This window comes from Erinaceus europaeus, chromosome 1 (genome assembly GCF_950295315.1).
Source record: "Erinaceus europaeus chromosome 1, mEriEur2.1, whole genome shotgun sequence".
Lineage (NCBI taxonomy): Eukaryota > Metazoa > Chordata > Mammalia > Eulipotyphla > Erinaceidae > Erinaceus > Erinaceus europaeus.
Window position 1 is genome coordinate 179,540,650 of NC_080162.1, and position 72,089 is coordinate 179,612,738.

Below are 72,089 nucleotides of genomic sequence, written 5' to 3' on the forward strand. Positions count from 1 at the left end.
TGCCCCACCTTCTCCTTTTTCTTTTTCATCTTTTTTTATTTAAGAAAGAAGACATGAACAAAACCATAGGATAAGAGGGGTACAGTTCCACACAATTCCCACCACCCAATCTCCATATCCCATCCCCTCCCCTGATAGCTTTCCCATTCTCTATCCCTCTGCGAGTATGGACCCAGGGTCATTGTAGAAGGTGGAAGGTCTGGCTTCTGTAATTGCTTCCCCGCTGAACATGGGCATTGACTGGTCGATCCATACTCCCAATCTGCCTCTCTCTTTCCCTAGTAGTGTGGGTCTCTGGGGAAGCAGAGCTCCAAGACATATTGGTGGTATCGTCTGTCAAAGGGAAGTCTGGTTGGCATCATGCTGATATCCGGAACCTGGTGGCTGAAAAGAGAGTTAACATACAAAGTCAAACAAATTGTTGAACAACCATGGACCTAAAGACTGGAATGGTGCAGATGAAGTGTTGGGGGTATTCCCTGCAGGCTCTTGTGTACTTCTGCTTTCAGGTATATATTTTTCCCTAGTTTATGGACACATGTGAACATATGCTCTATCTCAGGGGACCTGGACTATGTCTTGGTTTGGGGACTTTATTGGGGAGTGGAACACCTGGAATGGAATTAGAGACAGTATGAAAGGAAAGGTCTCACCCAAGTAATGAAGCTGAAGGCTTGTCATTCCACACCTGAAGTCTCTGGTCACAGTCTGAAGTGAAGCATGCTGGGGGGGCACTCATTGCGTTAATTAGGTTGCAATTCACAGATGCAATATTATTTGGTATGAATTGAGAGAAGCATGCAGGGAAGTGGGCCCCACCCTAAGGTTCCAGGACTGGGGGAAATATAGGCTCTATTATGGATATGTGAGGTTCCTGCTGTCTTAGGATTCAAGAAGACAATGGATAGTTATTGTTATCATCACATTATTTGGTGATTGGGTTAACTTTGAAAAGTCCTTTTGTTAAGGTTTGGGGTATAATACCCAGCATCTTGTATATAGCTGTGCTACCGGTTGCTTCTGTTCTGGTCTAGGCTTTTGAGAGAGTCAACATATCAAAGACAGCCTATGTATTAAAAAGACTCAGTCTGTGTTTTAAGAAGTTCTAGACATATGATCAATTTTTCCCCTCTCATATTAATTAAATAGTGGTTTATATGTCTACACTTTAATAGGAGTGTACATAAACACCATTTCCACCACCAAAAGACTGTCCCATTCCAACCACCCACCCCCTACCCCCGCCACCCCCACCCCCGCCGCTCCAGGAAGCCCAATGGCCACCCTCCCCTTCACCATAGGGTTTTTACTTTGGTGCCCTGCTCTCGATTTAATCAGATCCTTTTAGTTTCCCTTTCTGTTCTTCTTTCTTAACTTCTGTTGATGAGTGGGGACATCCCATACTCATCTTTATCTTTCTGGCTTAGCTGACTTAACATAATTCCTTCTAGCTCTGTCCAAGATGGATCAGATAAGGTGGGTTCATTGTTCTTAATAGCTGCATAGTATTCCATTGTATACCACAGCTTTCTCAGCCACTCATCTGCTGTTGGGCACCTGGGTTCCTTCCAGGTTTTAGCTATTATGAATTGTACTGCTATGAACATAGATATACACATATCTTTTTGGTTGGGCATTATGGAATCCTTGAGTATATACCCAGGAGAGGAATTACTGGGTCATATGGAAGGTCTATGTTTTTTTTTAAAGAGGCCAGAGCACTTCTCAGCTCTTGCTTATGGTGGTGCTGGGGACTGAACACAGGACCTCTGGTGCTTTAAACATGAGCCTCTGGTGTGCTACTGCTCGTTATCTCCCTAACACTAAATAAATCTTTAAAAGTAAAACATGCCATGGGGTGTTTAAAAATGCAAACGGTGCATAGTCAGAATTCAGAGAATTGCGTTTCAAAATAGTAAACTCCTGAAAGGTAAATGGATAAAAGTATTATTCTCATAGTTTCAAGAAATCTGCAACTTGGTTTGAAAAGTTGAATTCCTCTGTACCACACGATAGCGCCAGTCTCACAACCTTACTACTCAAATACACACTGCAACCAAGACCTGGGCTGATTCACAAGGCTGAAAAAACTCTTGACTGTTTTATTTGTGAGCACATGCTTTTCCTTTTTGGCACTTTATAGATTTTGATTGGAAGGCCTCATGGAAGAAGTGAATCTGCAAAAGAAACAGCTAAAAAAAAAAATCTGGTACACTGGCATAGTAAGAGAAAAAAAACAACTTTTTCAGTTATGTGGAAGAGCATGAAAAAGAAGTGCGGATCGTGAATGTCAGAGGATGTAGTTAAAGGGATGATTAAGCCCCAAATCCAGGAAAGAAGAGAAAGATTTTGGAAATGAGATTTCTGTCATGGCTTACATACAGCACTGAATTCTCTTCTGCTAGGAAAACACATTTTTAAATTAAGGATGGAAATATTTGTAGAAATGCAAAAACAGACTATTCAACTTAAAACTTGAAATTGGTACTAATCTGAGTCTAAATAGAGTCAGATTCTTCTTTCTGCCAAGATAGGAAATCAGACAGATTTCTAGAGATGAATTTTGGGCTGATTTAAGCTGCCATTTCAGTAAGATAAATTTGGAACAAGTCCAAGGTAATTCTAAAGTTAAGGCAGTCTGGTTTTCAAATAAATCTGGGTTAAAGGTTGGGATGAAAGCCATCAGAAACTTGCAAATAGGACAGGTGAAACAAAGCAAGATAATTCGAGTTGATATTTAAGAATTCTGACCCTAGGGGGCAGGTGGTGGTGCCCCAAGTTAAGAGCACATAGTGTGAAACGCAGGGACTGGTGCAAGGATCCCTGTTTGAGCCTCTGACTCCCCACCTGCAGGAGGGTCGCTTTACAAGTGGTAGAGCAGGTTTGCAGGTGTCTATCATTCTCTCTCCCTTTCTGTCTTCCCCTCCTTTCTCAGGTTCTCTCTGATCTATCCAACAACAACAAAAACAAACAAACAAAAAAAAATAAAAAGAATTCTGACCCAGTTTTGGAAGGACCAACTAAGGTACTGAATGGTGGTTTCAGATTTGAATCCATCTAAAGTGTGTATGCAAACAACTTGGGAAACAAAACATTACATTTTGTGGAACTTGGCTTAATGAAAAAAACTACATCCTAATGAAGATACAAATTTAAGATGGGTCTATAAAAAGATTGGAAACTTTCACATTTTTTAGTCAACTGATATATAAGCAAAGTGCAAACGTTTGGTGTTGGGGTGTGTGTGTGTGTGTGTGTGTGTGTGTGTGTGTGTGTGTGTGTTAAATGCTATTTAGGTTCCATGAATTCGAATTCTAATCTTCTGTTGAGCAAGCTTCATAAATGGTGAAGCAGTATTGCATGTGTCTCTCTCTCTCCAGCTCTCTCTACTCCATTCAATTTCTTTTTTGTTTTGGTTTGGTTTTTTAAATTTTTTTATTTATTTTTATATTACAGAAATACATGTCGACACTATTCCTACCACCAGAGTTCTGAATTGTCAGTCTCCCCACTGCAGTCCACCACAGTTCCCCTAAGGTTGTAGACATGGGCCAACCATCATCTCTACATCTATCTGTCTACATTTATATATAACGGCCCCTTATTTTCCCCAGATCCAACCCTCTCTTTCCCTCCAAGCCACTCATGACATTACTACCTCCATATGGCCCTCTCCTTTTCCTTCTCTCTCTCTGGGCGCTGATGGAGCTAGAGTGGAGAGTCCTCTTATTGTCATTCTATCACTTTTCCCCTGCTGGGAGTATGCATCAAGGTTCAATTTCTGTCTGTTTCTACCCAATAAATAAATACAATATTTAAAAAATAAAGAAAGAAAAAAATGTCACTGGAATCTTGATAGGTATTGCATTAAAACTGTGGATTTCTTTTGACAGGATGGCCATATTAATAATGTTAATTCTTCGAATCCATGAACAAGGAGTATTCTTTCTTTTCTTTGTATCATTTCCTATTTCTTTTAAGAGTGTTCTATAGTTTTCAGTGTAGAGATCTTTCATCTCCTTTGTGAGGTTCGTTCCAAGATATTTTATTTTTGGGTGGTTCAATTGTAAGCGGAATTATGTTCTGCAATTCCCTTTCCTCTAATTCATCATTTGTATATAGAAATGCCACAGATTTATTAGTATTAATTTTGTATCCTGCTACTTTACTGAATTGACTAATTGTTTCCAGTTGTTTTTACTTAATTCTTTGGGGTTCTCTAGGTAAGCTATCATGTTGTCAGTCCATATTAATAGCTTGATTTGTCTTTTTTGATTACATTTCAGTGAAATGGTGCCCGTGTTTGACATCACTAAAAAAGAATGTTCATTAAAAAGAAAGAATTTGTGGTTTTCTAAAGTAAATGTTGCAAAAAAAAAAAATGGAGGTCTGAGGCCTGTAGGAAGAAACCTGTCTCAGGCTTAGTTGAGCTGAGGGGAGGGAGCATTAAAGTCATTTTGATCATATTGTACATTCATTTCAAATTTCTAGAGTTTTGGATAGATGGAATTATAAAAGAAATAAACTTTTCATATGCTTTTTTCCACTCATTATAAGTATGTTTATATCTATCCATATGGCTACATGTATCTATATGTACCGCTTGATGGCTGAGTAGGATCATACTGTATTATAGTCACACATGCCCATGTGTGGATTCATGTAGTTACTAGTGACTATATGGGTCATTTCCAGTTCGGGTTATCAAATATATAGCTGAGACCAGAGGACCAGCTCACTGGGATGGAGGCTTGCAGTGATAGCCCAGGTTCAGGCACTGGTGATGCATGAAAGATTCTCTCTCTCTCAATGAAAAAGAGGTTCAGAATGGTAAAATAGGATATGCACAAGACCCCTGCTCAACAGAAAAAAAAATTAAATAATAAACTGCTGCTAAAATTCACATACAGATAGGTCATCTCATAAAATATACTTTCTTTTCTCCCAGTTAAATACCTACGAATTCAATGACTGGGTCATGTGGTTATAGGTGTACACCAACCATATGTCTTGTGAAACTGCCACACTGTTGTCACTCTCCCTACCTACCCACAGGCAGTATGAGACTTTCAGGTACTCAACCACCTCACCAACATTTGGTATAATCAGTTTTTTTTAATGATTTTAAATATTTCAATAGGTGTGTGGTAGTATATCCCCATTGTTTTAATTTGAATTTTCCTGAAGAGAAATAATAAACATCTGACTTCTGGGCTTGTGGCCAAAGAGCAACAATGAAAGCAAACTCACACCTGAAAGTAAAACAAAGCAAAACAAAAAAGCATTTAAAAAAAAAAAAAAGAAAACCCAGAATCTTATAGCACAACCTACGTAAAAAAGTGGCAGGAGAGACTATCCTTAGGATTAAAAGTTGTTAGAAATATGAGTGAAAAAGATCATGCAGAAAGAGGTTGACACTCAGCCTGTGACAAGAGAGAGTCGTGACAGGAGCTGGAAACAATACAGGTATATACAGGGTGGCAAGTTCCAGGCACTCGGAGGAGAAAGGATTCTTTAGTCATAGGTTGGGGAAATCTACCCAGGTTGGGCCAGTCATGGGTTGCAGAAGTGAGGTGGTGTCTTTCCCATTATCCCTTGACCTTCTGGCACCTGGAGATGGTGATCTCAGGTTAAGGAATGTCTCCTTTACTTAGGGTAGTTCAAAGTGGAAATGGTGGACATCCCAGGGTTGTCCAAGGAGAAAAGTGCTTCAAGACAAAGGCGTGAGAGTTGGAGTGTCAGAATTCTTGGCATGTTTTGCCATGTCTCCTTCAAAACTGACTTGAATCCTGAGGGATAACAACCAGGGAATAAAAACAGCTGAAGCCCCCGCACACACTGGGGCAGGCAAGCAATACCATGGGATAAAACCAAGACTGATGAACGAAGTGGACAGAGACCAGAATAGTCTGAAAAAGTCAGACACAACTTGGTCCCAAACCATTAGCAGAAATACCCATGCCAAACATCTGGGGTAGGTAGTTGGGAAAATAGTGTGAAACAGATGGCCCCCTTTTGAAATACCCACTGTCTATTGTGGACTCACCCTAACTGGAAGTGAATAATAGGAAAAACCCCGCAAACCCCCCCACCCCCCCACACACACACACACCCACAACATCCATAAATACTACAACCATAGCGCCACCTTCTGGTTAAACAGAAATACACACCCGAACCATGGAAAATACATCACAATTTGAGCTACTCTCTTCCTGATCAGTTTCTGGTCCTTTTTCCAGCCGTGATATCATCTCCCCAGACAATAACTTGGATCCACCTGAATATCAGATTTCAGACTCAGGAAAAAAAAAACCTAGTATAGCCACAGGCCCTTTGGAATATAACTAAAATATGCCTACTAGTTATCTACAAAACAGAGACACCACCCCCCAAATCTTCATCTGCACTACTCCAGCCTTCAGGTTCATGATTAGTCAACAATTTGTTTGGCTTTATATGTTAACTCTCTTTTCAGCCACCAGGTTCCAGATGCTAGCATGATGCCAACCAGATATCCCTGGACAGACAGCCCCACCAATGTGTCCTGGAGTTCCGATTCCCTAGAACTCCGCCCCACTAGGGAAAGAGAGAGGTAGGCTGGGAGTATGGATCAACCTACCAACGCCCATGTTCAGCGGAGAAGCAATTTCAGAAGCCAGACCTTCTACCTTCTGCATCCCACAATGACCTTGGGTTCATACTCCCAGAGGGTTCAAGAATAGGAAAGCTATCAGGGGAGGGGATGGGATATGGAGTTCTGGTAATGGGAATTGTGTGGAGCTGTATCCCTCTTATCCTATGGTTTTTGTCAGTGTTTCCATTTTATAAATAAATTAAAATAAAATAAAATAAGAAAAATATATCTGAGATTGAATTCAGGAAGTGCATAATTAAAACAATGCAAGACACCAACAATAACATACAAATGCAAATTAAAGAAACCAGAGAGCTCTTCACAAAGAGAACTCCAGAAGGAAATATTGTAAATAAAGGAAAGCCTCAGTAGCAGAAAGGCCTGTTGTATTCCTTGTATCCAGAATAAACCAGCTTGAGGACAGAATAACAGGGCTGGAGAACAAAACCATCACAGTCTCAGAGTATAAGCAGTGGAAGAAGAAAAATTCATGAAAAAGTAAGCTCCTCTTTGTGAAATAACAGGCTTCATCATAAGAAAACTATTTAAAGTCTTTGGATAACTGAGAAGGAAGAGAGAGAGGAGCAGAGAACGTATTCCAAGACATTATTGCAGAAAACGTTCTTCACCATTGCAATGGTCAAAATATAGGAATAGAGAGAGCCATATGGAAGCCAAAACTCCTCAACCCCAAACAGGCAACACCAAGAAATTTAATAGTAACACTGTCCAAAAGCAAAGGCAATGAAAAAATATTACAGCTTTCAAGGGAAAGGCAGAAGCTGATATACAGAGGCAGAATCAACAGACTCTCACTACATCTCTGAATGCAAACTCAAAAAGCAAGGAGGGAATGGAATGGTTATTTTTACACTATTCCAAGACAAGAACTACCAGCCACATGTAAAATACCCTGTCAAACTATCCTTTAAGTATGAAGGAGAAACCAAAGCTTCCCAGATTGAAAAAAAAGTGAAGGAATTCACCACAACCAACCCTACCTTGCAAGAACTACTGAAAGGAACCCTACAGGAAAAGAAGTAAAGGAACTCTAACTCCAAAGGAGGCAATCTAAGGTAAAATATAAATGAGAACTCAAACAACAGCAACAAAAGGAATAAACATATAGGAAAAGAGAAAGTAGAAAGGACAGAGTGATAGGACCAACGTTGGCAAACCGAGGCCTACTATCAAAGACCTAGACATCAGAACAGAAACTCAATCTTTGTCTCACCTTCACTGGAAGCAGAAGGAAAAGTGTTAGTGAGATGAGTCAGGAAGAGAGGGATAAATACAGAGTAACTCCACATGTAGGTTTAATTCAGGAGGCAGAATTAGAAAGGGAGAATACAGGACAGACCTTCGACTGGGTAGTGGGGTAACGGGGAATTGCACCAAAACAAGGGGCTCTGAGGGAGGTAAAGGTGTACAGGTTCTGGGGTCTGCGAGGAGAGGGGGTGTGGAGTCCTTGATGGGGGCAGGCGGGTAAGAGGATGCAGCAGATATCTGATACACAGAACTGCGAAGCCATACACACATGTAAACAAAGGTGCTATACCTCACCATTCCCCTAATAAAAATTTAAAAACTACTAATAAACATCTTTTTGTGTGTTTATTTATCATCTATATATTATATCTGATAAAATAACAGTTTAAATCTTTTTCTTCCTTTTGTTGTGGTATTTGTTTTCTTATTCAAAATATTCATATATTTAGAATAGAAATATTTTGTTGTTGTTCAGGGGCTCCACCCTTTTTTTTTTCTTTTTTATTTAAGAAAGGATTAATTAACAAAACCATAGGGTAGGAGGGGTACAACTCCACACAATTCCCACCACCCAATCTCCATAACCCACCCCCTCCCCTGATAGCTTTCCCATTCTCTAGCCCTCTGGGAGCATGGACCCAGGGTCATTGAGGGTTGCAGAAGGTGGAAGGTCTGGCTTCTGTAATTGCTTCCCCACTGAACATGGGCGTTGACTGGTCGGTCCATACTCCCAGTCTGCCTCTCTCTTTCCCTAGTAGGGAGGGTCTCTGGGGAAGCAGAGCTCCAGGACACATTGGTGGGGTCTTCAGTCTAGGGAAGCTTGGCCAGCATCCTGATGGCATCTGGAACCTGGTGATTGAAAAGAGAGTTAACATACAAAGCCAAACAAATTGTTGAGCAATCATGGACCCAAAGCTTGGAATAGTGGAGAGGAAGTGTTAGGGAGGTACTCACTGCAAACTCTAGTGTACTTCTGCTTTCAGGTATATATTATGGATACGTGTGAACATAAGCTCTCTCTCACAGAAACTGGTGTATATCTAGGTTATGGGACTTTGTTAGAAAGTGAACTACCTGAGATGAAATTAGAGTGTACTATGAAAGGAAAGGTCTCACCCGAGTAATGAAGCTGAAGGGTTGTCATTCCACACGTGAAGTCTCTGGACACAGTCTGAAGTGAAGCATGTTGAGGTGGCCATCGTTGCGTTGGTTAGGTTGTGATCGGCGGATGCAATATTATTTGATATGGATTGGGAGAGGCATACGGGAAAGTGGGCCCTATCCAAGGGTTCCAGGACTGGGGGAAGTAGGGGCTCTATAGTGGAGATGTGAGGTTCCTGTTGTCTTAGGGTTCAAAAAGACAATCGATAGTTAATGTTATCATCACCTTATTTGGTAATTGGGTTAACTTTTGTTATGGTTTGCTGTACAGTGGGCTCCACCCTTCTAAGGCCTCTTTTTGTCATAGATGGTAACAAAGACAGAGAGATAGAGGAAGAAAGGAAAAAAAAAAAAGCTAGAAGGAATTATGTTAAGTGAACTAAGTCAGAAAGATAAAGATGAGTATGGGATGATCCCACTCATCAACAGAAGCTGACTAAGAAGATCTGAAAGGGAAACTAAAAGCAGGACCTGATCAAATTGTAAGTAGGGCACCAAAGTAAAAGCCCTGTGGTGAGGGGTAGACATGCAGCTTCCTGGGCCAGTGGGGGGTGGGAGTGGGTGGGAGGGATGGGTCACAGTCCCTTGGTGGTGGGAATGGTGTTTATGTACACTGCTAGCAAAATGTAGACATATAAATCAGTAGTTAATTAATATGAGAGGGGGAAAATCAATTGTATGTCTCAAAGTTTCTCAAAACACAAACTGAATCTTTTTAATATATAGGCTGTGTATTTGATATGCGGACTCTCAAAAGCCTAGACCAAGTAGATTAGAAGCATCCAATAGCACAGCTATATACAAGATACTGGGTACTGTACAGCAAACCATAACAAAGGGACTTTTCAAAGTTAACCCAATTACCAAATAATGTGATGATAATATTAACTATCGATTGTCTTTTTGAACCCTAAGACAGCAGGAACCTCACATCTCCACTATAGAGCCCCTACTTCCCCCAGTCCTGGAACCCTTGGATAGGGCCCACTTTCCCGTATGCATTTCCCAATCCAAACCAAATAATATTGCATCCGCCGATCACAACCTAACCAACACAACGATTGCCACCTCAACATGCTTCACCTCAGACTGTGTCCAGAGACTTCACGTGTGGAATGACAACCCTTCAGCTTCATTACTCGGGTGAGACCTTTCCTTTTATAGTACACTCTAATTTCATCTCAGGTAGTTCACTTTCTAACAAAGTCCCATAACCTAAATATACACCAGTTTCTGTGAGAGAGAGCTTATGTTCACACGTATCCATAAACTACTGCAAAATATATACCTGAAAGCAGAAGTACACTAGAGTTCACAGTTCCAGATGCCACCAGGATGCTGGCCAGGCTTCCCTGGATTGAAGACCCCACCAATGTGTCCTGGAGCTCAGCTTCCCCAGAGACACACCTTACTAGGGAAAGAGAGAGGCAGACTGGGAATATGGACCGACCAGTCAACGCCCATGTTCAGCGGGGAAGCAATTACAGAAGCCAGACCTTCTACCTTCTACAACCCACAATGACCCTGGGTCTATGCTCCCAGAGGGCTAGAGAATGGGAAAGCTATCATGGGAGGGGGTGGGTTATGGGGATTGGGTGGTGGGAATTGTGTGGAGTTGTACCCCTCCTACCTTATGTTTTTGTTCATTAATCCTTTCTTAATAAAAAAATTTTTTTAAAAAAAGAAATCTTTTACCAAATATAAAAATCTGAAATACTTTTCTCAAATGTGTGGCTTGCCTTTTTTTTTTTTTTTTACCTGAACACTATTCAACTCTGGTTTATGGTGATGTGGGGGATTGAACCTGGATCTTGGAGCCTCAGGCATGAGAGTCTCTTTGCCTAACCATTATGCTATCTACCCCCACCCCTCTTTTCTTTCTCTTAAGTGTCTAGTGTCTTTTACAAAACAGAATTTTTTATTTTGGATGAAATCCTGTTTGTTCTTTTTCTTTTTTGAATTATGCTTTCAGTGTCATTACTAAGAAACCTTTGCCAAGTAAAATGTCACAATGATTTTTCTCCATGTTTTCTTCTAGAATTTTTACAGTTTCAGGTCTGTCATCTACTTAAGTTGCTTTTAATATTTGTGACAGTTTGGGATCACAGTTCCTTTTTGCATATAGAATATCCAATTGTTTTGGCTCACTTATCGAAACACTACATTTTGCCACTGAATTACTTTGGCACTTGTGTCAACAGTTAGTTGCTCCTAGAGGTCCGGTGGTGAGGAAATGTGATACTTCACTCTTAAAGTCTGTGATGCATTTGCTAACGACAACAAAGGGAAATAAGGAACTGCTGATTGGCATTTATTTAAAGTAACTACAGCAAATGTATCTGGCATAAACCCCCTGTCTTAGTAAAGGGAGTCTGTATGTTCTCCTAAACAGAATTTCTCATTTGTTTCAATGTGGTTAGGTTCAGAATTTTCATGAATTTCCGGTCTGGTGAGCTTTCATCATAATTAACCATCCACTTATGGAAACACAGTCTTTGTCTAGTATGCCCTGCAAAACTTTTCTAGTTTTTTTTTTTTTTTATAAAATGGAAATATTGGCAAGACTGTAGAATAAGAGGGGTACACTTCCACAAAACACCCACCCCGAGAGCTCCATATCCCATCCCCTCCCTTGATAGTTTCCTTTTTCCTTATCCCTCTGGGAACATGGACCCAGGATCAGTATGGGGTATAGAAAGTGGAAGGTCTGGCCTCTATAACTGCTTCTCCACTGAACATGGGCATTGGCAGAATCAACTTTTCCAGTTTTTAACCCAGTAGACAGATGTGTTTGCTTATTTATTTATTTATTATGAGATGGAGAGAGAAAGGAGTGAACCCGATCACTGCTCAGGCATAATGTGATACCAGGAATTCAACTGAGACCTCTGGAGCCTAAGGCATGCAAGTTGCTGCTCTACCAGGCTGAGCTGTCTCCCTGACCATTTAGGTAATTATTACCTAATTTGTTAGGTATTTGGCTTCTTAGAACCAGTTTTCTTCTTAATCAGTTTGGGCTGCTATAACAAATTAACATTTATAAACAGCAAACAAAAAATATTTCTTGCAGTTTAGAGGACTAGAAAGTCTAGAATCAGGTACCAGTAATTCAGTATCTGTGTGCACTCAGTGATCACTGTCTTCTCACATGGCAGAAGGGACGAGGTTGCTCTCTTGGGCTTTGTCTGTTATGCAACACCAGATCCTGAAACCAGGGTCTCGTACATTCACAGTGTCAGCATGGAGTAGCCTCCTATCATCAGTTAGTCCGTTCTTTTTATTTAGGACCACCATCATGGTCTCAGAGGTGAGTGGTTACTTCTGGGTTTTTTGTTGTTGTTGTTGGGTTTTTTGTTTGTTTATTTTTTGAAATTTCATGTGTTCCAGATCTGAGTGAAACAATCTGGTAGTTGTCTTTCACTTCCTTAGTTACTTCACTAAGCATACACATCTCCAGTTTCATCCATTCTGTCCTGAAGAGTGCAATTTCTTTTTTCAATTACTGAGTAATATGTCATGGAGTATATGTCCTGTAACCTATTTATCTAGCCATTTGCCGATAGGCATTCAGGTTGATTTCAAATTTTGATTATTGTGAATAATGCAACTATGAACATGAGATACATATGACCCTTCAAATGTGTGTTTTCCTATCTTCTGGACAAATGGCCAAGAATAACATTGCTGGATCGTCAGATATTTCTATTTTTATGTGTTTAAGGATTCTCCATACTGTTTTCCATAATGACCCCACCAGCCGTGTAACAGACTTCCTCTTCCTCCAAGTCCTCACCAACACTCATCGTTTCCCGTCTTGTTGATGTAGGCCATTCTCACAGGTGTAACATGGAACTTAAGTGGTTTTAATTTTCGTTTCTCTAATGATGAGTGAAGTGGAGCATTTCCTCATCTGTCTGTGGGACATGTACATCTCTTGCTTAGAAAACTATGACTGATGGCTATATTTAGTTGCAATTAAATCCCGTTGTCCCATACTTACTAATGATCTTGAGCATCATTTCATGTGCTTACTACCATTCATACGCTTCTTTTCTGAAGTATCCAGATTTCTTGCCCACCTTTTATGGAGCAGTTTGCTATATTACATTGTAAGGAACCATATATATGTATGGCTATAACTTGAGAGACACATATGATATTTTTCTTCCACATTGTGGAGTGTCTTTTCATTTTCTTATTAGTGTCTTTTGGAAAATAAGCAATTATAACTTTGTTAACTCTAACTGATCATTTGTATGGTGAGAACTTTTCTACTTAATTATTTATTGTCACAAACCAAATATTTATTTCAGGTCATTTTCTTCTTATGGCATGCATTTTTTTTTGTATTGTTAGTGGGACTAATGGTCTGCAGTAAATGCAGTTGTTGATACATGTGTAAAATTTCTCAGTTTTCTACAAAACACTCTCAGCCCCAGCCTAGGACCTCCTCCACCATCATGCACCAAAACCTGACACCCCCCCACCCTGACACACACACAGGGAGAGAGGGGGGAGAGAGAAGGAGAGATACCTACAACACTGCTTCACCACTTACAAAGCTTTCCCCCTGCCGATAGAGACCAGGGGCTTGAACCTGGGTCCCTGCACATTGTAATATGTATGCTCAACCAGGTGCACCACCACCCAGCCCCAAAATGATGAAAACTTTTCTATGTCCTCTCTTGCTTAAAAAAAAAAAAAATCTTTGCTTACCTTGAAATCACAAATATGTTCTCTTGTACTTTCTTCTAGAAGTTGTATAGTGTTAAACTTGTATGTTTAAGTTATGGTGTGTGTCATATTCATTTCTGTGTGCCATTTGAGATTAGAGTTTCTATGCATACATTTTTTTACATGGATATATGGTTGCACCAGCATCAACATTTGAAAAGATTATCTTTCCTCCATTCAAAAAAAAAAAAAAAAAAAGCTGGCAGTTGGGGAAAATAGCTCAACTGGTAGAGCATCAGAATTGAATGACTGAGCTTTCTGGTTCCATCCCAGTACTGCACAGAACTGGAGTAGCTCTAGCTTCGATCTCTCCCTCTCTGAGTCTCGTGTGAAATATTCTCTTCCACACACATTTAATAAGTAAAATGTACCTTGTTTTAAAGATTTTTCTCATTGTTCTTTTATTTATTAAGGAAATGTTGGTTTACAGGATTTTTGTTGTCACAAGGGCACATTTTCACATTTTTCCATGGTAGTCATTAGCACCTTTCATTTCCAGGCACATCTTCATGTTGTTCTACCATGGGAACTTAGGTCCCCAGCCTTCTCTGAGTCCCTGCTGCTGCCCCCTCCAGTACATTGAGGAGTCACACTTCGTTTTGTGTCTTACGTCCCATCTGTGAGATTCATCCTTTGCCTGGCGTATTTCACTCAACATGATTCCCTCTAGTTCCTATCATGTTATAGTAAAGGAAAACATGTCATTATTTCTTCCAGCTGTGTAGTATTGTTGTGTGTGTAAGCCACAACTCTTTAAGCACAAATCTGTTGTTGGACACTGGTTATTTCGAAATGTTGATCACTACAAATAGCATCTGCACAAACATGTACTGACGTGGTGCTCTGGCTTCCCTTTAGCCCTCTGTCTTCCTCATATGAGATTCTCAGCTACACACATGTAATCAATAAAACAAATCTTTTTTTAAATAAGATTTAAAAGAAAAAAAACTAATTCCAAAAAAAGTTTTAACTATACATGGAAGGTCAGATATGGATACTTCTAAGCAGCTCAGTTTTGTGTTTACCTTTATGTCAAGATCATACTAAGTTAAGGTTCTAGCTTGCTCTCTCTCTCTCTCTAAAGTTTTGGGAATAAGATATCCAAGTTTTCCAGATCTGTGCTGCTGGGAGCTGGGCAGTGGCCCAGCCGGTTAAGGGCACATGGCAGGCAGGCAAATCTGTTCTGTCCCAAAATTGTTTTAGCTATACTAGGTCTTTCTTTTGCAAGTGCATGTACACACACACACACACACACACACACATATATATATTAGAAAAAGATTCTGAATTCATTTTTAAAGGAATGTTAGTTCTAGAATATTAATATGTACTTCATTGAATTTACAGGTGGGGGAGAGGATTTTATTACTGCGTCATCTAAGCCATAAACATGATAATAACTATTTATTTGGGTTTTGTGTCTCTCATCAAAAGTTTACAGTGAGGAGGCCAGGTGGTGGTGCACCTGGTTGAGCACATATGCTACAGTACACAAGGACCCAGGTTTGAGCCCCCAGTCCCCACATGCAGGGGGAAAGCTTTACAAGTAGTAAAGCAGGGCTGCAGGTCTCTCTCTCTCCCCCTCTGTCACCCCCTGGCCTCTCCATTTCTGGCTGTCTCTATCTAATAAGTAAATATTTTTTAAATTTTTTTTAAAGTTTACAGTGGGGTTATCTTGTACTTCTTGCTGAGTATTTGTTATCTTTGTAGTAAAATGTAAATTGTTAATACATGTATATATAGCCTAGTTTTGGATATAAGTTTTATATTTGCATATTGACCATGCGAATTTCACTTAATATTTCTAAATATTTAAATGACTAAACTAAAAACTTTGTTTTTAATTTAATAATAGACAACAAGTCCATTGGATAAAAAGAGTATACAATTCCACACAATTCCCACCACCAGAGTTCTGTATCCCATCCCCTCCTACCCTCCACTGGAAACTTTCCTAGTCTTTCTTTTTTTTTTTTTTAGATACAGAAATTGAGCGGGAAAGGTGAAGTAGAGACACCTGCAGCCTTATGTCACCACTCATGAAGCTTTCCCCCTGCAGGTGGGGACCAAGGGCTTGAACCTGGAAGCTTTCCTATTCTTTATCCCTCTGGGAGTATGGACCCAGGATCATTATGGGGTGCAGAACTGGCTTCTCTGCTGGACATGAGCATTGGCAGGTCGATCCATACTCCCAGCCTATTTCTGCCTTTACCTAGTGGAGTAGGGCTCTGAAAAGGTGGGGTTCCGGGACTCTTTGGTGAGGTCATCTGCCCAGGGAAGTCAGCTTGGCATCATGGTAGCATCTGCAGCTCGTGAACTGAAAAGCACTAAGATATAAAGCAGAAAGACTGCTTGATAGTCAGGATAAAAGGTAAGAATAGAGCAGATGATATTTAGGTTCTCCTTTCTGGGAAAAGCTAGGGATTCTGTTTTAGGTATAATCCACGAGATCCATGTCTTTATTAATTCTTGCTTGAGCCCAACAGCTAATATGCAGCTAACATCTCCCCATGGGGATATGGTTTCAGAGTTGGGAATGAGATTAGAAAGCTGGATCAGGGAAGAGAGTAGCTCTCAAAGATGGGAAACGTATATAAATACCATTAATTGTAAACCCCATCGATGTGATCTGGGGTCCATATTAAGCATTCGAGCCTGTGTAACCTCTGCATCTCCGCTGGTCTGACCTCACATTCCATGGTCATAACTAAGAACATTCGAGGCTACATTCATTTTAGGACCAAGCTTCCTCAAATGGCAGAGTATGTTTACCCAATCTCCCTTCAGAGAGGGGGGCAGTCCCTACCACTGTTGTTCCACATTGAGGGCAAGGTCTTGTAGAGGCCCACGGGGGGAAGGTCCACTATGTTTTTCCTGTTGGATATGACCAGCGATGGTGGAGAAAGGGACCTTTTAGAGGTCTAGGCCCATCATATCTATGTGTGAACCCCAACATTCCCTGAGAAGGGCCCTGGATGATGGGGTGGCCTGGTAATAACCAAGAGAGCCATCACAGAAGTATGCCAGCCTCTTGCCTTTTATTTCACTTCCCTCAATCACTCTAAGATTAACACTTGTCATGTAAAATAAGGACTACAAAAATTATTTTTATTTATTTTTTATTAGTGATTTCATAATGATTGACAAGATTGTGAGATAAGAGGGGTACAATTCCTTACAATTCCCACTACCAAAGTTTTGCATCCCATCCACACCATTGGAAGTTTCCCTATTCTTTACCCTTCTGGGAATATGGACCAAAATTCTCTTTGGGGTGCAGAAAGTGGAAGGTCTGGCCTCTGTAATTGCTTCTCTGCCAGACATGGACATTGGCAATTCTCTCCATACCCCCCCAAACCAAAAACTCTTAAAGTGAAAAGAGAGTAGAAGCCAGGGTTGCAACTCAACAGCCTACAGTCCATAAAATATCTAGATATGACAACCGTTATCTGGTCCAAAATATCAATAATGCTAAGACTGAAAAATCCTGATCAAGATACCTGCAGGCCTGCTTCACTGCACATGAAGTCTCCCTGAAAGTGGGAAGAGGGGCCCAAACATGGGTTCTTGCACATAGTAATGTGTGCACTCAACCAGGTGTGCCACAATCAAGCCCCCCTACTTTATTATGGTTTTTTAAAATATTTTTATGATCTTTATTTAGTTATTGGCTAGAGACAGCCAGAAATCGAGAGGAAAGGGAATGGTAGAGAGAGACAGAGACAGAAACACTTCGCCATTCACAAAGCTTTCCACCCGCAGGTAGGCACTGGGGCCTCAAACCCCAGTCCTTGTACTTTGTAACATGATCACTCAGCCAGGTACACCACCACCCAGCCTACCTTATTATGTTTTTACTGGGAAAGACTTTATCCTGTTTTGTGACTATTTTGGCTTATATGAGCCATTTAGCTGAACTTTGTGGTGCATAAAAGGCAGCGACTCTATGTTGATGGCCATGGTGATGGTCTGTGTCTGAGGGTCAGAGTGATTTTTTGACAATGAGTTAGAAGCCAGGACTCATTTGAGTGTTTTTAAATCATGGTTATACTGTCAATTATATTGACACTATGCACTCGCAACCTCTAGACAGCAGAGGTAGTTTAAGGTCACATAACTAGTTTTGTTTTGTTTTGTTTTAAGGATCTTTTATCTCTCTTTCTCTTTCTCTCTTTATTGGGAAGATTAATGGTTTACAGTAGACAGGAAAATACAGTAGTTTGTACATGTGTAACATTTCTCAGTTTTCCACTTGAACAATTCAACCCCCTCTAGGTTCTCCTCCGCCATCATGTTCCAGGACCTGAGCCCTCCCCCTCACCCCAGAGTCCTTTACTTTGGTGAAATGCACCAACTCCAGTCCAAGTTCTGCTTTGTGTTTTCCCTTCTGTCATAAAAATCTCTTTTTTAAGTTTGATTTATTTATTTATTTATCTTACATGATAACACAGGGAAATATTAAAAGGGAAAGGAGATAGAGAGGGAGAGACAGAGACATCTGCAGCACTACTTCACCATTCGTGAAGCTTTCCCCCTGCAGTGGGAACCAGGGGCTTGAACCTAGGTCCTTGCATATGGTATGGTAACATGTCCACTGTGTAACTAGTTTTAAGGTCTTTGTTGGCCTTAAGGAAACTTTGTGACAACAAATAAATTGTTCTTCTTATAGGGCATATGGAATACTTTGCAAGAATGACTTGCTTAGCATAATTTTGTCTGTCAAAAAGTACCTTCAGATTCCTCTCCCAATGGGAAATTACACCACGGCACTTTGCCGGTTGAGTGGAATGCAGGTGAAATGCATCAACATTTTCATTTATTCAATGACTGCCTCAGCTGTCTACCATAAAGCAGGGCCCAAAATGTCTGAACCAACAGCTTGATTGTCAGTGACAAAAATAGCTCTAAGTATTTTTGAGTCCCGTTTCTATACCAGGAGTTTTTACTTTCGATATTCTTACTTAACTAAGAAAAAAAAAAAGACTATTTTACCAATACACACCCTCCATGCCAGATTTAGCTTCTAAGTTTCTTCCTCTCCTAACACACCAAATATAAATATAATATAAAAAAAAAAAGAAAAAAAAGAGAAAAGCCCTGATCTAATATAGGCCTAGGCCTTATTTCTGCCTAGCAGATTACCAAAGTATTGAGGAGTCCTTTCACTCTGCTTGGATTGAACCTGCAGTGGCTTTTATTACTTAATGTATAATATGTTTGTGAAGCCTAATGCAGTCCTGCTCTGCGCATGATATTTCTGGGTAGGGAATTTATAATAGCACATTGCAAGGAAATAAGTGGAGGAATGAGGAAAAATTTGTAACCATTTTCACACAGAGTGACTGCTTCTCTTTCACCTTTCTCATAGATAAAACATTTTTTAAGTACTTAAATATTTATTATATGGCCATTATTCTACTCATTAGGTAGAATACAAGGCTTGCAAGAGTCTCTAGGTCTAAGCCTTGACACTGCAAATGCCAGTGTAGATAGCTCGGTGCTCACTCTCTCTCTCATATAAATAAATAAATCTTAGAAAAATACTTTCATTGTTTTAAATTCTTTTTCTGTCACCATGGTGGTTTTTTTTTTAATTTTCTGAGTTGACTAGGTGATATACTCACTTGACTTTCTATAAAAATTCAATATTGTTGCCCTTTTTTGCCTCCAGGGTTATTGCTGGGGACCAGTGCCTGCACTATGAATCCACTGCTCCTGGAGGCCATTTTTTCCCCATTTTGTTGCTCTTGTTGTCATTGTTGTTATTTTTTCCATTGAAGTTGTTCGATAGGACAGAGAGAAATCAAGAGAGGAGGGGAAGACAGAGAGGGGACAGAAAGACACCTACAGATCTTCACCGCTTGTGAAGCGACTCCTCTGCAGGTGGGAAGCCGGGGCTCGAACAGGGATCCTTACCTCGGTACTTGGGCTTCGCACCATGTGCGCCTAATCCGCTGCGCTATCACCCAAGCCCCCTATTGTTGCCTTTTCTTTTTTTTTTCTTAATTTTTTTTATTTAAGAAAGGATTAATTAACAAAACCATAGGGTAGGAGGGGTACAACTCCACACAATTCCCACCACCCAATCTCCATATCCCACCCCCTCCCCTGATAGCTTTCCCATTCTCTAGCCCTCTGGGAGCATGGACCCAGGGTCATTGAGGGTTGCAGAAGGTAGAAGGTCTGGCTTCTGTAATTGCTTCCTCGCTGAACGTGGGCGTTGACTGGTCAGTCCATGCTCCCAGTCTGCCTCTCTCTTTCCCTAGTAGGGTGTGTCTCTGGGGAAGCGGAGCTCCAGGACAAATTGGTGGGGTCTTCAGTCTAGGGAAGCTTGGCCAGCATCCTGATGGCATCTGGAACCTGGTGATTAAAAGAGAGTTAACATACAAAGCCAAACAAATTGTTGAACAATCATGGACCCAAAGCTTGGAATAGTGGGGAGGAAGTGTTAGGGAGGTACTCACTGCAAACTCTAGTGTACTTCTGCTTTCAGGTATATATTTTGCAGTAGTTTATGGATACGTGTGAACATAAGCTCTCTCTCACAGAAACTGGTGTATATCTAGGTTTGGGGACTTTGTTAGAAAGTGAACCACCTGAGATGAAATTAGAGTGTACTATAAAAGGAAAGGTCTCACCCGAGTAATGAAGCTGAAGGGTTGTCATTCCACACGTGAAGTCTCTGGACACAGCCTGAAGTGAAGCATGTTGAGGCGGCAATCGTTGCGTTGGTTAGGTTGTGATCGGCAGATGAAATATTATTTGATATGGATTGGGAGAGGCATACGGGAAAGTGGGCCCTATCCAAGGGTTCCAGGACTGGGGGAAGTAGGGGCTCTATAGTGGAGATGTGAGGTTCCTGCTGTCTTAGGGTTCAAAAAGACAATCGATAGTTAATGTTATCATCACATTATTTGGTAATTGGGTTAACTTTGAAAAGTCCTTTTGTTAGGGTTTGCTGTACAGTACCTAGTATCTTGTATATAGCTGTGCTATTGGATGCTTCTAATCTACTTGGTCTAGGCTTTTGAGAGAGTCCACATATCAAATACACAGCCTATATATTAAAAAGATTCAGTTTGTGTTTTGAAAAACTTTGAGACATACAATTGATTTTCCCCCTCTCATATTAATTAACTACTGATTTATATGTCTACATTTTGCTAGGAGTGTACATAAACACCATTCCCACCACCAAAAGACTGTGACCCATCCCTCCCACCCACTCCCACCCCCCACTGGCCCAGGAAGCTGCATGTCTACCCCTCACCACAGGGCTTTTACTTTGGTGCCCTACTTACAATTTGGTCAGGTCCTGCTTTTAGTTTCCCTTTCAGATCTTCTTCCTCAACTTCTGTTGATGAGTGGGATCATCCCATACTCATCTTTATCTTTCTGACTTAGCTCACTTAATATAATTCCTTCTAGCTCTGTCCAAGATGGGTCAGAGAAGGTGGGTTCATTGTTTTTGATACCTGCATACTATTCCATTGTGTATATATACCACAGCTTTCTCAGCCACTCATGTGTTGTTGGGCACCTGGGTTGCTTCCAGGATTTAGCTATTATGAATTGTGCTGCTATGAACATAGGAGTACACACTTCTTTTTGGTTGGGTGTTATGGAGTCCCTGGGGTATAACCCCAGGAGAGGGATTACTGGATCATATGGAAGGTCCATGTCTAGCCTTCTGAGAGTTTTCCAGACTGCTCTCCACAGAGGCTGTACCAATTTACATTCCCACCAGCAATGTAAAAGGGTTCCTCTGTCCCCACATCCTCTCCAGCATTTGTTGCTGCTGTCCTTTTTGATGTATGCTATTCTTACAGGAGTGAGGTGGTATCTTAGTGTTGTCTTAATTTGCATTTCTCTGACAATCAGTGACCTAGAGCAGTTTTTCATATGTTTGTTAGCCTCTTGGATCTCCTCTGTAGTGAATGTTTTGTTCATATCCTCTGCCCATTTTTGGATGGGGTCATTTGCTTTTTTGGTGCTAAGTTTGCTGTGCTCTTTATATATTTTGGAGATTAGTTTCTTGTCTGATGTATGGCATGTGAAGATCTCCCATTCTGTGAGGGTTCTCTCTGTTTGTTTAATAGTTTCTTTGGATGTGCAGAAGCTTTTCAATTTGATGTAGTCCCATTGGTTTGTTTCTCCTTTAGTCTTCCTTGCAATTGGGTTTGATTCATCAAAGATGTCCTTGAGGTGTAGGTGGGAAAGTCTTTTACCAATGTTTTCCTCTAAGTATTTGATTGTTTCTGGTCTGACATCTAGGTCTTTGATCCATTTGGAGTTGATTTTTGTTTCTGGTGAGATAAAGTGGTTCAATTTCATTCTTCTACATATTACAACCCAGTTTTCCCAGCACCGTTTATTGAAGAGAGCCTGCTTCTTCCATTTAATGCTTTGGGGCCCCTTATCAAAGATTAGATGTCCATAGGTGTGGGGATTTATTTCTGGGCTTTCAATTCTGTTCCACTGGTCTGTGTGCCTATTTTTGTTCCAGTACCATGCTGTTTTGATGATGATGGCTTTATAATATAGTTTAAGGTCTGGGAGTGTGATGCCTCCATTTCTGTTTCTTTTCCTCAGGATGGTTTTGGCAATTCTAGGTGTTTTCAGGTTCCAGATAAATGATTGTAGTGTTTGTTCTATTCTCTTAAAGAAGCTTGTTGGAACTTTGATGGGTATTGCATTAAATTTGTATATGGCTCTGGGGAGAATATTCAGTTTGATGATATTTATCCTTCCAATCCATGAGCATGGGATATCTTTACATTTCTTGGTATCAGTTTCTATTTCCTTGAGTAGCGACTCATAGCTTTCAGCATACAAGTCTTTCACTTCTTTGGTCAACTTTAGTCCTAGGTATTTGATTTTGCTGAAACAGTAAATGGGAGTAATTTCTGGATGTCTTCTTCTTCAGATTTAGTGTTTGCATAAAGAAATGTCACTGATTTTTGTACATTGATTTTGTAGCCTGATACCTTGCTATATTGCCTAATAACTTCCAGTAATTTTCTGCTGGATTCTTTAGGTCTTTCTATATATACTATCATATCATCTGCAAATACTGAGAGCTTGTCTTCTTCCCTTCCAATCTGTATTCCTTTGATTTCTTTCTCTTGCCTGATTGCTATGGCAAGAACTTCCAATACTATGTTGAAGAGTAACGGTGACAGTGTACAGCCCTGTCTAGTCCCCAATCTGAGGGGGAATGCTTTCAGCTTCTGTCCATTGAGTGTGATGTTGGCTGTAGCTTTGCTATATATAGACTCCACTATCTTGAGGAATTTCCCGTCTATTCCCATTTTTTGGTAGAGTTTTGAGCATGAATGAGTGTTGGATTTTGTCAAAGGCTTTCTCTGCATCTATTGAGATAATCATGTGGTTTTTGGCTTTGCTTTTATTGATGTGGTGAATGACATTGATTTACTTATGGATGTTGAACCAACCTTGCATTCCTGGGATGAATCCCACTTGGTCATGATGAACTATTGTTGCCTTTTCTAAACTCAGAGCAAGTAAGGAAATTAGACTGATTCTCATTTAATGTACTCTGTTCAGTGCAGAACTATTAAATAACAAAATAATTACTGAATTGATCAAGACTAGATATATGGCTGATAATTTAAATCTTCATAATAGATGCCTCAAAAAAAGAATGTAATTTACTATATGCAAAGTGCTATAGGAAGATTAATATTTCAAACTGAATAGCACGAAGCAAAACTATCTTGCAACAAGAAAAAAGAGTCCTCTTGATGTTTATCTTATTTTATTTTATTATTTATTTATTTATTTGCATCCAGGGTTATCACTTGGGCTTGCCTGCACTATGAATTCACTGCTCCTGGAAGCTATTTTTTTTTTTTCCATTTTGTTGCCTTTGTGTTATTGTTGGATAGGACAGAGAGAAATCGAGAGAGGAGGGAAAGACAGAGAGGGGAAGAAAAAGATACCTGCAGACCTGTTTCACTGCTTGTGAAGCAAGGGAACCAGGGGCTCTAACCAGGATCCTTATGCCTGTCCTTGAGCTTTGCGCCATGTGCATTTAACCCACTGTACTACCTCAGGGCCAGATGTTTATTTTTTATGCAATCACCTGAGTTGGCTGGCTACAAAATATCCACCTGCATATTAGACGTCAGGCTCAGGCAAAAACTAGTAAAATACCTAAAACAGACCTACTAGCTTTTTCCAAAACAGAGACCCTAAATCTTCATCTGCAATATTCTTGCTTTGAGGTTCATGATTAGTCAACAATTTGTTACGCTTTATATCTTAACTCATTTTCAGTCACCAAGTTCCAGATGCTACCAAGATGCCAACCTTACTTCCCTGGGCAGATGACCTCACCAGTGTGTCCTGGAGTTTCACCTCCTCAGACCCCTACCCTACTAGAGATAGAAAGAGGCAGGCTGGGAGTATGGATCAACCTGCCAATGCCCATGTTCAACAGGGAAGCAATTACAGAAGCCAGACCTTCCACCTTCTGCACCCCATAATGATCCTGGATTCATACTCCCATAGGGATAAAGAATAGGAAAGCTATCAGGGGAGGGGATGGGATATGGAGTTCTAGTGGTGGGAATTGTGTGGAATTGTACCCCTCTTATCTTATGGTCTTGTCAGTATTTCCATTTTATAAATAAAAATTATATAAATAAAATTCCAAGGGACTGGATGGTGGTGCACCTGGTTGAACACATGTTCCAGTGCACAAAGACCCAGGTTCAAGCCCCTAACCTGGTCCCCATCTGCAGGGGGAAAGCTTTGCAAATGGTGAAGCAGGGCTGCAGGTGTCTCTCTGTCTCTCTCCCTCTCTATCATCCCCTTCCCTCTCAATTTCTGGTTGTTTCTATCCATTAACTAAATATTTTTTAAAAATTTAAATCCAGGACCAATATGTTATTCTCAAACTGCAATTCATTTTACCCACAAGGTTGTGTGTGTGTGTGTGTGTGTGTATATAATATAAACCATTAATCGCATATTTTACAAAGAAAATGTGGCTTCCTATAGATAAGTATTTCATATATCTAATTTATGCTTCTTTTGTTCTCTATAACTACCACAATATGATTTCAACTTTAATGACAAAAAGTACATATACCTATTTTCTAAAAAAAAATTACAAAAATAATTCTTAAGCATTTGTATTTATTTTCCAACTACTAGTATTGATCTTACAGACAGTATACTCTCTTGATCAACAACACCAAAAAATCCACAATTCAGGTGTCAATATTAGTACATACTTAAAACTAATTAAGCAATTTACAATTATTAGTGATTATTCACAATGCAATTACAATAACAAAATTACATTTATCGGTTAAGATATACATAGCTAACAAAACTTGAATACCAGAGGCACTTTTCTAATTGTAATAATTACACAAATTCTGGAAATTGAAAAGCACATGGCCAGTCACAATCCTGAAAAAGAAATGTGAAAGTGTCTATTTTGCTAGTAGTATGATGCATTCAGCTTTTACTAAACATCAGTGGTACTGTTATTCCTTCCGAAGCATTAGAAATCAATACGATGTGTGCCTTAAGATATTTTACTGATGTATGATCTGACAAAGACACTCTCATTTCAGAAACTAAAGGCAGTAATGTTTTTCTTAAACTAATTCTCAAAGCTTACTAAGAAAACCTGATGACAGACTACTGGGTGAACAGTGACATCTAGTGGTCATTATATTTCTCAACAAGCATCTTAAAAATAGAAAAGCTTAAGGTTATAAACGGAATTGTCATGATGTATCTCCAGTATTGACAAAAGCATATTTCCAGTGACATGTTATCATAAAATTGCAAACATCCACTAGTACATTTTTTTCTGATTAAGTAATGATATATATTAAAGGGGAAGTCGGGATTGGGCTCCTAGTCTTTTTTTTAATCAAGTTTTTCACAAGCAATTATCTCAATTTTTATTTCTTCAAGTTCAGTTTGGTTTTAATAGGTTGACAGGAAAAAAAAAAGAACCATATGAATACTGAATCATCAGTTTTATAGATTCTTTTATGCCATATATACTGGAATGTTCCAGCAAGAAAGGAATTCAGACACTATCCAGCCCTATATTGAGGCAAAATATAGACATTTTAAAAGCTGTCAGGCTATTCATTATTATTGGGTAAATTTTACTCTGGATATGTTCTTAATTTCTGTAAGCAAGGAATGACAAGCTCACTTAGACTTCCTAAGACAACTGGATCAAGAAGTGGAATTACAGAATCATTTTCCTATCAAAAAGTCACAGTTTCCTAGGTATGTCTGTTCCCCATCAGTGCATTCTTTAGCTGTTTTGCACTACCAATCTGACATGGTCCAAAGCATGCCTTTGTTGTTTTCTGGAACCTTAGCTGGTCACTTTCTACACATACTTCCTGCCAAAGACCTGACACTGCTCTTAAGGCTTTTCTGCCATACTATAGAACTTGACTTGTCTTCTTGTGATTATAAAAGAATTTTCCTGAGCCTAGGCCGTATGATGCATGCTTATTGGTTATGTATACACTGGCACTGTCCCCTCCAATAGGTTAAATAACCCTCAAGTGCCAGTAGTAAATCCAGGTGGACATCATTATTCACTTATCTCATTGTCTCTAAGTTGTCAACATCTAAGACTCTCTCCTCTGTATTTTTAATGTTTTGCTGATGATTATAAACAGATGCAAGAACTAGACAAGACTCTGTGTGTTAAAACACCAATGGGCATATGTAGTACTCCCAGACTATCAAAATTCTCACTACCAAGCTACATGCTATGCTAGTGATTAGTAGGCATGGTCATCTAAATGCCACTTGTGTACATGGCTGGGGTAGGAAGGATTACAGGCAGCCCCCAGCCCCATGACTACCCTCAAGGGTGATACCTCACAGGTGCCAGTGGCAATGAAAAGACAGGAATCACTTTCATGTCACTTCAGGTGTTCATGTAAATGTTAGGCAGACATGTTGCAACAAACATCTCCCATCCACTGTAGAGCAGTCATTACCATTATTAAAACAGTGGGTATAATTCCAATGAGCAAAGTAAACATGAAGGTCAAGTGTAATGCTTTACCCACGGATGCCCTATACTCCTCATCAGAGATCCTCAAATACAGGAGCAACAGAAGGCCATAAGGGGATGGTCAAGAAGTTAAGTGCAGGGAGTCGGGCATAGTGCAGCAGGTTAAGCACACATGGTGCAAAGTGGTGTAAGGATCCCGGTTCGAGACCCCGGCTCCCCACCTGCAGGGAAGTCGCTTCACAGGCAGTGATCTGCAGGTGTCTCCCTTTCTCTCCCCCTCTCTGTCTTCCCCTCCTCTCTCCATTTCTCTCTGTCCTATCCAACAATGACAGCAATAATAACAATAACGATAAACAATAAAGGCAACAAAAGGGAAAATAAATATAAAAAAAGAACTCCAAAAAAAGTTGTGTTTTTTTTTTAAAAGAAGATAAGTGTAATGCTTACTTATAGGACAGACAGTCATAAATGCCACTGCAGGCCAGCTGGAGATTGCCTTCAACTGTTCCTCACTATGCAGGGCTTCATTCCTCCATTTTCCTTTTCTTTTTTTGCCACTCTGGTTTCTGCCTAAGACTAGTAGCTAGCTAGTAAGTAGCACTATTGTTTCCTGCTGCTGTCTAAACCCCTCTGGCATATAACAAGGATAATGTCTAAATTCCAAGGGAAAGTACTGCTCACTATTCGATACTCGGCCTAGCTCTGTGATCACAGGTGAAGAGCTAGGAGCAATCACAAGTCATTGCTACAGCCTGCTCATAATAATAACCACACGCTAAAATAATTCAGGGCTTGAGCTGGTACTTTGAGCTAAAGGTGTACTTTCTACCAGTTAGCGTTTACATATGCTGACCTTGCACTTGTTTTAGAGATGCTTTTGTTTAGAACTGCAAAGAAGTAATCTCAAAATTAACAACTCCCCAAAGTCATTTTCATGGTCCCTTCTCCCCATGTAAACTACCCAAAGTGTAAAGTAAATTATGCCCAGGATCATCCTTCCCTGGGTCTGGAAGAGTGAACAAGAATATAGCTGAATGACTGGATGGGTTGCCCCCTCTGGATCGCTATAAGCCTAGAAATAATTTGGTCTGGGTCTAAGTGCTAATATCATGCTGCCAAGTCTCTTTCTGAAAAGCATAAAAACAAAATATCCCATTCCCGCAAGCAAACCAACCACAAGGGTGGTGCCAAGAACTTTTGGGGCTCTTTTCTTGGCCACCCGAAATGCTGTTGGCAGGACTGCGGAGATTAATATATTGTTGACATGTCCTAAAACCTTGTTAAATGTTTTTCTCTTCAAGACACGCTCATAATAGGTTTCCAAGTTTGGTCGCTTTCCATTTCCCCAGTTTCTCCTCGCAAAACCCAGGAACTTCAGTCGATGCAATGTGACAGCGAGAGAGATGTCTGCCAGGGTGAAGGATTCTCCACAGAGCCAGGGCTGCTGGCCTTCTTCTAATCAGAGAAAGGAACATGGAGAATCAGATAAAACACTATACAGATAGACTTCAGCTGATATCTTTTGGTCTTAAGGGAAAGTTATAGAAAAAAAAAGTCCATTTTCTTATCAGTCATATTCTGAGTAATTTTATGCTGAAAAAAAAAAACAAAAAGTCCACACAAATGTATCCCCAGCTAAGCAAGAGTTGGCAAATGAGATCCTCAGGTGAAACTAGAGCCACTTGTAGCTCCAAGCCTGTCCGTGACTTTGCAAATGAATCTGAGGAGCTGAGTCTCCAGACCAGAAGAGTTAACAGATGCGCCATTCCAGTTTATGACTTAAACAGTAAGTCTGGTTTTAGAAAAAGCCATAAAGTTCAGCCTGAAATGGCACTCAGTGGTTTCTACTCTTATTCAAAACAGGAGAGTCCCTGTTGTGAAACAAGTCTCAGGTAACATGGTCATCAGCTCAACTGTCGATTAAAATAGCACAGATGTCCCTGTGCATCCACTTGGCCAAAAGCTTAGTCATGAAGTTAGGTTACTGATTCAACAGGTGCTCATCAACCAGTCTACATACATATAAATTCTGACCCCGGGGAGTCAGGCTGTAGCACAGCGGGTTAAGCGCAGGTGGCGCAAAGCACAAGGACCGGCATAAGGATCCCGGTTTGAACCCCGGCTCCCCACCTGCAGGGGAGTCGCTTCACAGGTGGTGAAGCTGGTCTGCAGGTGTCTATCTTTCTCTCCTCCTCTCTGTCTTCCCCTTCTCTCTCCATTTCTCTCTGTCCTATCCAACAACAACAACAATAATAACTACAACAATAAAACAACAAGGGCAACAAAAGGGAATAAATAAATAAAATAAATATTAAAAATAATAATAATAATAAATTCTGACCCCATTTTATAGCGCTTGAATTCTGGTGGAACTTGTTTCCTCGTCTAAGGAAGAAAAAAAAAATGAAGAAACATTCGCTCAATGACTCTGGTTGTTCAAATGAACTACCTACCATATGCACAGGCTTTTCAAAGAGGTTAGATAGGTCTCTTCTAATCTTGATTTAATTTGTACAGAAAAATGCACCTGTCATACTCATAGATACAGCCAGGATTGAAAATCAGATACTGAGTTCCACACTACCATCACTATTGTAATTTTATCTATGAGTGAGTAGCAACAATAAATTATAAAACATTTTTGGTGAAATCTAAGAACATCTCTATGAAAACTTCTGGTGTCCAAGGGGGGAAAAAAAAAGGAATGGCAACCTACCTGGGGTTTCTTCATTTCTCCTTTGCAACTCAGTTTCAACCTGATCCAAGACCTTCTCCAGCTCATCAAGAATCTTCTTCAAGTATTTGACATTATCATGGTCAAGCAGCTTCGACTAATTGACAAAAATAACTAAGTAAGTTATGGTTGCCTATAAAAAAAATCAAAGTACATGTAAACTTTCATGAAGTAGTGCCGGTTTATTCTAGACAATGGGAGGAAATGGAATAACTTTCTTAGCAAAATCAAAGAGGAGGAGGGGAAATGCCTGGACTAGAAAAATACCTAGGAGCCAGACCCCTGCTTACTGGCAAATCCTGTGATGACCAAATGTCCAGTTAAACAAAGAAGATAAAGAGTTTGGAGGATGGAGAGATGGAGGTGGGGGAGAGACAATAAAAAATATTAGAAGAACACAAAAACAGTCTTCGCCTGGTGGAATTTATCCCTCAGCATGTGTTTATCCATCTTGCAACAGCACAAGAAAGTATGGAATGTCACAGCAGCAAAGACTGTTCTGGTTCTCTAGTCTCTCTCTCTCTCTCTCTCTCTCTCTCTCTCTGTTTGAATGACTAATTGACCTGAGAAGGATAAAAATCAAGCATGAGTGAGGCCCTGAATCATAAATAAAATAAAATTAAAAAAAGAGGGAGAAAGTGTCCTCTCAAACTCAACCCAAAGGTGGCACATTTTCAGCAGGCTTAAAGACACGATTAGCCAAGGTGAGGGGACAAGGGAGAAACCCTAATGCAGTGACTTAGAGAGTATGTGAAAGGGGAGAATGTGCTGTGTGGTCAGGCATTTCTTTTGATAAGCTCACTGAACTAAAATGAAAGAAAGGAATATGAGGGAGGGTTGGTAGTGTTCATGTTTGCTACATGCTTAAGATGAGAGAGGCTTATACACGCTCTTGGATCATGGAGAATAAGAAACAGAAAAATAAATAAATAAATAAAAGTTGATTTCAACTACTCTCAGGAGGCAGAGAAGTCATCCATGCCAAACAGGTTCAGTTAGGTCTTACATAAGTTGCAGATGCCTGAAATTCTTTTTTTTATTATTATTTTTTATTTATTTATTAGAAAGATAGGAGAGAGAAAGAACCAGACATCAATCTGGTACATGTGCTCCAGACCTCATGCTTAAGAGTATAGTGCTTTAGACACTGTGCCACCTCCCAGACCACAGAATACCTAAAATTCTGAGGTCTGTTCTAGATTCCTAAAAGATTTTGCTAACTAGCTTTTTACCTTATATAGTGTTCTTTGGCACCTAGTATGTGTAATACCTGCTTTTTAAGCAGCTACTAGGTTTAAGCAGAAAATCCAGTAAGGAAAATTATTTCCTGGTCAAAGAGATAGCACAGAGGTTTACACAACAGATTTTCATGCCTAAGGTCCCAGGTTCAATCCCCTACACCGCCTTAAGCCAGAGATTAGTAGTGCTCTGGTTAAAAAGAAAGAGAGAAAAATAACTAGGAGCTAGAACTAGTACTAAATGATAATTAATTGGGGATTAGTTGATTTAGGGGGGTTACATACATAAATACTTCTCACTTGTCTGAATTCTGAAACGAAGAAAGTAGGAAAGGAAAAAAAATTGTTTCCAAAAAGCAGGCGAGAGTCCAAAAAGAAACAAGTGTCCTAGTAACATAACATTTAATAGATGTTCTATAAAGAATGATACTTTAAAAAGAAAGACAATATTTAATACAGGCAGGTGGTGTTGCTTGAGGACATCCTGGTTTACTCACTTTAAGTCGCTTCTGCTTGGCAATATATGCCTCTTGCAAATCTGGGTTTTCTTCAGCAAGTTTCTTTAGTTCAGACTCAGTGTTACCAATCTGACCTGATGAGAAAGTCATTTTTAAAATAGAAATAATTTTCTCCATTCTATACAAAAACAAACAAAAAAAGAAAAACCCAAGGAGTCAAAAAGAAAAAAAAGAAAAAAAAAGAATGGTGAAAGCATGAGCTTAAGGATTTTTGTCTTCCTCTGCCTTCACCTTTAAAATGGAAGTACCTTATCAGACTATGTGCTACATAGGTAAGGATTAAATGGAAAGCACGATGGAAAACACCTAGACCTGTGGGGCTGGGTGGTGGCACACCTGGTTGAGTGCACATGTTACAATGCTCAAGGACCTGGGTTCAAGCCCCTGGTCCCCACCTGCAGGGGGAAAGCTTCACAAGTGGTGTAGCGGGGCTGCAGGTGTCTCTCTGTCTCTCTCCCTCTCTATCTCTCCATTCCTCTTGACTTGAGGCTGTCTCTCTCTATCCAATAAATAAATAAAGGTAATAATAATAATAAATTCCAATCCCTACAGCCTACATTATCACCAGTGCTCTGATGTGGTTACTGCTCTGCTGGTCAATACCTTTCCAGTCTTCTGTAATAAACGTCCGTGTGAAGGGAAGGGGAAAAATATTAACTCATAGAATTGCAGTCAGTCGAGTTATGAAGAGAAGGAAGGAGGAGGAGGTGGCCAGAAGAAAGAAGGAAATGGAGGGGAGAAGTAGAAAGGCTGAGAAAAAGAAGAGAGAAAGGTTACAGCAGGGGTAGATAGCATAATGGTTATGCAAAGAGAGACTGATGCCTGAGGCTCTGAAGTCCTAGGTTCAATCCCCTGCACCACCATATGCTCAGAGCTGAGCAGTGCTCTGGTTTATAAAGAGAGAGAGAAAGAGAGAGAGAGAGAGAGAGAGGAAGGTTACAGAAGGAAAACCAGTGTAAGAGAATGATGAAGGTGGGTGTGACGTAATGGAAAGAATGGAGTTTCTCAACAGAGAGTTACAGTTTAAGTATTCCTAATCAAACAACCCCAGAGTCTGACCATAACATAATCACCTTCCCTTACTTTCTTTTCTTCATTTTTAAAAAACATTTTAGTGTCTTTTTTTTTTTTTTTTTTTTTTTTTGCCACCAGGGTTATTGCTGGAGCTAGCTCCTGGCAGCCATTCCCCGACCCCCTTTTTTTCTTTCTATTTTATTTTCTAGGACAGAAACTTAAGAGAGGGGAAAAGGAGTTAGAAAGGGAGAAAGAGACACCTGCATACCTGCTTCAGCACTTATGAAGTCTTCCCCTTGCAGGTAGGGAGCAGGGGCTTGAACCTAGGTCCTTACACATGGTAATACGTGTGCTTAACCAGGTGAACTACCACTTGGCCCCCCTTTTCATTCCTTTATTTTACATTTCATTTGATAAGAGAGAAATTGGGAGAAGAGAGGAAGACAGAGAAAGAGAAAAAGACACGTTTAGCACTGCTTCACTGTCCTTGAAGCCTCCCACCCACCCACCACAGGTGGGGACCAGAGGCGTGAGCCTCAGTCTTTGCACATGGTAATGTGTGTGCTCAAGCAGGTACACCACCACCACCTCTCGCCTCTCTTACTTTCCTATTCCAATGACCTATGTCACTGAGCATACTTCCATTCTATGGATTGACTCTACCCTGTCCTCAGGATAGGAGACAGCTTGCTACCACAATTCAAATATGCAATCACTGAATTTAATTTAGAGGTAGAGTAGTAGTTAGGGCCCCTCCCCCTCTAGTTTTGCTCCCTCTAATAATGAAAGAAAATGAAGGGCCAGAAGTGTGAACTCAGTTGCCCTTAACTCCCAGTAAATTCCAGCTTTCCTGATTCCCATGTCACCTACTCATGAAAATGTTATGCTCTTTACTTGCCCATAGACTACACTTCTGAGATTTATCCAATTGCGGCCCTCAAAACTAAGAGCCTAAATATCACGTCCTATCAACAATAAATGTCCCACTGAAAAGCTAGTACACAGATCAAACTGACAGATGGGATGGGTGATTTATAGTATGGGTGTCCATGAAGCAGACTCGGGGACTCTGTTCCCAGTCTTCCCTTAATGACTACGGGATGTGCGGGGTCTCAAACAGGAATACAAAGAAACTTGAGACAGAGTTCTAAATCTGTCAGACATTTACATACTGCGAATCCTTGTTGTTGCATATGTTGGGATCATGGAGTCCACAGTGAGCTCAGGGTGCAGGATGCAGCCATGTGTATATGCATCCATGGGCAGGGAGTCCAGCAGCTCTCGGTAATGTTGAACTCGGGGGTAGTACATGCTCCCTTTATCAGGCATTAGCCTGGGTGTGTTTCCTAAAAAGCACACACAAAAAGACAAACAACAGTTAGAGGAAAATTTACAAATGGAATGCTATATCCACAAGCAAATACTACAGGCCCAAAGCCCTTAACAATTACACTATGTGATGATATTTTAAAAAAGACTGTCTCCCTCAAAATCCCAAATTTGAAATGGCCTGATGTATCAGACCAGATCCCAAACCATAACTATAACAGTATACTCTCACTTCTCTACCTCTGGTACTGTTCTTTAACCCTCAAGAGCCAACTAGAATATGCTACTTCCTCCATGGGGCATTCTCTAACCTCCTTCAGCTGCCAACATCTGACTCTGCCAGCTATACTTTCCTCTGTATATGCAAAAATATTTTTATACAGTCTGTGATAGCCCTCACTATGTTAATTAGTTGCTTATGTCTTATCCCATGAACCCTTCAAGGTGAAGAAGTTATGATCTAGGGTTTAGCATCATCTTCCCAATATATTTAGACCCTTGGTAAAGTTGGTTAAGTGAATGAAAGCTCATTATGAGAAAATGACCAAGGGTACTTTTTTCTACGTTGCAACTGATACAAAGAATGGCTCCTGTGGTTGTGAATTAGCATTATATGTGGAACTTACCAGAAGTCGCTAGTATTTTATTTCTGGAAAGTGAGTTCTATTTAAATCTTCATCTGACAGTTAAATTCTAGACTACATTCTCCTTGAGGGCAAGTATCAGGTACTACTTACTACTCTCTGTTGAATTCCCAGTGCCTAACACTATGTTTGGCTCACAGTAGGTATTTAATAAACTTCAATGAATGAATGAATGAGTGAATGAATGAATGAATGACTACATCCCCGAATTTCTATTGAATACATCTTTTGAATTTTTTAATATTTATTTATTTATTTTCCCTATTGTTGCCCTTGTTTGATTGTTGTAGTTATTATTGTTATTGATGTCAGCTTTGTTAGATAGGACAGAGAGAAATAGAAGAGGGGAAGACAGAGAGGGGGAGAGAAAGACACCTGCAGACCTGCTTCACTACCTGTGAAGCAACTCCCCCGCAGGTGGGGGGCTGGGTACTCGAAACGGGATCCTTAGGCCGGTCCTTGCGCTTTGCGCCACATGCCGCTTAACCGGCTACGCCACCGCCCAGCTCACTATTGAATATGTCTTGTATGATTCTGGAGCTAGAGACTTTCTACAACAGTTAATAAAGACACTGAAATGCAAATACTCAGAAGTTCCCCCTAAATCCCACAGCTAATTAGTAAGGCAGAATAAGAACTAAAGTCATCTAACTCCTAAAACAATGCTCTGCTGCCTTAAATTGTTGTTACATCTTCAAAAGGTTTGCCTTTGAACCACATGACCTAGTGAATTACTCCAGAATTCTCATTTTCAAAAGCCCCTTGAAAATGCCAAGTTTACTCCTATAAGAAGAAAGAGCAGCCTCAGCTTTATCTATTTATTTACGGTATCCATTTATTTTAGTCTAGAACAGTTTTCAGTACACTACACTTGCTTACAAGCAGTGACAATTACAGTTACAGTTGCCATCACCAGAACATTTTAGTAAAAATCTAATAACAGGCTAACTAGAACAAGTTTTATACGTAAACAGTAAATGAGTAACAGATGTCTGCCCATCCATTAAGCCCAGTGAACAAATGTCTACATAACCAAGAATGAAACATCAGCTACCGATTTCTTAGTCTGCAGGAGATTTTGCCCAACTTGAGCACACTTCCTTGCTGACCCCAAGGGGCCAAGTGGCAAGAAAGTCATCTGTGCAGTAGCCAACCTCCCACATCATAGTTCAGATTGGCCTTTCAGGGTAGCAGGCTACCACCAGGATTTCAAACAATGCATGATAGGCAGTTGTGTGAGGGCAGAAGACTGGAAACCTTCTAAAGTCCTTGAAACTCTAAAGAGTTCTCACTTAACCTTTAACAACATCAGTCTCTTCTCAATGTTCTTATATGCATTAAAAAACAGATGTAGAATTAGAAAGAGAATTAATTTAATTTGACTAGAACTATCAAGTAATTATATTAATGTTTATGTGTTTTCTCTTTATTCATACATTAACAATATCTAGCAGCAGCTCTAATAGCCCCCATAACTTCATAGTAGCTATAAGCATAAATGATATATTTAAATATCTGTAATAACTTGATATGCTATGAACATCATGTGTGATTCCTATTGGTAACTTACTCATAGACACTCTAGATATCATTGTGAATCTTGCCTACATAGGAAATGAATGGAAATGATAAAGCAGATGTGATAAATGACTGGAAGAGAAAACAAAGGCAGGTTTTCTTTTTTAATCAAAAAGAAAAATAAAATAAAAGCATTCCAGGGAGTCAGTTGGTAGCACAGTGGTTTAAGCGCACATGGCGCGAAGTGCAAGGACCAGCATTAAGTATCCGGGTTCAAGCCCCACAAAAAAGGGGCCGCTTCAGAGGCAGTGAAGCAGGTCTGCAGGTGTCTTTCTCTCCCTCTCTCTGTCTTCCCTTCTTCTCTCCATTTCTCTCTGTCCTCTCCAACAAGGATGACATCAATAACTAACAATAAAACAAGGGCAACAAAAGGGAATAAATAAATTTTTTTTAAAGCATTCCATAGACATTTAATGAAGACAAAGAGGTCCACACATTCTCAAAGTCTCAGTGCTGCAGACTAGAATAACAATAGCCTAGAGCCATTAAAAGAAAATTACATTCTGTTTTCCCAAGAGCAAAAAATAAAAGGAACTTAGGATTTTAAAAATATGTTTCCATTATTTTACTAAATTTGCTATTCAGATTTCCTGTTTTTCCCAGTGATGGCAGATAAAGGAAACATTATGTCTTCTCAAGAAAGACTTTCCCTAGTTTTACTTGAATTATTTTCTAGTCTTCCTTTACCAGTTAGAGAAAGCATGTTAGACGTGTAACTCTCTTTGTTCATTTATTTTACTTAAGTTATTTAGTGATGATATTAGCATATCACATTAATCTTGTAGTTGCCCTTCAACTAGTTATGTGCCAGGAGATTTAAAAATATAGTAACAGTGATAAACAAGTAAATTATTAAGCAAAAATTATAATTGTAAACTGACTACAAAGCTGTCATAATTCTTTCTTGTCTTCACCATATATATTACTAACTCTCAGAAGCTTTGTGCCAATTTGCAGTTTCAATAGTTGTACCAGAAAGTGTATAAAGCTAATCAACCATACATGAAAGTATTGATGAAAAGTTCTTACATAACTATACTTTAATGTAAAAAAAAAAAAAGACTTCAGAACTGATGTCCTTTTAAAAATATGATACAGTTGGCTTTTGACATATTGAAAAACTATATTAAAATTATTTTTATAAAATAAACTCATATTTCCTAATGAAAGTTCTATAGAATACCTTGATATCATACCAGAATACTCTATTTTTAAAGCAGATTCTAGTCCTTAAAATCACTTTAAATAATTTTTATCATAGGCCAAGGGACATGATTATCAGAGAACTGGTATATAAATTACCTAAATTCAGTATTCACCATATAACATCCTAGATTCCAGGTACTTCTGAGTTATTTAACAATAGTAAGTATATGTTTTGGTATTTTGTAGTTATTTTATGCCCATATTTTTTATTGTCTGATGGCCAAGTTATAAAGTTCACTTAAAGAGGTTAAGACTCATATTTTCTGTGCTAGTTCATTATACTTTTTAATTTTTTTTTATTTGTGATTAAAAGATGCTAAGATTATAGCGTATAGTTCCACACCCACTCCCACCACCAGAGTTCTGTGTCCCCACCCTCTTACCTTCCTAAGATAACCACTATAGTTCCCACAAGTCTTATAGGTTACTAGTTCTTTATATTCCACATATGAGCAAGACTGTCTAGTAGTTATGACTGGTATTTTAAAACCCACATTAATATGTATATTCATATATTAGTGTAATATTCTCATTGTAAATTCCACTTTTCTTGATTATTCAAGTTTTCTTACCATCTTGCCTCAGCTTAACTGATTGCATGCTTTAGTATAATTATTCCTCACTGCATGCCCAGATAGAAAAAAGGTTACAGGCTGGGGAGGTAGCATAGTGGTTATGCAAAAAAGACTTTCAACCCCCAGCACCACCATAAGCCAGAGCGGAACAGTGCTCTGGTTTGAAAAAAAAAAAATTTTTAAAAAAAAGGTTACATGCAAAACTGAAAAGGAATCTGTAAAACTGAGTAGTGAAAAAATCACATGCAGTGTCACAGACAGATTTGGCATTGTTAAGCTAATAGAAAGAAACTATCTTTGCAGATTAGTAAATTGGTAATGATGGGAAGTCTGAAGTATCCCAGGACCTTGCACCAATTAGTACCCAAGACATAGCTACTGAATTAATAAATGAAGAAATAACTCTTGACAGCCCTTTGGTTGAACAGCCAGAAGTGAGTACTAAATTCTTTTCTTTAATTTATGATCTGACCTTTTTTTTTTTCTTTATTGGAGGGATTAATGGTTTCTAGTCAATAGTAAAATACAGTAGTTTATACATATGTAACATTTCTCACTTTTCCACATAACAGTTCAACCCCCTCTAGGTCTCCTCTGTCATGTTCCAGGACCAGAACCTTCCCCTCTATCCCAGAGTTTTTTTTACTTTGGTGCAATACACCAAATCCAGTCCAAGTTCTGCTTTGTGTTTTCTTATTTTTCAACTTTTTTTTTTACTAGGGATTTAGTAATGATTGACAAGATTTCGGGATAAAAAAGGTACAATTCATAAACTTCCCATTACCAGAGTTCCATATCCCATCCCCTCCATTGGAAGCTTCCCTATTCCTTATACTTCTAGGAGTATGGGCCAAAGATCCCTATGGGGCACAGAAAGTGGAAGGTCTGGCTTCTGTAATTGCTTCTCCACTAGACATGAGCATTAAAAGGTCAATCCATACCCCCAGCCTGCCTCTCTACCTTTCTCTAGTGGGGAAGAGCTCTACGGACAGAACACTTTGTTGAGGTGGCCTGCTAGGGGAGACAGTTTGGTGCCATGGTAGTATTTTTTAACTTCTGTCTATGAGCGAGAAATTTATGACCTGGCCTTAACTTTAAGAGTATCCTTGATATCTACATCAGTACTTCATGTAGCTGCTTTCAAATTATAAAATCAAATATAGGAGCTGGGCTGTGGCACACTCAGTAGAGTGCAAACGTTACAATATGTGAAGAACCAGGTTCAAGACTCTTCTCCCCACCCACAAGGGGGGAAGTTTCATGTGCAGAGAGGCAGTGCTTTAGTGTCTCTCTTTCTAGATCACTATCTCCTCTTTCCTTCTCAATCTTTCTCTATCTCTATCAAAAGGGGAAAAAAAAAGAATGAAAAAAGTGGCCACTGGAAGTAATAGAGGCATCATGTAGGCATAAAACCCCACCTATAACCCTGGTGACCATTTTTTAAAAAATCAAATATAGATATATATTTTAGATATTTATTTTTATGCTAAAACTATTAGAAAGGATTGCTTTGAAGATTAAATTTCCCCAAATAAAAAGTATCAGTTGATTAATGAGCTTATTCTAAAAATATAATGATGTTAACATGTAAATGATAACAAAAATGTTGAGAAAGGTTGTAAGTCAACAAGTCATTTTTATGTGCCATATACAATGAAAAATTAACTAGCGGGACCAGGAGGTAGCGCAGCGGGTTAAGCGCATATGGCGCAAAGCACAAGGGCCGGCGCAAGGATCCCAGTTCGAGCCTCCGGCTCCCCACCTGCAGGGGGGGGGTCTCTTCACAAGTGGTGAAGCAGGTCTGCAGGTGTCTGTCTTTCTCTCCCCCTCTGTCTTCCCCTCCTGTTATTGCCATCCAACAGCAATAACAATAATAATAATAATAATAACAAGATAAACAAGGGCAACAAAAGAGGAAAATAAATAGATTTTTAAAAACTTTAAAAAAGAAAAAGAAAAATTAACTAGCACATATAAAATATATGAAAATACTTGTTAATGAAAATATAGTAGTCAATAATTACCTAATAGATAAAACATGTAACTGTTACTTAAAATGATAATTAAACAAAATTAAGTGTTCACCCAAAAATCATCTTATTAGTTATTTAATATTGATTTACAAAATTATAAGATGACCCAACAACAAAAGTCCTGGACCAGATGGCTTCACAAATGAATTCTACAAAACTTTCAGGAAACAGTTAATACCCATACTTCTTAAGCTATTCCATAAGATTGAAGAAACAGGAATACTCCCTTCCACCTTTTATGAAGCCAACATCACCCTGATACCAAAAGCTGATAGGGACAGAACAAAAAAGGAAAACTACAGACCAATATCTCTGATGAACATAGATGCCAAAATATTAAACAAGATCTTGGCCAACCGGATACAGCAACACATCAAAAAGATTGTTCATCATGACCAAGTGGGATTCATCCCAGGAATGCAAGGCTGGTTCAACATCCGTAAATCAATCAATGTCATTCATCACATCAATAAAAGCAAAGCCAAAAACCACATGATTATCTCAATAGATGCAGAGAAAGCCTTTGACAAAATCCAACACCCATTCATGCTCAAAACTCTACAAAAAATGGGAATAGATGGGAAATTCCTCAAGATAGTGGAGTCTATATATAGCAAACCTACAGCCAACATCATACTCAATGGAGAGAAGCTGAAAGCATTCCCCCTCAGATCGGGGACTAGACAGGGCTGTCCACTGTCACCGTTACTCTTCAACATAGTATTGGAAGTTCTTGCCATAGCAATCAGGCAAGAGAAAGAAATCAAAGGGATACAGATTGGAAGGGAAGAAGTCAAGCTCTCACTATTTGCAGATGATATGATAGTATACATAGAAAGACCTAAAGAATCCAGTAGAAAATTACTGGAAGTTGTTAGGCAATATAGCAAGGTATCAGGCTACAAAATCAATGTACAAAAATCAGTGGCATTTCTTTATGCAAACACTAAATCTGAAGAAGAAGACATCCAGAAATCACTCCCATTTACTGTTTCAGCAAAATCAATCAAATACCTAGGAATAAAGTTGACCAAAGAAGTGAAAGACTTGTATACTGAAAACTATGAGTCGCTACTCAAGGAGATAGAAACTGATACCAAGAAATGGAAAGATATCCCATGCTCATGGATTGGAAGAATAAATATCATCAAAATGAATATTCTCCCCAGAGCCATATACAAATTTAATGCAATACCCATCAAAGTTCCACCAGGCTTCTTTAAGAGAATAGAACAAACGCTACAATCATTTATCTGGAACCTGAAAACACCTAGAATTGCCAAAACCATCTTAAGGAAAAGAAACAGAAATGGAGGCATCACACTCCCAGACCTTAAACTATATTATAAAGCCATCATCATCAAAACAGCATGGTACTGGAACAAAAATAGGCATACAGACCAGTGGAACAGAATTGAAAGCCCAGAAGTAAATCCCAACACCTATGGGCATCTAATCTTTGATAAGGGGGCCCAAAGGATTAAATGGAAAAAGGAGGCTCTCTTCAATAAATGGTGCTGGAAAAACTGGGTTGAAACATGCAGAAGAATGAAATTGAACCACTTTATCTCACCAGAAACAAAAATCAACTCCAAATGGATCAAAGACCTAGATGTCAGACCAGAAACAATCAAATACTTAGAGGAAAACATTGGTAAAACACTTTCCCACATACACCTCAAGGACATCTTTGATGAATCAAACCCAATTGCAAGGAAGACCAAAGCAGAAACAAACCAATGGGACTACATCAAATTGAAAAGCTTCTGCACATCCAAAGAAACTATTAAACAAACAGAGAGACCCCTCACAGAATGGGAGAAGATCTTCACATGCCAGACATCAGACAAGAAACTAATCACCAAAATATATAAAGAGCTCAGCAAACTTAGCCGCAAAAAAGCAAATGACCCCATCCAAAAATGGGCAGAGGAAATGAACAAAACATTCACCACAGAGGAGATCCAAAAGGCTAATAAACATATGAAAAACTGCTCTAGGTCACTGATTATCAGAGAAATGCAAATCAAGACAACACTAAGATACCACCTCACTCCTGTAAGAATGGCATACATCAAAAAGGACAGCAGCAACAAATGCTGGAGAGGATGTGGGGACAGAGGAACCCTTTTACATTGCTGGTGGGAATGTAAATTGGTACAGCCTCTGTGGAGAGCAGTCTGGAAAACTCTCAGAAGGCTAGACATGGACCTTCCATATGACCCAGTAATTCCTCTCCTGGGGTTATACCCCAAGGACTCCATAACACCCAACCAAAAAGAGGTGTGTACTCCTATGTTCATAGCAGCACAATTCATAATAGCTAAAACCTGGAAGCAACCCAGGTGCCCAACAACAGATGAGTGGCTGAGAAAGCTGTGGTATATATACACAATGGAATACTATGCAGCTATCAAGAACAATGAACCCACCTTCTCTGACCCATCTTGGACAGAGCTAGAAGGAATTATGTTAAGTGAACTAAGTCAGAAAGATAAAGATGAGTATGGGATGATCCCACTCATCAATAGAAGCTGACTAAGAAGATCTGAAAGGGAAACTAAAAGCAGGACCTGATCAAATTGTAAGTAGGGCACCAAAGTAAAAACCCAGTGGTGAGGGGTAGGCATGTAGCTTCCTGGGCCAGTAGGGGGTGGGAGTGGGCGAGAGGGATGGGTCACAGTCCTTTGGTGGTGGGAATGGTGTTTATGTACACTCCTAGCAAAATGTAGACATATAAATCAGTAGCTAATTAATATGAGAGGGGGAAATCAATTGTATGTCTCAAAGTTTCTCAAAAGACAAACTGAATCTTTTTAATATATAGGCTATGTATTTGATATGCGGACTCTCTCAAAAACCTAGACCAAGTAGATTAGAAGCTTCCAATAGCACAGCTATATACAAGATACTGGGTACTGTCCAGCAAACCATAACAAAGGGACTTTTCAAAGTTAACCCAATTAACAAATAATGTGATGATAATATTAACTATTGAGTGTCTTTTTGAACCCTAAGACAGCAGGAACCTCACATCTTCACTATAGAGCCCCTACTTCCCCCAGTCCTGGAACCCTTGGATAGGGCCCACTTTCCCGTATGCATCTCCCAATCCAAACCAAATAACATTGCATCTGCCGATCACAACCTAACCAAAGCATTGATTGCTACCTCAACATGCTTCACCTCAGAATGTATCCAGAGACTTCACGTGTGGAATGACAACCCTTCAGCTTCATTACTCGGGTGAGACCTTTCCTTTAATAGTACACTCTAATTTCATCTCAGGTAGTTCACTTTCTAACAAAGTCCCATAACCTAGATATACACCAGTTTCTGTGAGAGAGAGCTTATGTGTACACGTATCCATAAACTACTGCAAAATATATACCTGAAAGCAGGACTACACTAGAGTTTGCAGTGAGTACCTCCCTAACACTTCCTCTCCACTATTCCAAGCTTGGGATCCATGATTGCTCAACAAATTGTTTGGCTTCATATGTTAACTCTGTTTTCAATCACCAGGTTCCAGATGCCACCAGGATGCTGGCTAGGCTTCCCTGGATTGAAGACCCCACCAATGTGTCCTGGAGCTCAGCTTCCCCAGAGTCACACCCTACTAGGGAAAGAGAGAGGCAGACTGGGGGTATGGACCGACCAGTCAACGCCCATGTTCAGCGGGGAAGCAATTACAGAAGCCAGACCTTCTACCTTCTGCATCCCTCAACGACCCTGGGTCCATGCTCCCAGAGGGATAGAGAATGGGAAAGCTATCAGGGGAGGGGGTGGGTTATGGGGATTGGGTGTTGGGAATTGTGTGGAGTTGTACCCCTCCTACCTTATGCTTTTGTTCACTAATCCTTTCTTAAATAAAAAATTAAAAAAAAAAATTATAAGATGACAAGGATATAATTCCACACCTTTCCCACCACCAGAGTTCTGTGTCCCCCATTACCTCCATTGGAAACTACATTAGTTCTCTCAAGATCACAGATATGGGTTCACTGTTATTTCCACAATTATCTATATTCACATATATTTGCCCTTTTTTTCCTATGATCCTGTCTTCTCTTTTCTAAGTCACAACTACTACTTCTGAGTGTCCTTCCTTCCTTCCCTCCTTTTTTTTTTCTTTTGGCTCCCACCCCTTTCTCTCGCTGGATATTGATGGAATTAGAGCTCAGAGCCCTCTGGTCATCTTGCCCTAACATTTACCCCTCAGGGAATATGGACCAAAAAACCAAATCTTTTTTAGCGCAGTTCCAGATGACTGACTAATACGAATAGCAAAGAAAATTCTATTTTTCTTCAGGTGAATTAGTTACATTTAATTCAACTACTATAACCATGGGCAGCAGAATACCTCCTGAAACTCATTAACTTATTTATCATCTTAATTTGTCAATATCACTCAAAGTTCCATCGAAATAACAAAAAATATGTTGCACGATCCAAGCAATTAAGAATGCATCATGTTGGGGCCAGGTGGTGGCACACCTGGTTGAGTGACATGTTACAGTGTGAAAGGACCCAGGTTTGAGTCCCTGGCCCCCACGTGCAGGGGAAAAGCTTTGCAAGTGGTGAAGCAGGGCTGAAAGTGTCTCTCTGTCTATCTCCTCCTTTCCTCTCAATTTCTGGCTGTTTCTATCCAATAAATAAAGATAATTTTTAAAAAGTTATTTAAAAAAAGAATGTATGATGCTCTGAATAGAACCTATACTTTTGAAACAACTTAAGATCACTTTTGTTTTATTCATTATTTGTATAAGTTATTAGCAAGCCAAGTCTCCTACCCTTAATTTATGCAGTTAATTTTTAAAATGATAATCACATACTATACTGAGCCTCATAAAACTTTATCATAGTTGTTTTTCCACTTTATCATTCCAGGGGAAATATTCCATAAAGTAATCATCATTTTAACTATTCCAGTTTTTCTCTCATCTGCAAAACGATAGTATACCTATTACCTTTTCATTAAAATAATTCAGAGAATTGTTAGATTCAAGTCAGAGAACAGAAGCCTCTAAGAACACCAGTAGAGGGCTGGCAAAATAGTTTACATGGAGAGTGAGACTGTTTTGCCGTGTGTGCAGTCCAGGTTCAAACTTAGCCCCCACCACACTGGAGAAATCTTTGGTGCTGTGGTGTCTCTCTCTGCTTCTCTCTATCTCTCTGTCTCCAAAAAAGTCAATCGAGAGCAGTTAAGCCCTGATGGCAACAACAACAACAACAACAAAACATCATCACAAATGCCTGTCCAGGGTGTTTTTGATTCATTCATTCATTCATTCATTCACTTTAATCAGTCAAAAGTACTTAGGGGCCAGCAAGATAATTCACCTAGAACATGCCTGCTATGCTATGCATGTGACTCAGGCTTTAGATTGGTTGGTTCCCACTATAGTGGGGGAAATTCCCTCTGTCCCTGTTTCAGTGAAGCAAGAGCAAAGAAAGATGGAAGAGGAAGGAGGGAGAGAGAGAGAAATCTAGTGAACTCCCACTAAAAAAATATTCGCCATAGATGGCATTGGAGTATCGTTAATGAGACAGATACTGTCTTTGAAATGGTTTACAAGTAATACAAAAAGTATTATAGGAGTAAAGTGAGAGTCTATAGCTAATGGAAAAGCCTTATATAAGAAATCTGTAACTGGGCAGATGACCCCACCAATGTGTCCTGGAGCCCTGCTTCCCCAGAGCCCTGCCCTACTAGGGAAAGGGAGAGACAGGCTAGGAGTATGGATCGACCTGCCAACACCCATATTCAGCAGGGAAGCAATTACAGAAGCCAGACCTTCCACCTTCTGCATCCCATAATGACCCGGGGTCCATACTCCCAGAGGGGTAAAGAATAGGAAAGCTTTCAAGCAAGGAGATGGGATACGGAAGTCTGGTGGTGGGAATTGTGTGGAGTTGTACCCCTCTTATCCTATGGTCTTGTCAATATTTCCACTTTATAAATAAAAATTATTTAAAAAAAGAAATCTATAAGTATTCTTATCATCTACAAAAGAAGTAAAAGAAAAAGCCTAAAGAAAAGATTAAGTAAGTTTAATAATAATAGCTAACATTACTTTGCCTTAAATAGTATATAATACTAGATTTTCAGTAGAGGAACAATGTAAGAAGAAAGAGAAATGATGGAAGACAATGATAGGAGTAGCAATATAAAGGATACTGACAGGATTCAAATTTGGTTCTATTTACTGTATCCTTTTAAGTTTTTTTTATTTAAAATAGAATTCTTTTCCATGTATTTTGTTATATTCAATTACTATAATCACTTCTCCAAGAAATAAAAATTACAGTTATAATAAACTTGTCCCATTTCCAAAAAGCTAAACATTTGAGAAAAAAATGTTTTAAATCAGCTAGTCATGGTTTTAAATGCCGTCCCCAATATATAAACTTACTAGGGTTAACAAATAATGATAAAGAAGAAAGTAATTCATGAAAATCTTTGATTTAGATTAATGGCCACAGCTAATTAGAACCTACTTTCAAAGTCCTAGAGACATAAACTAAGAATAATCTCAACTAAGAATAATGTCCTGTAGTTTCCCACCCCTTATTTAGGCCCCCATACTTATTTTCCTTTTAAGTACTTTAAATATGGGGTCATATTCTGAGTTTTGGTTGATTTGGGTTTTGCTTATTTTTTTTTTCATGGACATAGGGCCAGATATTAAATTTGACTGACATAAAATATAGGCTGTTAGTAAATGATTATTGCCTAAAAATCCTTACAAATTTAAATCTTACAATCCTACAACTCAAAACTCGATAATTCCTTATGTCAGATATAGAAAATTAAGCTGTACAGAAGTAATACTGATTTCAATACACCAACACTCTGTTCTCCTTTGCCTAATTATTTATTCCTTTTTTTTCCCTTTTACAATTTCTAACTAAGAGGGGAACTACTTAGTTGACTAGATGACACCAATTTTCACAGTGTACATCTAGAATCCATATTAGTTTGGCTTCAAGGTTAATAAATCACCACTACAAGCCACACGCCTGTGTAAGGTTTGCAAGTGAATTTAAAAGGGAAGATTCAACATTAAAAATTTGTAACTTATATAAAATTCATTTAAATGGAGTAATACTGTGAAATTTGTATTGACTTAGTTTATATCTGTGTGCTTATGGAAATGGAACAAGTTTTTCATCAGCAAAACACCAACGTGAAATCAAAAAGGGGAAGTAAGGAAGGAAAGAAGGGAGGGAAGGAGGGAGAGAGGGAGGGAGGAAGTGAGGAAAAAGGAACACACATGTATGTGCTAAAAGTAAATCCAAGAAATCACAAATAGCCTTAACATTACCATCCAGGAAAGTCTGTTCAAGATAATCAATGATCTGAGTGGCCTCACAAATAATGTTTTCCCCGTGGATAAGGACAGGCACTTCTCCAGTTGAGTTCAAACGCATAAACCAAGGCTCATTGTGCTCACTCAGGGGCAGACTTACATCATGTTCCTCGCACTTCAAAGCCTTTTCAGCAATTACCAAGCGCACCTGGAAGAGTTCACACTGGTTACTACAAAGCTTCCAATTAAAAGGCATCCTTGGATACACAAAGCATTTTTTCTGTTTTTCCCTGAGTTACTGATATTTTCAACATTCTTTTTTTTTTTTTTTTTGCTATTTTTATACTTGGAATCAATAAGTTAGATATATTCTAGCATCTTATCCTCATGACATTGAAAATAAATAATAAAATAAGTACAGAAAATTATTCTGGCTGTGTTGAGACTGAACTCACCCTCTCCATCATCACATTTTTTTTTTGTATCCTAAACCTAATATGTATCCTCCCCAGATAAGAACCTGAAATAGGGAACCGGGCGGTGGCGCACCAGGTTGAGCGCATATATACGAAGCACATGGATCCTGGTTTGAGCCCCCAGCTCCCCACCTGCTGGAGATTAGCTTCACAAGTGGTGAAGCAGGTCTGCAGGTGTCTATCCTTCTGTCTTCCTCTGCCCTCTCAATTTCTCTCTGTCCAAAAAACAGAACCTAAAATAAACATTATATAATAGATAATGCAAATATTTATAATAAACACAAAAGCATAGTGTGTGTGCGTGTGCGTGTGCGTATGTATGCATGAATTTTCTTGAAGAGAAAAAATGTAAAGGAGAATGAGTAAAATAAGGAACTATAGATTGTGAAGTTCTCTCCGCATCGCTCTTCAAGCCCAGAGAAGGCGTCCAGCCCAAATACAATACCTTCCCAAATGCGATGTACTCTGCAGGTTCCCCAGGACAGCACATCATTGCTCTACAGTGAGCACCCGCATTCCACTTTTAGGAGACAGGTTTCTGGTCCCGCCTAGCCCGACCCAGAAGGAGCTGTCCGGGTGCTGAAACCCGATCCTTGCCGCCTGCCAGGACTAAGGCCTTTACCTTTTGAGAACTGAAGGAATGTGTCCAGTGGTACAGAATGAGTTTAGCCTCCGCCTCGGAGCCGCCTTCTGCCATCAAGGGCGCGCCCCCACTCTGCTCCTGCGCCATTTCGGGGTGCGCTAGTGCGAGAGAGGACCTTGACAGCCCACCCTTTATTTCTTCCACCCGCAATGCCGAGCCCAGTATCGTTTTTCCGCTACGCTTCCGGGAGGGAGCAGGAAAGATGAGTTCTAGAAAACGAACAGATCGCTGGGAAGTGTAGTTTCACCAGCGAGAAAGCTGCGGGTCAGTATGCAGAGGTGTTTGTATTCCGGAAAGCCTCAGGAGTAAGAATATCACCTGGAAAATGCAGTCATATATAATTTAGGGGCAGGGGGTGTAATCTAAAAATATCAGTCCCTTATTTTTGAGGTGACTAATGAATAATATAGATTTTAAATTACTCATTGCTTTTGGAAGATTGTTGCCCAAGTATAAAGGCAGCAATCTCCCATCATACTTCGGGTTATTGAAAATAGCCCATGCCTTTGGTAGAAAGGAAGTTCTGGTTGATAAACAATGGAAAAGGATAACGGTCTATGTGTTTTCATTAAAAGGTGTTACTGTGGAATCATGCAAAATAATAACAACACCAATAACAAATCTCATGAATAACTAGTAATGATGGGGTAAAATAGCATACTTTTAAAAATGCTTTTATTTGTTTTATTTTAATGAATGAGAGAGAAAAAGGCAGAGAGAGAGAGAGAGAGACCAGAGCACTAATCAGCTCTGACTTATGGTGGTGTTGGAAGTTGAACCTAGAACCTTGGAGTCTCAGGCATGAGAGTCTTTTGTAAAACCATATTGTCTCCCCAACCCAATGGTGTATTTGTTAAACACACACAAAAAAAATTAGCACAGAACTGCATGAATTCATATGTTGATTTTTCAATTTTCCCAATTAATGAAGTGGAGATAATTATTTTCCTTCATAAGGTTTCTGTGAGAATTATATAAAATAATTAAATATAATATTAAACATCAAAAATGCCTAGATAATAATACTCAAAAATTCAATTGCCTTATAGACATTCTTTGTAGTCAAGGTAAGAGCTGTAATTTTACATTAAATAGTTTTGTAAACCTCTTAAACCTTGGCAATATAGTAAATGAATTAAAATATTTTTATTAAATATATATTAATATGACCATGAAATGAAGGCTTATGTAATTCATACCAAAAATTGAGCATCAGCTATGTTCCAAGCATTACGCTGGACCTTGAAAATACAAAGATTTGTAAGACTTGATAGATGGTATCTAAAATATAAATCAGGTGTCAGAGACATCAAAATAGATAACTTAAATTTACCAGATGAAAACAATCAATCTTAGGATGAACACAAAAGGAGAGGTAAGTATCAAGCTCAGATCAGAAGAGGTATGCTGGAAGAAATAAAATCTCATGAGGGCCTTTACAGCATTTCATCTGGCCTCTATAATTCTTTCGTAAGTCTCAAAGATGTTTGTTTGCAAATGTCTTTTTATACCTTTAAATCAATTTAAATACTACAGCAAAAATGACTATTACCAATTTTATTTTATTAGTTCATCCCAGAGTAGAAAAGAAAAAGTAAACTATTTGAAATTCGGGTTCGAGCTATTTGAAGAAATCATGTTGAGTGAAATAAGTCAGAAACAGAAGGATGAATATGGGATGGTCTCATTCACAGGAAGAATTTGAAAAACAAGATCAGAAGAGAAAGCAAAAGTAAAACTTTAACTAGAGTTGGTGTAATGCACCAAAGTAAAAGACTCTGGGATGGGTGGCAGGGAGAGAGAGTACAGGTCCTAGAAAAGGATGACAGGACTTAGTGGGGGTTGCACTGTTATGTGGAAAACTGAGAAATGTTATGCATGTACAAACTATTATATTCACTGTCAAATGAAAAACATCAATCACCCAATAAAAGAATTTTTTAATTTTTATTTATGAAAAGGAAACACTGACAAAAATTATAGGATAAGAGGAGTACAACTCCACACAATTCCTACCTCCAGAACTCTGTATCCCATCCCCTCACTTGAAAGCTTTCCTATTCTTTATCCCTCTGGGAGTATGGACCCAGGGTCATTATGGGGTGCAGAAGGTGGGAGGTCTGGCTTCTGTAATTGCTTCCCTGCTGAATATGGGTGTTGACAGGTCGATCCATACTCCTAGCCTGTCTCTCTCTTTCCCTAGTGGGTCAGGGTTCTGGGGAAGAAGGGCTCCAGGACACATTAATGGGGTTGTCTGCCCAGGGAAGTCCAGTTTGCATCATGGTAGCATCTGGAACCTGGTCATTGAAAAAAAGAATTAACATATAAAGCCAAACAAATTGTTGACTAATCATGAACCTAAAGGCTGGAATAGTTCATATGAAGATTTGAGGGTCTCCATTTTGTAGATAGTTAGTAAGCCTATTTTAGTTATATTACAAAGGGCCCATGACTATACTAGTGTTTTTGTTTGTTTATTTTCTTAGCCTGACATCTGATATGCAGATAGACCCAAATTATTGTCTGGGGAGATGATATCATGTCTGGAAAAAGGACCAGAAAGCTGGTTCAGGGAAGAGAGTAGCTCCCAAATATGGAAAAGGTGTTTAAATATTGTTGACTGTATACCCCACTGATTTGATCTGATCTAGGTTCCATATTCAGCTTAGGAGCCTGTTGTTTTCAACGGGTTATGTTGTTTTCTCCGGGCTGGCTTCACAGGCGGGTAACAGATGACCAGGGACTCATGGTTGAGCTGTAGGCAGTGCGCAGCACAATCTAAGACGAGCTAAGTTAAACTCAAAGTACAGTACCCTAAAACTCACAATGCTGTCTTTATATATACTTCCCAAGTAGGGTGGAAACAGGATGTGACATAGAGAGGGTGGAGAGAAAAGTGACTGGTGAAAATCAGAGTGTGACAAAGAGGGGGCAGATTAGGCGAGAATCCTATCACTGAACCACAAATGCCCTGGAGGGAGGGTGGAACTTGTTAACAGTGGTTATGTAAATAGAATGAAGTGGTTATGTAAATAAAATAGTGTTAAGCAGGGGGGATTTAAACCAAATGAAACAGAAGGGGTCTCATGCATAGCAACAGGAGCCTATGTAATCTCTGCATCATTGTAGATCTGAGCTCACATTCTGTGGTCATGAGTAGGAACATTCCAAGCTGCCCCAATTTCAGAACACATCTTCCTCAGGTGAAAGGTAGAGTATGTTGTCCAGCCTCCCTTTGGAAGATAGCACATTCTCTACCATTATTGATCCATATTGACGGCAAGGTCCTATGGGGGCCCACAGAGGGGTCTATTGTGTTGTTCCTGTGCAGTGACTCCCCTGCAGGTGGGGAACCCGGAGCTCAAACTGGGATCCTTACACCAGTCCTTGCGCTTTGCGCCACCTGTGCTTAACCCGCTGCGCTGCAGCCCGACTGCCCTATTGTGTTGTTCCTGATAGAGATGACCAGTAACAATGGAGAGAGGGATTTATTCAAGGTCTAGGCCCATCATGTCTGTGCGAGTATCTCAGGACTCCCCAACTAGGGTTCCAGATGATGGGGTGGCTTGATAGTGACTAAAGAGTCATTGTTAAAGTATACCAGTCTCTTGACCTTATTCAGATTTTGTAGTCCTTACTTTGATAAGATTAGCTTTGGAGTGACTGAAGGAAGTGTAATAGGAAGTAGGTGAGGAGGGTATCTAAGACACTACTTAGGATTTCATTAGGATCTTTTTTTAAAAAAAATTTTATTATCTTTATTTATTGGATGGAGACAGTCAGAAATTAAGAGGGAAGGGGATGATAGAGAGGGAGAGAGACAAAGAGACACCTGCAGCCCTGCTTCACCACTCATGAAGCTTTCCCCCTACAGGTAGGGACCAGGGGCTTGAACCCGGGTCCTTGCACATTGTAATATGTGCGCTCAACCAGGTATGCCACCACTTGGCCCCCTCATTAGGATCTTTATGGTATTTTTTTAGGTCTTTCTATTTGCTTGCTGCATATACTGACTCACTGCAAACTATTGTGCACTTTTGCTCTCAGGGATATATTTTGCCCTAATTTATGGACATATGTGAGCATATGCCCTATCTCATGGTACCTGGTCTATATCTTGGTTTTGGGACTTTGTTAGGAAGTGAACTACCTGAAATGGAATTAGAGAATCCTATGAAAGGAAAGATCTCACCCAAGTAATGAGGCTGAAGGTTTGACATTCCACACCTAACGTCTCTGGACACAGACTGAAGTAAAGCTTGCTAAAGTGGTACTCGTTGTGTTGATTAGATTGGGATCAGCAGATGCAATATCATTTGGTATGAATTGAGAGAAGCATGCAGGCAAGTGAGCCCCATCCTAGAGGTTCCAGGACTGGGGGTAATATAGGATAAATAGAGGAAGTGGGAGGTTCCTGTTGTCTCAGGATTAAAGAAGGCAATAGATAATTATAGCTGGAATCAAATTATTTGGCAATTGGGTTAACTTTGAAAATCCTTTTGTTAGGATTTGCTGTATCATACACAACATCACCATAATTTATGTCCTTTGACATGACATTATTTGTATATAGCTGTGTCTTATAGACTAATGCCACCAGTTATTTCTGTTCTCCCTGGTCTAAGCTTTTAGGAGAGTCAACATTAAAAAAAAAGAGAGATTCAACTTTTTAAAAAAAAAAAAGTTTAAATGTTTTTGTCTGGGAGGTAGTGCAGTGCATAAATCATTAGACTCTTAAGCATGTGGTCTTGAGTTCAGTCCCTGGCAGCATGTGTACCAGAGTGATGTCTGGTTCTTTCTCTCTTCTTTCTCATAAATGAATAAAATATTTTTTTAAAAAAGTGTAAATGTCTTCTCTGCAACTGTTAAAGACTTATTATGTATTGTGTAAAGTCTTATTACTTATCAATATCAATAGGGATTAGATAATTTTAAAAAATTATATCAACTAAGCCAGAGGTCTTGAAACCTTTGGATATATTGAAGTAGTCTGTTTTTTATGTACTTTTGTGAATGACCACAAGAGGTCCCTGCATTTTAAAAAATAATTCTCTGCTTTTTTTTTTTTTCTTGGCAAATTAGAAAACACTGTTTTTATATATTTAACTAAGCTCTCTTGTTCAAAATAAAAATTGTAAAAAAAATTTTTTAACTTAATCATAAGTAAACAAATGGGATTGTCTCCACTTTCTCCTTATAGTAATATTAATACTAAGCGATTTGGGGTGATTTTTTTTTTTCTGACCATGTGAACTGCATTAAGTCTGTGAGGCCCATATTTTTTAAAAATGTGAATTGCATAGGTCTGTGAGGCTCATATTTAAAAAAATCAGCTGAGGAGAGTTTATTTCAAATATATATAATTCCCAAAACAAAGTACTTAATTAAATGAAATCAGAAAGAAAAAAAAAAGTGCCTCATATGCTGGGAGACAGTGAACAAGTAGTGCATCAGATTTTCATGCCTGAGGTTCTAGAGTTCCTAGGTTCAATCCTGGTGCCATCAGAGATTAGTATTCCTCTCCGTCTCCTCACCCTCTCTCTATCCAACCCCTCCAATAAGGAAATCTCCAAAGAAATATAGCAGAAAATCCAACTGTCTGTATAACAGCAATAACAGAAAAATGTCTATGATTCAGGTTTGTTTCCCAGAGTTCCAAATAATAGGCTCCTATATTTGACTTATCCTGACAATCAGATCGGAATTACCTGTGGACTTGTTAGAAATAAATACTGTATTGAACTAGGAACTCTGGAGGCACAGCCTAGCAATTAGTGTTTTTAAAAAGCTTCCTGATTTTTAAACAGATGGAAAAACAGACATCAATTTTTTCTGAGGCATTCTAAGTTTGAGAACTACAAAATTAGTATATAACTGATGAACCCTATTCTCTGTCCTTAATTTACCCCATCTGCAAAATTTCTGGGGCACATGTATATGAAAATTAAAAAGTCAAAGGCTAAATTATGATTTCTGAAAGAAAATGCTAAATCATGGGAGTCGGGCGATAGCGCGGAGGGTTAAGCGCAGGTAGAGAAAAGCACAAGGACCGGCATAAGGAACCCGGTTCGAGCCCCCGGCTCCCCACCTGCAGGGGAGTCGCTTCACAGGCGGTGAAGCAGGTCTGCAGGTGTCTGTCTTTCTCTCCCCCTCTCTGTCTTCCCCTCCTCTCTCCATTTCTCTCTGTCCTATCTAACAACGATGACATCAATAACAACAACAATAATAACAACAACAAAAACCGAGGGCAACACAAATATTTCTCAAGTCTTTAGAGACAATGAAGTCATGCAATCTCAAAAAAAAAAAATGCTAAATCATTTGGAAACACCTCCACACACAACAGTCTGGTTAAAACCCTTTGGTGATTAAAAAAAAAAAAACCCTAGAAACGTCTCATAATTCTACATAAGTCTATTTTTTACTTCATGCTGTGCCCACTGAAATAGACCTCTAGGACACTTGGATGGCTATGTTAATAAGATACAAATATCAGTTATAAAATAAAGTAAGAGAAATTAGGGGTCAAAAAGTAATCACTTGCTAGTTTTCTCTGATATTTAAATCATATAATCAGTGTTTCTTTTATTTATTTAATAGGAAGAGTCTTATTCATCTATTTGTAAATGTTCACAACAATGAATGCCTCTAGGATATTTACACACATTTTTGCAAAAAGAATATTCCATAGAGGATATTTAGTGCTCAGTCTAAGAGTTAAGCTTTTCATAATTATATTCCCTAAAATTAAATGCTTTCTTTCTTGCTTACAGAGCATTTGTGTAGAATATGTCCTTTTAGGCAGACTGGGAGTATGGACCGACCAGTCAACGCCCATGTTCAGCGGGGAAGCAATTACAGAAGCCAGACCTTCTACCTTCTGCAACCCTCAACGACCCTGGGTTCATGCTCCCAGAGGGCTAGAGAATGGGAAAGCTATCATGGGAGGGGGTGGGTTATGGAGATTGGGTGGTGGGAATTGTGTGGAGTTGTACTCCTCCTACCTTATATTTTTGTTCATTAATCTTTTCTTAAATAAAAAATTTTAAAAAAATAAAAAATAAATTAGAAATATAAAAAAAAGAATATGTCCTTTTAAATACAGCGTTTTATTGGGGGTTAGTGACTTAAGGTACAGTTGTTGACACATGGGTACAATTTCTCATCTCCCTATGATGGGTGTCTGCAGAACACACTCACCCCCAACCTAAGTCCTTTTTCACTATCAGGCACAAGATACCAATTCCCTTTCTACTCCCTCTCTTTTCCCCTTCTTCCCCAGAGTTCTCTGTTTTGGTGCAGTACACTAAGTACACATGGTGGTTTCCTTTTCTGTTGTTGGATGTTAAGTTCCATCTATAATTGAGGTCATCTGGTATTCATCCTTCTCTCTTACCATAATTCCTTCAAGTTTCATCCAAGATGAGGCAAAGGAGATGGTTTCATTTTTAACAGTTGAGTAGAATTACATTGTGGATATATACCACAACTTTTTTATTAGTGATTTAATAATGATTGACAAGATTGTGGGATAACAGGGGTACAATTGATAGGATTCCCACCACCAGAGTTCTGTATCTCATCCCCTCTATTAGAAGCCTCCCTATTCTTTATCCCTCTGGGAGTACAGGTCAGAATTATTCCTCATGGGGTGCAGAAAGTGGAAGGTCTGGCTTCTGTAGTTGCTTCTCTGCTGAACATGGACATTGACAGATCAATCCATACCCCTAGCCTGTCTTTATCTTTCCCTAATATCACAACTTTCTTAGCCACTCATCTGTTGTTGGGCATCAAGTTTGCTTCCAAGTTTAGATTACTACAAATTGTGCTGCTTTGAACATAGGGGTACATAGATCTTTTCTGATAGGAATTTTGTTTGTTTGCTTTGGATATATCCTCAGGAGAAAAATTGATGTGTCATAAGGTAGGTCCATTTCTAGTGTTCTGAAAAAAAAAAAAAATCACAAAACTATTTTCCCCAGGGACTGAACCAATTTACATTTCCATCAGCAAAGTAGCAGGGCTCCTTTTCCCCTACATCCTTGCCAACTTTGTTTCTGTCCCTTCATATATATGGCCTCCTCACTGTTGTCTTTATTTTGTGCTTCTTTGATAATCAGTGACTCTGAGCATTTTTTTTTTCATATATCTGTTGTCCCTCTGGATCTTTTCTTGGTGAAGATTCTATCCATGTCTCTCACCATTTTATATATATTTTTGATTTGTTTCTGTTATTGCTAAGTTAAGTAAGTTCTCTGTGTAGTTGTGGAACTATACCTTTGGAATCTCATGATTTGTAAACCAATGTTAAGTCAATATTATTAATGTTTAGTGATGCATTAGAAATTACTTTTCTAATATCTTGTTCTATGTTAACCACTATGTAATTGAGAAGTAACATGGGCCTGCATTATCTCTGACCATCTGAAGAAATGACATAAACTGAAATGACAGAAAATGCTAATGCTGCAAGCGTTAACTGTCAGTAAGCTTTTGCTTTGTAAATGTATAAATAGGACACGATAAGGTTCTGGGCAGCAGCAGGACCTGGGCACCAGGACTTGTCTGTGTTCTTTGGCACCAACTTCAACACACTGGCAGGATTTTTTTTTCTTAACCACCCAATGTCACCAGGAACACTGAGAGAGCAAACATGAGAGCTAGTACTATAAAAACTACTTCATTTATCTTGTTGGTCGTAAGAACATCCTAAGGAAGCAGAAGATAATAGTGACAAGAAAAATACAGTGCCAATTTTTACATTTCATTACCAAAGTCCAAAGCAACTTTTGATTTAATTTTATACAGTTTTTTTTTTCACGTAAAAATACTACTGTAGGCTAAGGTAAAGATTAACTTATAAGCAGACATGTCACTGAGACAAATGAAAGCCTGGAATTGAATCTGTACGTGTTAGAGCTGCCTGAGAGAAATGAGTGACATGTGGCCACCATGAACCTATTTGCAGTATGACATTAGGAACTGCTTAGAGAAACCACGGAACCACAAATATCACAGAGAGATGGAACATGATTTTGCTAGAAATTCCTTCTTTCTTTCTTTCTTTCTTTTCTTTTTTTTTTTTACAAACGTAATTTTAAAAGAAAAACTGGTCAAATTCAGGTCAGGATTTAGTTTCTAAAACATATGACAAAAACAGAAACATATCACAGCTTTAAAACATTTCAACATAGACAACTGCTGTATGCAGGTTGGGAACATGTGAAAAACCAGCCTGGTGGGCTGAGGAAATAGTGAGCATAACAGTTATACATGACTTTCATGCCTGAGGCTCTGAAGTCCCAGGTTCAATCCCCCCACCCACCATAAGTCAGAGGTAAGCATTGTTCTCATCTCTCTCTTTCTATCTCTAGCTCTCACTCCCCCTTTTTCCTTCTCCCTCCCCCCTCCCTTTCTCTCCCTCTTCTCACCTTCTCTTTCTCTTTAAAAGAAAAGAACAGCCTAGCTAATTCCAAGTGGCCAAAGAACATAAAGATGGTAAAACCACGATCACCTAGAGACATGGTTATATATTACAAGAAACTGAAATATCAATAAATCCAGAAATGGACAGATAAAGGCTAAGCTACAAGGAGCCTAGAAATAGCTAGAGCCCAGTGGCTTTGGTCTGCTAAGGGAGATTTGAGGCGTCCCCAAGACCTCCCGGAGCAAAGGTGCTGATTCCGTACCATGAAGTGGCCAGAATCCACCAGGTCCTCTTTAAATAACTGATGACCAGTGAGAGCCCTCTTTTTCTCCTTCCTTATTACGTGTGCCTTGATGGCTGTGGCAGCTGCAGATAACAGCAAGTTCTCAGGCAGACGTGCAGGGAAGTTCTCAGCTCAGCTCTCAAGAGCCCTGAGCCAGCTGTCCTGAAATTGATTTCAAAAGTGTATCCTCCTCTGTGCCCAGAAAGGTGCAGGACACCCCCCCCTTTAGCTCTGTGGGAGGAATTGCACCCTCTTTCCTGGTGTGTTAGTCACAACTCTGAAATCAAGCCTTCCCTGACAGCATCAAGTTGTGCAACTTTTTTCTCCAGCCCCTTGTAACTAGAAGGTATGTTGGGTGCAACAAATGTGATCCTGTCGCTTGGGCCTCGGCAGAAGAGCGGCATGACCATATTTATTGCTGTTGCTATTCTGGGGGTGGCATGACGTTTTTCTCCCCTTGTGGCTGAGCATTGCCCGTTCATCTTTCACCACTTCCTCCAAGTCTGCAAGGCTAAAGCCTGTGATGCAAATAGAGTCTATTGGGAGGAACATTAAAAGTTCTTAAGTATTCTCATCTCTACTAACTGTATGTCACTAAAAGCCTTTGGAGTCTGTTGTTCTGTATTTTAAATGTGTGTCACTTGTGTCCCATTATCATAAACTGCTATTGGATGGTGGTTTTACTGAGGAGAGTAAACAAGGATTTTTATGGGGAGTGGGAGGAACAACCTGACTGACAAACACAGCTTGGAAATTTGGCAAATGTTGTGTTTTCCACTGTTGAATGTTGGGAGTGTCTGAATGTCCTTAGAGCTCAAAGAGTTTTCATTTGCCTCATCCTTTGATTCTTCTTACCAAGACACTCCTCTTTGGTGACGTGAAAGGGACTAAGTGACAAGCTGTGTAAACTCCTATTAAGGATACAGTGATAGAGGGCACAGGTGACAGCTCCTGGAAAGTAACTATATACAGATTTTCTAAAAGAAGACCTGGAACACAGAAAAAAACTAATTACCACATGCCTTACATGATGCACCAGGCCAGAGTGGTTCTGAATTTACCACTGGCCCTATTCATTACCAATCGGTCAAATCTTCCACCACAGCAACTTGTAATCCCTTCACGTTTGTACTCATCTCGTTGACCATCTGCATTTGGCAATAATACAATTACATCTTTAGCTTGGCTAAAATGACTCCTCAGATTTCACCTGCCCTCCTGCAAATCTACTTTGTAACATATGGGAAGACAGCACACTGTCCGGGAGGCAGAGGTCTGCAGAAGTGGGACTTTGGGGCTCAAAAACCCACTGCCAGAGTTTGAATGTAAAGAATGAATCTAATTTTCTGGAAACTCACACATGGCCCAGTGGTGGTGCCTCTATGAGCCTCCATTTCCTCTGTAAACATACGATGGTAAAGAGCAACCTCCACAAGGGATTGTTGTGAAAATTATATGAAAAAAATATATAGTAACATAGAGATTAGAAGAGTAAAAATTAGAGCTTTGTTTTCATTCAAGAACAAAGAAACTTAGTCTCACTTTAATCATGGTTCCTTTGATTCACTGTGTTTTCTTCTTCAACCTCTCCAGTCTTAAAAACGACAATATGCAGGAGCTATGCTCCAGTTTTCGCTGTTGCTGGCTGCTTGTGGGCAAGAAGCTTTTCAATAACTAGGATGTGGTGGGTGGATGGTGGGGCACCAGGTTTAGTGCACATAGTACAAAGCCTAAGGATCCCAGTTTGAGCACTCGGCTTCCCACCTGCAGGAAGGTCACTTCACAAGCAGCAAAGCAAGTCTACAGGTGTCTTTCTCTTCCCCTCTCTTTTGTCCCCTCCTCTCTCAATTTCTCTCTGTCCTATCCAACAACAAAAAAAAAAAAATGGAAAAACTGGCTGCCAGGAGCAGTGTATTCATAGCTCAGGCACTGAACCCCAGCGATAACCCTGGAGGCAGTGTGTGTGTGTGTGTGTATGTGTGTAGGGTGACACAGTGTTTAAAGTGTACAATAAGTTTGCAGCTTAGATAATTTTCTCATCAAAAGTCTATGACTTTATAACTGTCCAAGTAAAAAACATAGATATGGATATGATGTGCCATATATATTATTCATATAACTGAATTGCATGTTTTTGTCTTTCTCTGAGTTGTGTATTGCTGCAATAATTTCCACTTAGGACAGAATTACAAGCAACCCATTTCCACTGATGATGAAAAAACTTTTATTTTGCTCCTTTTGGAATATCTCTGTCACTTCTAGTATAAAACCAATCTCTTTGAGGTAAATATTCAGGATCCCTTCTCCCACCCTCTAGTGGCAAGAAAGAAGGATGGAAGTGAATCTAATTTTCCAGGGGCTTAATGCTCACCTCAGGAGAGAGGCATCTGGTTTTACTGCCATCTTCAGATTGTCACTGGCCTCCCCTGAGATGGTGTGTTCATGTTGGAACTTGACCTCTGACATTTCTGCTTGTGCTGAAGAGTTCCTATCTGAAGGCGCTGGTGGCCAGTTCACCTATGGTGTGGTCAGTATTTAGTTATCTCACCCTCCCCACCACTGCTTTCTCATCTTGGCTTTAACTGATTCTGCAGAGTTCGGTCCCATCTTCCATCCATTCTCTCTGCCTTTGTGACATACTCGCAAAACCTGCCTCTCACCACATCAGAGGAAACCACAAATATCCCTCCAGCTCCTCATCTCAAGTTTCCTTCAAATTTCACTCCCTAACTCAATAATGAGGGGGGACCTAGAAGACCTGTAGGAATTCACTTTCCCCAGGAAACAGACTTTAAGGTTTGCCTATAAATGGTTCATTGGAAAGTATTCTCCAGAACAATACCTTAAAGAGTAGGAAAGCTGGGCTGAGCAGAGAGAGAAGTTAGGATTGACATGTAGTTACAAAGAAACTGTTCAGGTTACCCTAGAGCTGGACGGTCTTTTAGAAGTGTCCCAACTGAGGCAAAGGGACTGGAATGTTATAACCCTCACAGTGGGCCAGTCACTGGATGTGGGATGCCTCAGAAAGTTCGCATGACCTTGGACTAGGAGGCTTTTCTTTGAAGATAATTCTTAGAGAAGGACTGAGCTGCAAAGCATTGGCTACCAGCACTCACAGCCATTGGGGGGAATGAGCACATGGCCGGGAAGGGGATCTGGGCAGGGATTCCAGTCCACTGCCTGGCCATCTGGGGCTCTATGTGCCTAAACACCACACGCTCTCCCCTTTGTCCTAACAAAGCTATCTGGTGTCGGTCCCAATGATTTGTGAGGCTGCTGCCACCCTTATTCCAGAATTCAAATAGGACTGAGCCTCTGCTCAGAGTCTCAGTATATCTGGGAAGTTCTTTTTAAAAATTTTTACTTATTTATTTATGTGTTTACTGGGGGCAGGAAAGAACCATAGTATCAATGCTGGTATATGCAATACTTGGGATCAAATGCAAGACCTCATGCTTGAGAGTCTACTGTTTTTTCCACTATCTACCTCTTGGGCCTCTATATTTGGGGATTTCTATCCCCCATACACCCTCTTCCAAATGCTGTGGCATTACATCCTGTATCCTCTAGTCCATGTTTCATAGTAAAGATCCTGTGTTCAACTCTCGAATAGATAGCTTTTGAGAATTTTTTTCTTTCACAAATTCTGTGTCTTACAAATATTCATCCTGACATCCTATATAGTATTTCTGCCTGAGTTAATTTTTTTTCAAGATGGAAGTTCACAGAGTTTATTCCTTTGTAGCTTGTCTACTCTGAAACAACAGATATCACTGGTGGGTGGAAAGATGTATGACACCTTGCAACAGTGAAATGTAATGTTCATTGAAATTACATTAACCTGATCAACTTATAATTGTAGGAGACTACACTATTTTTCTGCCTTGTCAGGAACTGCACCTTGGTTGATATTTGCGTGTGATAAATTATACAAGCTGCTGAGAGCACTCAGTTTTATAGAGCATACCCTACCCCACTTCAGACTTCTTTTAGTCTTCTTTTTTTGCCACTAGGGTTATCGCTGGGGTTCAATGCTGGCATGATGAGTCCACCACTCCCAGTGGCCTTTTTTTTTTATAGGACAGAGAGAAATTGAGAGGGAAAGGGAAGGAGTATGGTGATACCTACAGCACTGCTTTGACCACTTGTGAAGCTTCCCACCTGTAAGTGGAGGCCAGGGGAGATTGAACCTGGGTCCTTATACATAGTAATCTGTGTGCTTAACATGGTGTGCCCCTGTCTGGCCCCTCATTGAGTTTTTTTGTGCCCCAGGTTTCCTAGGATCTTAAATGTTTCTTCGCAAACCCCAATGGATTCACTCGGGTAACCACCTTGGGAGGCTAGTGCTGTCTGCCTTTTCCAGCCATGTGGTCACAGAAGAAAAAGCTCTCAGTCACCTCTTTCTAATCTTGTCTGTTCTGAGTACCATCAGCAGGAACCACAGGGACTGGTCTCTCCTTACACTCAATCCTAATGACCTCCCTTGACCCTATCAAATCTTGAATTCCAATGACCCCTTTTTAAAATGTTCAAAGGGACAATTTATACTGTTGCCACAGCTTTATGTAAGGGGCTAGAAAAATATATATATATATGAAATACAAAGGATGAAAATATCAGACCAGTGATGTATACATGAGGCCTAAGAACTAAAAAAAAAAAAAAAAAAAAAAAGGAATAGTTTTCCTTCTTTCCTCTAGGAAGTCTCTGGAAATAAAATATCTCTCATATTTAGAACTGTTTTCCCAAGAAAAGTCCACACACTCATGGAAATTTGCCCAGTGAATTCTAAGGGAACAGGCAATTCTTTCTAGATTTTTCATCATCATGGACTATTATTTAGTTCTGCTGGCTGATCATGTATTGTACTTAGGCTGCCTTTAGCTCTGAGGCCTACCGTAACTTTCTGACTATGAGTAGAGGCAGTCCTAGTATATAAACGATGCACCTTTCCTCACTCCCCACCCAGTCTATAGTTAAGTGGTATGCCAGCATATTGTAAAAATAGATAAATAAATAAAAACTTCTTGGGCTGGGAGATAGCTCGCCCAGTAAGCTCGTCATGAGTGAAGTCCGGAGTTCCAGTCCTAGATCCTTATAAGAGCACCTTGGCACCAGGGGAAGTGCCATAGATGGTTGAACAACTTTGTAATCTCTCTCTCTCTACTTTCCACTACTTCTCTTTCCCTCTCTCTCTTCCTCTCTCTCTCTCTCATCCTCCTCTCCCTCCCCCTCCCCTCTATCTCTTTCTCTCTCTATCTTGATATAAAAAATGAAAATCATCAGTCCAGGAGCAATGGACTGCTGGGATAGCCTGAGGGTGCTTCTTCCCGAGCTAGTGCTCTCTGGGTTGGCGAGAACTCAACTGGAGCCGATCTAGGCTGCTGCGTGGGAGAGGGATCAGGAACTCGTGCCGCACTAACTTCGCAGGAGATACACTCTGGAACTCTCGGAGCCGGAAAGCAATTTCCAAGTGTCTTTAATCAGAAGAGCAGCTGTTTTTATACTCTCCAAGTAGGGTGGAAACAGGATGTGATATAGAGAGGGTGGAGAGAAAAATGGCTGGTGACAATCAGAGTGTGACAAGGAGAGGATCAGGGTGTGACAAGGAGAGGGGGTGGAGCAAAAACATATCATGAAACAGTGGGGATTGAACCAATGCCCTGGAGGGAGTGTGGTGCTTTATGTAAATGTAAAAGTGATTTATGTAAATAGACCAAAGCTTTGAATGGGATTAAATCTATCCCTATATAGGCATATGGTTAAGCAGAAGCCAGGGGGAGCTGGCATACTATCCAATAATGGACTCACACATGCACAAGACCCCTGATCCTGCTTGGTAAGGTTCTTGCTTTACTGCAATCTTCTGACCCTATTGTTGTAATTGTTCTAAAGATTTATTTAGGAGGGAGGGAGGGAGGGAGGGGAGGAGAAACAGAGGAAGGAAGGAGGAGAGAGATAGAGGAGGAAGAGCACTAGAGCACCACTCAGCTCTGGAATATCTCAGTGCTGGGAACTGAACCTGGGACCTCTGGGATCTCAAGTGTGCAGGTCTGGTACATTTCCACTTCACTATTTACCTGCCCCTTACTGTATTTTAGAATTGAGTTTTTTTTTAACTTTTGGAATTTATGTATTAGATAGAGACAGAGAATCCAAGAGGGGAGGGAGGTAGGGAGGGAGAGGAAGAGAGACACCTGCAGCACTGCTTTACTGCCTGTGAAGCTTTCCTCCTGCAGATGGGGCTAAGGCTTTGAACTTGCACTTTGTAATGTGTGTTCAACTGAGTACACCACCATTCAGCCCCTAAGCTGACTGAAAGTTTTATAATGCCGTTAATTTTTTCTATTAAAACAATGTGATAAAAATGCATAATATAAAACTTATCATCTTGGGTTAGGAGGTCACTCACCTGGTAATACCTTTTACCATTCACAAAGACCCAAGTTCAAGCCCCCTGGTAGTGCCTACAGGGAGGAAGCTTCATGAGGGTGGAGCAGTACTGCATAGTTTTTCTTCTATCTCTCTCTCCCTCTACCTATTTCTCAGCATCTATCAAAAAATAAAATAAGGAAGGAAAGAAGGGGGAAAATCTGGTACCCAGAGTGATAGAGTCATACAGACACTGAGCCCAAGATATACAAAATATTTCATCTTGGCCATTTTAAGTGCATAATCCCTTAGTGTGGTAGAATATATATCTAGAACTTTTGCATTTAGCAAACTAAAATTCTTTCCCCACAAAACAAGTCTCCTTTTCTTCTTCCCACTTGCCTCTGCAACCATCAGATAACTTTTTGCTTCCATAGTTTTCATCACCGCTGATTGCTTATGTAAGTAGAACTACACAGTATATGTCCTTTTATTGCGATACAGTTCACATGTATAAATACATTTTTCAAGTGCACAGTATATCAATTTGATATATGTGTATGTTACAAAACAATCACCACATATGTTAACATCTATCACCATACAGTGACAGAATTTTTTTTCTTGTGTCAAGAACTTTTAAGATCTATCCTAGAAGCTGGTGAAATATCACTATTTGGTAGAATAAGCACAGATCTTGCATCCGTGAGGTTCCTGGTTTGATCCCTTTTAGCACATGTACCAGGGTGGTACTCTGGCTTCTCTTTCTCCCTCTCCCTCTCCCTTGTCCTCTTGTCTTCTCTCTCTCTCTCTCTCTCTCTTCTCTCTCTCTCCCCCTCTCTCTTTTCTCTCTGTCTCTTTCCTCTCTCTTTCCTCACTCTCTTCTCTCTCTCTCTCTCTCTCTCTCTCTCTCTCTCTCTCTCTGTAAAAGTCTTTTTAAGAAAGATCTGTTTTGGGACCGGCAGTGTTACGCCTGGTTAAGCACACATAGTACAGAGCACAAGAATCCATTCAAGGATCCAGGTTTGAGCCCCCGCCCCATTCCCCATATGCAAGGAGAAAGCTTCATGAGCGGTGAAGCAGGTTTGCAGGTATCTCTCTCGAAACTTTACATCAGGCTCAACCTGACGCTGTTGACTGGCTACGGAAGAAGGGCAAATGCTAGAAGGAGAAGAAGGTATCTCTCTGCTCTCTCACTCTCTAACTCCCCTCCCTTCTCAATTTCTCTCTATCCTATCGAATAAAGTGGGAAAAAAATGGCCACCAGGAGCAGTGAATTTATAGTGCTGGCACTGAGCCCCAGTGATAACTCTGGAGGCAAAAAAAAAAAAAAAAAAGAAAAGAAAGATCTGTTCTTTTAGCAACGTTCAAATATACACTGCACTATTATTAACTATAGAGACCATGTTGTACAATGCAACATCAAGATTTATTTATCTTAAAAATTGGAATTTTATAACTTTCTACTACCTGCATTTATTTCCAATCCTTATCCACTCCCTGCCTTTGGCAGCCACTAATATGTTCTCTGTGAGGTTTTTTTGTGTCATTAATTTGGGTCCCACATTTAAGTGAAAGTGTATCATACTTCTTGCTCTCTAACTTACTTAACATAATACCCTAAAGGACATCAACATTGCCAGAATTCATTTTGTATGGATGAGTAATACTCTATTGCACATATAGTCAAACATCACATAGCAAAGGAGAATCATTCTGAGAAATCAGATGTGGGGGAGATTCTGTTATTTTCCATTCATTCATGGGTAGACAGGTAGACTGTTTCCATGACTTCATTGTTATAAAAAATGATTCAGTAAACATGTAATACATTTTTAGCAAATCTAGCTACCACTTGAATAGGAAGCTGTTAAGATACATAAAATTCAGGGAGTTGGGAGGTAGTGTGGCGGGTTAAGCGCAGGTGGCGCAAAGCGCAAGGACCGGTGTAAGGACCACAGTTCAAGCCCCTGGCTCCCCATCTGCAGGGGAGTCACTTCACAAGTGTTGGAACAGGTCTGCAGGTGTCTATCTTTCTCTCCCCTTCTCTGTCTTCCCCTCCTCTCTCCATTTCTCTCTGTCCTATCTAACAACAACAACATCAACAACAACGACAATAATAACTACAACAATAAAACAAGAGCAACAAAAGGGAATAAAGTGGATCTTTTAAAAAAAGATACATATAATTCAGTAGTCACTGAGATATATTTGTTTATAGTCATTAAGCATTTATTTGTCCTCCTGCTTGAGGCTCCACAAAGTCTCACACCACCATAAGCCAGAGCTGAGAAATGCAGTGCTCCTGTAAAAAAATAATAATAATAAAAAATAAAACAAGCAAAGGAAGTTTATCTGTCCAACGAAATTATAAATAAAACATTGGGAGAAGATGATGTCCAGCATTATCTGGACACATTCTCTTCCTATGTGTCTATCTAAGCCCCTCCTATATCAACAATGCTTTAAGCTCAGGAGGCGAGGCAGCAAACAGGAAGACCAGCTAAATTAAGTCCCACTAATTAGGAGCAGGAGGAAGGCCAATGTGATTGGCTCGTCCATAACCATATGAAATTTGCCAACAGAATCAAGGCTACAGTTTTAAACTGGAAGGAAACCACTAGAGCTAGGACAGGATGGGGCAGAGGGTACTTTTGCTATTAGTGATAGGTCTACAGTTTTCAAGACTCAGCTCAGACTGTGCCCTGTCCCTTTTCCAAGATGACTGAAAGAGCTAGATCTTGCAAAACCAGTTGCCACTTAAGTCAACATACCTGCCCAAGTTTGTGCTCCAGAGATGTTGGGCAGGAAATGGAGAACTTATGCCAATTAATTTGATCTAGTTATCAGATTTTAGTGAGTCTGGCTTGTTCAAGGCCACTTCCTCAATGGCTTGTTTCTGTTGTTTGTTCACCATCTACTATACATTGACCCTTAAAAGGCATGTGCTCTTCTTACTTAGAACCTTGAACTTTCCTTTTTGTTGTCAAAACACTTTGAGAGTGAATTCATGCCAGAAAAAAAGACCTCTTTTTTTTTTTTTTTTTATTTAAATTTTTAATTTAAGAAAGGATTAGTGAACAAAAGCATAAGGTAGGAGGGGTACAACTCCACACAATTCCCACCACCCAATCCCCATAACCCACCCTCTCCCATGATGCTGGCTAGGCTTCCCTGGATTGAAGACCCCACCAATGTGTCCTGGAGCTCAGCTTCCCCAGAGACACACCTTACTAGGGAAAGAGAGAGGCAGACTGGGAGTATGGACCGACCAGTCAACGCCCATGTTCAGCGGGGAAGCAATTACAGAAGCCAGACCCTCTACCTTCTGCAACCCTCAACGACCCTGGGTCCATGCTCCCAGAGGGCTAGAGAAAAAGACCTCTTATTAAGATAACCAGTGTCAGGTAACTTAGAATTGTTAGTTCATAGAATCATAGGTAGTCCACACAAGGGGGTTACCCTATTGTGATAGTGGCCTGAAGAATACTCATACTATATATCTAAATCACGTTTCTTAGCCACAATTCAAACCCAGTGAGTCAGAATTAAGCAAGAGAGTGACCTGAATGTGTGTATGTATGTGTGTATACACACATATACATATACATATACATATACATATACATATACATATACATAATTTTTTTCCTGTTGCCAGAGTTATCACTGTGGCTGTTCTGGCACTATGAATCCACGGCTCCTGGCAGCCATTTTTTCCCCATTTTATTGGATATGACACAGAGAAATTGAAAGAGGAGGGAATGATAAGAGAGGGAGAAAGAGAAACATCTACAGACCAGCTTCACCACTTGTGAAAAGGTCTCCTGCAGGTGGGGAGCCAAGGGCTCAAACCCAGATCCTTGAGGGGGTTCTTACGCTTTGTACTATGTGTGCTTAACCTGGTGCACCACCGCCCAGGCCCCTATATTTAATAGATATCATCAGGGCAGTTTTGAATACAGCCCTACAGAAATGATCATTCATCAGAGAAATACATTAGGATCACTATGTCTAAATATGTACATATATGTGCATATGCTATCTACTCACATATGGAGGAATTTTCTGAAGAGACTTTGCTAGCGGAGCCTAAAGCCTAGACAAACATCTTTTGGAACAGCCTGCCAAAGGATTCTTACTTGCACTTTGAGTACTAGTCTGAATGAAATATCTTAAGGATATGGAATGTGAAAAACAGGTCTGGTTTAGTCTAGGTTGTAAGATTCAAGAAAGAAATGACATCTCATACTTCTTCCTGGAACTAGCCAAACTTTCAGACCAGCAACAGTGTCAGGTTGGACTTGGCACACCAGCTTACAGCAGGAGGTTTCTAAATGTCCACTTCTGTTACTGTCAGACACACAGTCTATGAATTATTCAGTCAGTTGGTGAGTCAGAAATCACTCATGTCATCTGGATTACCCAGACAGTGTTTTTTCCATGTGGGACACTAAGTTTAGAGGGCCCTAAAATTCATTTGTCTACTCACAGCTGTATATGTAACTGCATCATATGCCAACTGCCAGTTTGATTCAATCACATGTACAGGTCTTTTTTTAATAGTAATGTGTTAAGATGGTGATGACTGACATTTCAACTTAATTGTTAATAGAACAATTTTATGGTTCAAAATTGTTTTTCTTTTTTTTTTTTTTTTTATATTTATTTTATTTATTTATTCTCCTTTTGTTGCCCTTGTTGTTTTATTGTTGTAGTTATTATTGTTGTTGTCATTGTTGGATAGGACAGAGAGAAATGGAGAGAGGAGGGGAAGACAGAGAGGAGGAGAGAAAGATAGACACTTGCAGACCTGCTTCACCGCCTGTGAAGCAACTCCCCTGCAAGTGGGGAGCCGGGGTTCGAACCGGGATCCTTATGCCGTCCTTGTGCTTTGCGCCACCTGCGCTTAACCCGCTGCGCTACAGCCCGACTCCCCAAAATTGTTTTTCATGTCTTCCTACGTTCTTGCCTACACAGAAGTAGAGAAAAGATGTTTTTTTACTCCATTTTATTTCTTTTATTTTAGTGATTTAATATTGATTTACAAAGTTATAAGACAACAAGGGCTATAATTCCACACCTTTCATACCACCAGAGTTCTGTGTCCCCATTCCTTCCATTGGAAACAGCAGTGGTTCTCACAGGATCACAAATATGGGTTGACAATTATTTCTATATATGTCTGTCTGTCTCTCTGTCTGCCTGCCTGTCTATCTTTTTGTCCATTTTTTCTATGATCCTACCTTTTCTTCCTTTCTAAGTCATTCCTATACCTATTAACTACTTGCAAATGTCTTTCCTTTTTTTGCTCTTCTCTCTCTGGGTCCTGACGGAATTGAAGGTCAGAGCCCTTTAGCGATCTTTCCCTAACATTTCTCCCCCTCAGTGAGTATGAACCAAAATTCTTTTTGGGGTGCAGAAGGTGGGAGTTCTGGCTTCTGTATTTCTTTCTCAGCTGGACATGAACATTGTCTATTTGATTCATATCCCTCAGCCTGTTTCTATCTTTCCCTAGTGGAGTAAGACTCTGGAGAGGTGAGGTGACACATTGGTGAAGACATCTGCCCAGGTAGTTCAGGATGGGATCATAGTGGCATCTGCAACTTGGTAGCTGAAAGGCAGGAATATATAAAGAAGAACAAAATGTTTAATAAACAGGAACCAAAAAGTAGGAAAGAAGCAGGTGAGAATAGGGATCTTAGGGTGGGAAAGAAGCTAAGAAGTCTATTTAGGTATATTGCTAGAAGCCCGTGATGTTGGTAATCTTTGCTTGAGTTTCATAGCTAAAATGGAGGTAGACTAAAAATATTGTCTGGGAAGATGTAGTCTGACTTGAGAATAGAACTAGAAAGTTGGATTGAGGCAGAGAGTAGCTCTCTTGAAGAAAATATATAAATACAATTTACCATATCAGTTTACCATATCAGTCTGAGCCAGGGCCCATATATATTCACATTTAGCACAGGAGCATGTATAACCTCTGAGTCCCTGTCAGTCTGTGTTTGCAGTCCATGGTCACAGCTGGAGCATTCTAGGCTGCATTCATTTCAGGACAGTCTTCCTTGAATGACAGAGGAGGCTAACCTAGCCTCCCTTCAGAGAGTGGTGTGGTACCACTGCTACATTATAGTGAGGGAAAGGTCCTGGAGAGCCTCTCAGAAGGGCTTATGATGATGTTCCTGATGGAAGTGACCAGTGATAGTGGAGAGAGTGATCTATTAGAAGTCTAGACCCATTGTATCTATTGTGGAATCAAAAGGTTCCCTGACTAGACTCCCAAGTAACAGAATGACTTGGTAGTGACCAAAATGGACATCAATAAGTAAGTCAGTCTCTTGCCCTTATCTAGTTTCTGTAGTCCTTTCTTTATCTGATAAGCTTGAAATTTTTCCCAGCTGTTAAAATTGAGTGTCATTTGTATCTAAACTGATATTAGGTTTATGGGATCTGGTCTCAAGTTGGGGAGGAAATAGACCTAGGAGGATAGTGGGGTCTGGGTACATCAAATTGTATTGCATTTACTTGTTTGAAGATTCTAACAAAGGCTGTCGTGGGGGGGGGGGGGTGTCCAGGCAGTAGTGCAGTGACTTAAGCATACATGCCATGAAGCACAAGGACCGGTGTAAGGATCCCGGTTTGAGCCCCCGGCTCCCCACCTTCAGGGGGGTTACTTCACAAGTGGTGAAACAGGTTTGCAGTTGTCTATCTTTCTCTCCCCCTCTCTGTTTTCCCCTCTCTCGATTTCTCTCTGTCCTATCCAACAACAAAAATAATAATAACAACAACAATAAAATAACAAGGGCAACAAAAGGGAAAAAATAGCCTCCAGGAGCAGTGGATCTGTAGTGCAGGCACTGAGCCCCAGCAATAACTCTGGAGGCAGGAAAAAAAAGACTGTCATAGGAACACTAACTGTCCTTTAGTTGATGACTATTTTTTGCCAGTATATCAGTAGAGCAAAGTATTTTGCATACATAATTCTGTATTTTGCTGTTCTCCTCCACCTATCAGATCTTGGGTATTTTTCCTACCAGTCCATAAAGAGTTTACTACTCCCTACTCCCCCCAAAGCACTCAGCTCTGATTTATGTTGGTAAGAGAGACTAAACCTGGGAACCTAGAGCCTCAGGCATGAAAGTCTACATAACTATTATTCCATCTCTCCCACCCACTATTATTTTTAAGGACTGTAGAATCTTAATTTCAATTCAGTTGTTATTAAGGTCTGAGTCAGACTTCCATCTTTCTTTTAACCGAGCCCCACCTGTAAATGTAAAATATCTATGTGTGTTTAAGTATTTATTTTCCAGGGTTATTGCTAGGGCACAGAACCCGCACAATGAATGCACTGCTTCCAGTGGACATTTTTCCATTGTTTCTTTAATATATATAGAAAATTCAGAGGAAAGGGGGCTATAAGGAGGGAGGGAGAGAGAAAAAGAGACACCCGTAGCACTGCTCAACCAATCATGAAACTTCTCCTCTGCAAGTAGAGACTAGGGGCTTGCACCTGGATCCTTCTGCATGGTAATGTGTGTGTTTCACCAGATGTGCCACTGCCCAGCCCCTATGTGTGTTTGTTTTTAAAAGATTACTTGGTAAGTCAATTCAGTGTCTGCAAACACCAGATGCCAGAACTGAGCTCGATATACAAAAGGAGAGATGTGTTGAGGAAACACATGATAAGGACTAGAAGAAGTGGGGCTGGGTGGTAGTGCACCGAGCTAAGCACACATAGCGTGAGGTTTGAGCCCCCAGCTCCCCACCTGCAGGGGCAGGGGGTCGGTCGCTTTGCAAGAGCTGAAGAAATCTGCAGGTGTTTTTTTTCTCTCCACCTCTCTACCTCCCCCCCTCCTCTCTCAGTTTCTC

General features: G+C 39.8%; 1 protein-coding gene across 2 annotated transcripts; it reads right to left on the reverse strand.

Annotated features, from left to right (window-relative positions):
* Positions 1-27,172: 27,172 nt before the first annotated feature.
* GDAP1 (ganglioside induced differentiation associated protein 1) lies at positions 27,173-48,321 on the reverse strand. 2 transcript variants are annotated; one of them, XM_007525800.3, is made up of 6 exons: positions 48,115-48,321; positions 47,032-47,224; positions 33,511-33,684; positions 31,304-31,398; positions 29,551-29,665; positions 27,173-28,289 (listed from the first exon to the last, which is right to left on the reverse strand). In XM_007525800.3, exons 1-6 carry the CDS (start codon positions 48,220-48,222, stop codon positions 27,907-27,909), a joined length of 1,068 nt encoding a protein of 355 aa, XP_007525862.1. In that variant the 5' UTR covers positions 48,223-48,321; the 3' UTR covers positions 27,173-27,906. The 2 variants fall into 2 exon arrangements, with proteins under 2 accessions (XP_007525862.1, XP_060056144.1); XM_060200161.1 differs by having other exon boundaries at positions 27,174-28,289; positions 47,177-47,224; positions 48,115-48,192.
* Positions 48,322-72,089: the final 23,768 nt, after the last annotated feature.

Excerpts from the sequence above, each read along its gene's own strand:
- GDAP1 (XM_007525800.3), bottom strand. The coding sequence starts at position 48,222 with ATGGCGCAGGAGCAGAGTGGGGGCGCGCCCTTGATGGCAGAAGGCGGC. Across the intron at positions 47,225-48,114 it reads ATTCCTTCAGTTCTCAAAAG|GTGCGCTTGGTAATTGCTGA; the intron begins GTAAAGGCCTTA and ends GAACTCTTCCAG. Across the intron at positions 31,399-33,510 it reads TGCAACAACAAGGATTCGCA|GTCAGATTGGTAACACTGAG; the intron begins GTATGTAAATGT and ends CTTTCTCATCAG.